General features: G+C 39.9%; 3 protein-coding genes across 3 annotated transcripts; 2 read left to right on the top strand and 1 right to left on the bottom strand.

The window, feature by feature from the left end:
* Nucleotides 1-13,228: 13,228 nt before the first annotated feature.
* On the top strand, nucleotides 13,229-17,706 carry LOC137260452 (major facilitator superfamily domain-containing protein 4A-like). The gene is made up of 3 exons (XM_067798105.1): nucleotides 13,229-13,304; nucleotides 15,314-15,599; nucleotides 16,545-17,706. Exons 1-3 carry the CDS (start codon nucleotides 13,242-13,244, stop codon nucleotides 17,510-17,512), a joined length of 1,317 nt encoding a protein of 438 aa, XP_067654206.1. The 5' UTR covers nucleotides 13,229-13,241; the 3' UTR covers nucleotides 17,513-17,706.
* A 7,884-nt stretch (nucleotides 17,707-25,590) lies between these two features.
* LOC137259974 (uncharacterized) lies at nucleotides 25,591-30,500 on the top strand. Its single transcript, XM_067797630.1, has 7 exons — nucleotides 25,591-25,784; nucleotides 26,391-26,518; nucleotides 27,008-27,143; nucleotides 27,318-27,491; nucleotides 27,914-28,112; nucleotides 28,694-29,575; nucleotides 29,996-30,500. The coding sequence occupies exons 1-7, from the start codon at nucleotides 25,730-25,732 to the stop codon at nucleotides 30,441-30,443; spliced, it is 2,022 nt and encodes a 673-aa protein (XP_067653731.1). The 5' UTR covers nucleotides 25,591-25,729; the 3' UTR covers nucleotides 30,444-30,500.
* A 13,750-nt stretch (nucleotides 30,501-44,250) lies between these two features.
* On the bottom strand, nucleotides 44,251-51,100 carry LOC137260159 (major facilitator superfamily domain-containing protein 4A-like). Its single transcript, XM_067797853.1, has 3 exons — nucleotides 50,886-51,100; nucleotides 48,013-48,298; nucleotides 44,251-46,563 (listed from the first exon to the last, which is right to left on the bottom strand). Exons 1-3 carry the CDS (start codon nucleotides 50,970-50,972, stop codon nucleotides 45,614-45,616), a joined length of 1,323 nt encoding a protein of 440 aa, XP_067653954.1. The 5' UTR covers nucleotides 50,973-51,100; the 3' UTR covers nucleotides 44,251-45,613.
* Nucleotides 51,101-72,089: the final 20,989 nt, after the last annotated feature.

Genomic DNA, 72,089 nt, shown 5'->3' with positions numbered 1-72,089 from the left:
TCTAAAGAGGAGAGATTGACGAACTGACAGGCTGGAGGAGAGACAATCTGTGCTGGGGCTATATTTTCGTTTAAGTTCAGAAATAGAGATTGCACTCTTATTCCAAGATGTGAAATATGTCATGTTTTCACACGAAAGATTGAAAATACATTCATATACACTGTTGGATTTTGTAAAAAGTAAATTAGAATACATAATACAGGACGCAACGTTTCAGCCATGGCTCATCAACCTCCTCATACGAGCTATGAATCGGTGAGTTCTGAGTGAGTGAGTTAATATTTAACGTCACGTCGACCATATTTCAGCCATATCATTTAACACTGAAAAGGAATATGTGTATATCATAACATCTGTTGACGAAGTAAAACAGACTAGAGTATCACAATTAGAATTAAAACTATCGTGGAGAGTTAAAACTAATATCACTTATTAGACAATATACAATATAAACCCGGCTATAGATTGATAACAACTGACGGTAGATGACGATACTAGGGACCATGGGGACTTACAGTACACACTTACAGTACAGACTTACAGTACAGACTTACAGTACAGACTTACAGTACAGACTTACAGTACATTCGCTTCCTGCATGGACCCAAGCTGGACTTACACCATCCACCCACTTGTTTTACTACGCACACTCTTGTGTCACAGGACAGCATCTTCTAACACTGGACACCTCCTTATATCACTGGATACCCACTTACATCACTGATACCCACTTGCATCATTGGACATCCCCTTGTATTCCTGATACCCACTTACATCACTGGACACCCCTCGTATCACTGATACCCACTTGCATCACTGGACACCTCCTTACATCACTGATACCCCCTTGCATCACTGATACCCACTTGCATCACTCTGGACACCTATAGTATCACTGATACCCACTTTCTTCACTGAATCCCAGAACATCCACTTGTATCAATATACACACACGTGTAATACTGGACACAAACTTGTATCATAGCGGAGCCATATGCATTACTCGACAGCCACTTGTATCACTGGACACCCACTTATAACAGAATACCCTCTTGTAACAGAATATCCACTTGTAACAGAATACCCACTTGTATTAGTAGACGTCCACATGCAGTACTGGACAGCCACTTCTATCATTGGACACCCACTTGTAACAGAATACCCACTTGTAACAGAATACCCACTTGTAACAGAATACCCACTTGTATTAGTAGACGTCCACATGTATTACAGGACATCCACTTGTATCATTGGACACCCACTTGTAACAGAATACCCACTTCTATTAGTAGACGTCCACATGCAGTACTGGACAGCCACTTGTATCATTGGACACCCACTTGTAACTGAATACCCACTTGTAACAGAATACCCACTTGTATTAGTAGACGTCCACATGCAGTACTGGACAGCCACTTGTATCATTGGACACCTACTTGTAACAGAATACCCACTTGTAGCAGAATACCCACTTGTATTAGTAGACGTCCACATGCAGTACTGCACAGCCACTTGTATCATTGGACACCCACTTGTAACTGAATACCCACTTGTAACAGAATACCCACTTGTATTAGTAGACGTCCACATGTATTACAGGACATCCACTTGTATCATTGGACACCCACTTGTAACAAAATACCCACTTCTATTAGTAGACGTCCACATGCAGTACTGGACAGCCACTTGTATCATTGGACACCCACTTGTAACTGAATACCCACTTGTAACAGAATACCCACTTGTATTAGTAGACGTCCACATGCAGTACTGGACAGCCACTTGTATCATTGGACACCTACTTGTAACAGAATACCTACTTGTAACAGAATACCCACTTGTATTAGTAGACGTCCACATGCAGTACTGCACAGCCACTTGTATCATTGGACACCCACTTGTAACTGAATACCCACTTGTAACAGAATACCCACTTGTATTAGTAGACGTCCACATGCAGTACTGGACAGCCACTTGTATCATTGGACACCCACTTGTAACAGAATACCCACTTGTATTAGTAGACGTCCACATGCAGTACTGGACAGCCACTTGTATCATTGGACACCCACTTGTAACAGAATACCCACTTCTATTAGTAGACGTCCACATGCAGTACTGCACAGCCACTTGTATCTTTGGACACCCACTTGTAACAGAATACCCACTTGTATTAGTAGACGTCCACATGCAGTACTGCACAGCCACTTGTATCATTGGACACCCACTTGTAACAGAATACCCACTTGTATTAGTAGACGTCCACATGCAGTACTGCACAGCCACTTGTATCATTGGACACCCACTTGTAACAGAATACCCACTTGTATTAGTAGACGTCCACATGCAGTACTGGACAGCCACTTGTATCATTGGACACCTACTTGTAACAGAATACCCACTCGTATTAGTAGACGTCCACATGTATTACTCGACAGCCACTTGCATCATTCGACACCCACTTGTAACAGAATACCCACTTGTATTAGTAGACGTCCACATGTATTACTGGAGACCCAATTGCATCATACCACGCCCATTTGCATTACAGTACACCCACTTCTAATACTGAACATCCACTCGTATTCCTGGACACCCACTTGCGTCACAGGACACCCACTTCTAATACTGAACATCCACTCGTATTCCTGGACACCCACTTGAATCACTAAACACCCATTTGTATTACTAGACATCCACTTGTATTGCTGGACACCCACTTGCGTCACAGGACACCCACTTGTAATACTGGACACTCGCGTGTATCACAGAACTTCTGTTCTGTTCTGTGGATATCCACTTGAATCACATCACACCCACTTGTATCACTGGACACCTACTTGTATCAATGGACACCTACTTGTATCAATGGACACCTACTTCTATTCCTGGACACCCACATGTATCACATTACATCGACGTATATTACTGGACACCTACTGTTATTAATGGACATCCACTTGTATCACTGAACAGCTACTTAAAATACTGGGCACCGATTGTATTACTGGACGCCTACTTGTATTACGGAATACCCACTTGTATCACCAGACACCCACTCGTATCAGTGGACAGTAACTTATGTCTATGGACACCAGCTTGTATTAATAGACACATTCTTGTATTACCGGGCACCACTTGTATCACTGAAAACCCACTTGCATCACTGGATTAGCTTGTGAACACCAACTTATATTTTATAGCCACACTCCTGTCTTACTGGACACCCATTGTATTACTGGACGCCTACTTGTATTACGGAATACCCACTTGTATCACCAGACACCCACTCGTATCAGTGGACAGTAACTTATGTCTATGGACACCAGTTTGTATTAATAGACACATTCTTGTATCACCGGGCACCACTTGTATTACTAAACACCCACTTGCATCATTGGACACCCCTTGTATCACTGAACACTTACCTGTATCACTGGACAGCCTTTCGAGAGGTGATTTGTCAGTACCCAAGGCTTGAGCTATTTTCAGTACGAAAGGCAGTCAGTTAGACGATCGAAAGTGTACAGGGCAAAATTCATGACATGCAGGCAGGATCAATGTAGCCTACTAGTCAGTAACCTTAACCCCTTAGCAAAGGACTACTCACCTTTACAGTTTTGATTTGGTTGCACCTCAAGCCTGAACAGACAATTTATGGATCAGTGCTATATAACAAAGCCAATACCGGCGTTCAATAGTTCTGGAATGTTGCTAAAAGTGGCGTACAACTAAACAAGTATAACTTAGTAATTACGAAGATCAATGCTCATGATGTTGGTCACTGGATTACCTGGTCCAGATTCGATTCTTTAGAGACAGCCACTATACAGCCGTTAAACATGGCGTTTAACAACAACCAATCATTTTATTCTCAGAAAAAGAACCAGAACTCTTTGCGATTGCGTCCCATGGAGTATTCACACCCGAACACCGAAATATTTGCATTTTGTTCGATTAATGCTATTCTGTAGCTGACAAGTTGATAACATGGCCTGTTGTCCTGGACAAATAGCTGCCATCCTTTATAAACAGGATATCACAGCCTTATTTACATCCAACTCCATTATTTTTAAACACCAATACGTCATTGGATTTCCATCAATGGAAGACAAAGTCCAGGATTTGTGCTGAAATGGCGTGCATTTATTGTCACAAATTGTTAATTCGAAGTTATTTACACATCAAACAGTCAAAGCAAACAATCTTCCCTGCATCAAATTCTGGGTAGTTACAAAATAGTGATAATTGAAAACAAGTGTTCTCACACATCGACTTCTACTATGGGTTCTACACTCAACATCATTCCTGTAATTTTCACCTCTGACGTCTTACACTTAGATAGCATTAATAATCACCAAATACACAATAGGGAAGTTGGATAGACGTGAAGGAGGCTAAATAACACAGTAAGATATACTGACGAACAAAAGACAGTAAACGCCTGCGTACAACGCTGTTTACGAACATAATTCTGAAAATAATCGTTTTCAGTCGTAACATTTGTTAATGTACTGAAAACACAAGTACGGATATTACACACAAACCTCCCTGAGTAACATAAATGTGTATTGTAATGTTACAACTGTCATCGGGGATAAAAATTGAAGGTATTTTCCCATAAGATAAATTGTACATTTCCTTTCATTTTCAAACATAAACTAGATTTCAGTACAGACACTAACACATATTAAAAATCGAAACATATATCTCAATATGTATGTAATCCATAAATATTTAAGTTACTATTACCCGCCTACAAGGATCTTGGAGGATTCGACGACTGGTAGACGACTCACATCTTCAAACAAATGTAATGAATGACTAACAAAATAATTTTGTCCAAGAATGCAATACTGACTGCAAACTTCATTCACACAGCCAATTCAAGATATACTCATATTCAGGTTTTATGCATAACAGTTCATATTTACGTGGTTTTTTATATAGAATGTCAGGAGCCAAACATTTTCCCACTTCAAATCAACTACCCACGCACCCCGATGCGGCAACATTGAATACACGATTACAGTCATTCCCCTGATGTATAAAGATATGTCGCGTGTGTGAGTGAGTGAGTTAATATTTGACGTGACATCGGTAGTATTTCAGCCATGTTGTGACGAGAACCATTAATATTATACATAAAAGTGAATGGTAAAAAACCGTCAGGACAGTAAAACAACTAGATTATCACAGGTAGATATTTATAACTAGTAATTAAATCTAAAACAGATTAACTACGGAGGACGATACAATATAAAAACGGGCTATAGACCGCCAACAACTGAAGGTAGATCACCATACCAGGGTCCATGGGGGCTCACAGTACCTTTACTACCTGCATGGACCGTTTTATGAAAGATGCAAATACAAACTAAACCACATTAAAACCTACATGCAGATACTGAAAACTCAAAACGGACACAAAAGTATATTAAAATAATTTAATATCGTTGATGACAAATGAAGTTATCGCTGCACACTTTGAATCGGTAACCAGACTGCAAGTCAGACGTTGGACCGTTGTTTATGTGATTTTATGTGAGCTATAACCCTTTAGAACGCCATGTATGCACATGAGACCCATAATAATTATATTTCAAAACACTAAACGTTGTGATCAAATAAGAACTATTACTTAATTCACACTACAATTTACAGAATATACACTCTCGTAACATAAATACAACCATATCTTGCCCACAATAATAGTTATGATATAACATTGATACCACTCACGATTTCTGTTTGGTGATCAATTGAATGTTTCCATAAGAATATCATATCTATATATCTGAGCCCATCAAGAATGCAGAGAATATAGAGTCATTTGTAATGAACGGATGGAACAACTTGGCTATTCACCAGTGGTCTAATACTAGAGGGAGATCCTGGCAAAGGAAAGTGGTGAAAATATTTGAAGAACTTAACCAAACTGATATACTGACGCTGTTAGCTAAAGTACATGGGACACACAACATATCTGTGAGCCAATATCTTTACCGATGTCTTTCGTGTAGCTGGTTTCATAATGGCATGTTTGTCTGGCCTTACTTTGATCTCACCTTCAATAATCTGATGTGAAGCCAGCGGCTAGTTGTAAGGTCTCTTTGCTTGCCGTCCGCGGGTATCATGTTGTAAGGTGAGTGAGTGAGTGAGTTTAGTTTTACGCCGCTTTTTAGGAATATTCCAGCAATATCACGGCGGTCGACACTAGAAAATGGGCTTCACACATTGTGAAGGAATCTAACCGGGTCTTCGGCGTGACGAGCGAACACTTTAACCACTAGGCTACCCCACAGACCCCATGTTGTAGGGTCCATGTACGTCTTCTGTGGGTTTGACTAACGTCATGTCGTTGTTTGATATGTGGAAATGAGTGACGTTATACTATTGTTGGGTGTATCGGTTGATATAACCTTGGTGTGTTCCCTGTGTAAAGCATGATGACATCACATTGCTGAGTGTGTCCACCGTGGGATTGGTTGAATGTTTGATATGGCCTTGGTGTGTTCCCTGTGTAAGGCATGATGACATCACATTGCTGAGTGTGTCCACCGTGGGATTGGTTGAATGTTTGATATAGCCTTGGTGTGTTCCCTGTGTAAGGCATGATGACATCACATTGCTGAGTGTGTCCACCGTGGGATTGGTTGAATGTTTGATATGACCTTGGTGTGTTCCCTGTGTAAGGCATGATGACATCACATTGCTGAGTGTGTCCTCTGTGGGATTGGTTGAATGTTTGATATAGCCTTGGTGTGTTCCCTGTGTAAAGCATGATGACATCACATTGCTGAGTGTGTCCACCGTGGGATTGGTTGAATGTTTGATATAGCCTTGGTGTGTTCCCTGTGTAAGGCATGATGACATCACATTGCTGAGTGTGTCCACCGTGGGATTGGTTGAATGTTTGATATAGCCTTGGTGTGTTCCCTGTGTAAGGCATGATGACATCACATTGCTGAGTGTGTCCTCTGTGGGATTGGTTGAATGTTTGATATAACCTTGGTGTGTTCCCTGTGTAAGGCATGATGATATAACATTGCTGAGTGTGTCCTCTGTGCAACGGCTGATGATGTGATGCTGTCTGGGTGTGTTCCCTATGGATGGCTTGAAGATATCAGATTGCTGAGTGTGTTCTCCATAGGATTGGTCAAAGCTCTTCTGTTACCTGGATGTGTTTCCTGTGGATGGGAATGACGTTATCACTTTGAAGGAGGTGTCCTTGTTCACCGTACGGTCATTGTCCGGTTGTCTACTTTCTGGCGACTGCCTAGGAGCGACGTTAGTGATTCTCGGGTTCAACTTCACTTTCCTGCAGTGCAGGAAGGATTTGGTGGTCTCCCACATTGGTTTGTACAGAGACAGATAGAAACACAGTCGGAAGCAATTGTAGATTTTGTCCAGCAGAAATGGAACGGGAACAATTAGTTTTAGAACACCGTGCATTCCATCTGACTTTGAAGAATATACAAACAGATGTAAAAAAGTAAATGCTACAGCTTGAATCAAAACTGCTACAAATGTCAGTCTCATTAATTTCACTTTTTTCTGCGTCTGAGAGATGGCTCGTAGAGTGTAATCTGGTTGCACTCTTTTTCTGTGACTGCGGACCTTCAGCAATATTGCTACACTCCCTATTATTATAAAACTACCTTGAAAAAGGTGTCCAATAGTGTGCCATCCTGTTACGACATTCCGATTGGGTAATAAATGTACCGATTCACAGTCAAACACATGAAAGTCATAGGTCAAAGGTAGAAATCCCCAAACAAAGCACAGTGTCCAAGTTGTTGCTACCACGACAACCACCCTTTTCCATGAAACCAATCTCTTGTAGGCTGTTCCTTTACAGAAAGCCAAATACAAATTGACGTTGATGACAAACAGGAGACATATGCTCACAGAATATGCTGAATTCCTCAAAAGCCGTGTTGTTTCATCAAATGCGCTACTTCGCTCTATCGTCCTGGTGCAGATAAATACAATATTGGACACTCGTTGTATCAAACAGGCAACCTGTTCGTTCAGTAACAAAACTCCCGAGAATCCCTTCAGGGAAGGCGTCAGGCGGATGATAAAAATGAGAGAGACTGTGTTGATTATACACACAGATTCAACTACACATGCTGGAACATTCACCGTGAATGTGCTGTTACACTGCTCCATTGGTCTGATAGTGTGATGGTCGAATCTACGTTGGAGGCATTGATTACATAAAGACAAGTCAAGACAAGTAAAGGACAGATTCACTCTTCCCAGAAAGGAATGTACTGTTACCTGAGTGAAGCTCACATATACCGATTCATTTTCTGTACTCCAGATAAAAATGTTCTTTAAGGTGAACTCACAAATCCTGACAAAATCCCATTCAGTAGAAGTGGTGGAATATGCTCTGTACTCTTATATATGACTCTGTGACAAAGATTGACCGAAGCCACAGCCTGCTTTTCCATAAAAACAAGCAGAGTTTATCATAGTAATGTTAATAAATGTTTCCATAGAAACAGGTGTCCCTAATGATGTTGCTGGTTGTTTGTATTTACTAGTGGGAACATTTTGCCAATTATATTCCTCACCACAGCTGGGATACATGTTGAATGTTAACCGACTTCTCAGATGGGAGATTCACCATAACTAATGAGCATGTTTGTGCCTCTCAGTTTGTAGTCACTAGAGATAGTCAAACATGAGGAAAAATGCGATGATACTAATTTTAGGAAGATTGTTGTAAGGAAGTGAGATTGTTCAACAGTATACGGACCACAAAATAAGAAAAGTGATGTGGTGTCACTGATTTGAGGGAGGTTGTTGTAATGTAGTGATATGGTCCAATAGCATGATCCAGCAGGTGTCACTGATTAGATCGAGGTTGTTATAATGTAGTGATGTGGTCCAATAGCATGATCCAGCAGGTGTCACTGATTAGATTGAGGTTGTTGTAATGTAGTGATATGGTCCAAAAACATGATCCATTGTAGAAAGATGGTCAAACAGCATTCATTGTCCAGCAGGTGTCACTGATTTGATCAAGGTTGTTTTAATTATAGCGAGATGATCCAATAGCAAAGTGCAGCATGTATCACCGATTTGAGGGAGGGTGTCGTAGTGTAACGAGATGGTCCAACAGCATGGTCCAGCAGGTGTCACTGATTCGAGGGAACTTGTTATAATGTAGAGATGTGGTCCAATAGCATGATCCACCAGATGTCACTGATTTGCAGGAACTTGTTATAATATAGCGTTATGGCCGACTAGCGTGGTCATGCAGGTATCACTTATTTGAGGGAGACTCTTGCAATGTTGCGAGATGGTCCAACAGTATGGTGCTGGGTTAACAGAAGCAATATTGAACAAACACACTTAATTAAGGCAAGACCACATGTGTGCTTCCGCAGGCCATACAACACTGCATAACGAGCATCGGTCTTGTCAGTTGTCTGAGAAATTGATTATCAGTAGTTATTAGCGTGTACAACCCATGAATCCGTTAGCATATGACCAGATGGTGGCCAAACAAACACGTGCAAACACGCATTTGCGGGTAGAGCAACTTGGACAAAGTACTCTGACTACTCACGCGCCTGTGAATAGGTACCTCGTGAAGATGGGAAAACCACATTAACTTGGTGCGCCTAGTGGCTGCAACAGTATATTTCCAAGGGAGTTGAGATTGATAATACGATGTCCAATGATTCAGGGAAAACCGAGCTCATGAAAGCAGCTAGCTGGAACTAATACGATGTCCAATGATTCAAGGAAAACCGAGCTCATGAAAGCAGCCAGCTGGAACTAATACGATGTCCAATGATTCAGGGAAAACCGAGCGGATGAAAGCAGACAGCTGGAACTCGGCGCTACATAAGTAAATCATATGATTAAGACTACCATGTTCGTATTGCGATATTCAGTGACAGATGGTTTAAGGTAATGAAATTACTGTTCAATTTCTTTTGAAACAATGCTACTGGCCACTGTCAGGACAGGATCCAATTGTACAAGAGACCGATTGAAGATGTTTCCAAACTGAAGCCTTCGCTCTTAAGTTTGGAACTCGAGATGAAACGTCTGCAGCGGCCTCTTACCAACACAACAGCGCCAGTCTTATTTATTTATATGTTTCCAATGCCGTGCGAATGCAATTATGTGGCCAATAAGCATTCTCAAAGCTGTCAATATGTGACAATATAAAGTAATTACTTATTTTAATAGTACTTTTGACAACATCACGAAAAGCAACCTAAAGTGTTACAGCAATGGCTGTCACCTGTATTACCAGAGGCAACCCCCATGTGTTACAGCAATGAATGCCGCCTAGATTGCTAGAAACATCCCTGAAGTGTTACAGCAATGAATGCCGCCTAGATTGCTAGAAACATCCCTGAAGTGTTACAGCAATGAATGCCGCCTAGATTGCTAGAAACATCCCTGAAGTGTTACAGCAATGAATGCCGCCTAGATTGCTAGAAACATCCCTGAAGTGTTACAGTAATGAATGCCGCCTAGATTGCTAGAAACATCCCTGAACTGTTACAGCAATGAATGCCGCCTAGATTGCTAGAAACATCCCTGAAGTGTTACAGCAATGAATGCCGCCTAGATTGCTAGAAACATCCCTGAAGTGTTACAGTAATGAATGCCGCCTAGATTGCTAGAAACATCCCTGAAGTGTTACAGCAATGAGTGCCACTTAGATTGCTAAAAGCAACCCTTAAGTGTTACACCAATCAGCGCCACCCACATTGCTAGAAGCAACCCCCAAGTGTTACACGAATGAGTGCCACCTAGATTGCTAGAAGCAACCCCCAAGTGTTACAGCAATGACTGTAACCTAGATTGCTAGAAGCAACCCCAAGTGTTAGAGCGATGACTGCCACCTACATCGCTAGCAGCAACTCTCAAGTGATACGGCGATGACTGTCACCTACATCGCTAGCAGCAACTCTCAAGTGATACGGCAATGACTGTCACCTACATCGCTAGCAGCAACTCTCAAGTGATACGGCAATGACTGTCACCTACATCGCTAGCAACAACTCTCAAGTGATACGGCAATGACTGTCACCTACATCGCTAGCAGCAACTCTCAAGTGATACGGCAATGACTGTCACCTACATCGCTAGCAGCAACCCCAGGTGTTACAGCGATGACTGCAACCTAGATTGCTAGAACCAACCCTTAAGTGATATACGTTTATATATGCCGATACAAACTAGAGGACAAGAACGTTTCAACGTTAATGATAGAATTGTTATTATTAGCTTGATGTTGAAGTTTCATTGTACTCTGAAATGTTCAGTATATTTGGAAATGCACCCTCCTCCCAATCCACCCTCTACAAAAGGTATATGTGTGTGGGGATATATATGTTCATGAGATTACGAAAAAACTGTGCCGTATTGTACTTACTTATTGGTAATATTGTTGTACGAGGAAGATCATGCACGCTAAAGATATCGTCAATTCGGCAGTGCAGTAGGTGATTTGTTTCCATTGGGCGGTGGGGTAGGCTAGTAGTTAAAGCGTCCGCTCGTCTCACTGACAAGTGAGTGAGTGGGTTAATATTTAACGTCACACTCGTTAAAGAACCGGGTTCGATTCCCACATGGGCACAATGTGTGAAGATCATTTCTGGTTTCAAACGCTGTGCTGGAAAATTGTTAAAAAATGGACGTGAAACGCACCTAAATGACACACACTCTGTTCACATAGAGTAGATAAGGACAATGCTTTCTGCCGAAGATTTGATGATGTCACTTTGCTTAGGGACAGGCAGACGGGATATGGTGAGTGAGTGAGTGGGTGAGTTACAGTTTAACGTCACATTGGCAATATTTCAGCCATGTTGTGACGAGAATAAATATGATTATGAAGAGCATGTTTATTTATAAAACTCGTCGTCAAAGTATGGTAAACCAACTAGAATAACACAGTTCGAATTTAAAAGAAGCATATGAAATTAAAACTAACAGCACAGCTTGAACAAGACATTATGTAAACATAGACTATAGATCTCTAACAACTGAAGGCAGATCACAGATATGGATATGGTTTCATGACCCGTTGCCCTCAAGTTGCGGACCGTGTTACCGTGGTTACTGTGGTTACCGTGGTTACTGGACAAACATCAACAGGATTTTAGTCAGTAGGTTGGTTTATTGTTTAACGTGGCATTTAGCAATATTCCAGCGTCGGTCAGTAAATAATCGTGTCTGGACCAGGCAATCCAGCCACCAAAAGCATGAGCATCGATCTGAGCATAACTGGGATACGATAACACATGGGAACAAAGTCTGCGAGTCTGACCACACGATCCCGTTAGTTACCTAGTTAGGATAAACCGACACGAGTGAGTGAGTTTTAGGCCGCGGTCAGCAATGTTTCAGCTATCTGGCGGAGGTCTGTAAATAATCGAGTGTGGACCAGACAATCCAGTGGTCAACAGCATGAGCAACGATCTGCGTAGTAGGGAAACGATGACATGTGTCAGCCAAGTCAGCGAACATGAAAATAACGAATAGTAACATCGGCGCTTATAATCTATTTCTAATTTGCAATGTGTTGACAGTTCTTCACACCATTGGTGTAATTAATCCCTGTTGTGTCTTTGATCCAATATATTACCAGTTCATAATCTAACGGTGTTGATCTAACACCTTACAAAATGGACGCTTTACATACATCAATATGATCTTGATAGAACATAAGTTCATTAAGATCACTTGGGCGATGACAGAACAATAATCAGCCTATGAATATTTAAATCAGTATCAGGAAGCTATCTAGTTATTGTAGATATTATTGTAGTCACATTGTTCCAGCTTTGGACTGTTCCCTCTCCTGAAGTCCCGAACTTAATAGCTGGCACCAGAGCACAAGGCACATCAAGCAAGCTATTTTCGGACAAGCATAGCAAATCTAGGCCTCATCCACCCTTTGATGGTCTGTTATGGGGGAGAGATCAGACTGGGCGACCTGTTTGGTTGTTTGAGTTAGATTCACATATTGGTTTCTCATCAGGTAACAGGTTGCTGCCATATAGTGCCAAATCAACAGCACTGGCACATATTTCACGCCATGGCATGTTTATTAATCAAAATGCATATTTTTAACTAAACGTGATGCCATCTGTTGTGTGATGAGTGTTTGCATTCATCTGGATTTTGAGCTAAACCTCTGATAACAAAAGCAATCCCGCAAAATATTAGGTTTCACTGCCTCGTACCTTCACAATATGAACACCTCTGGGCAGTTATGTGTTCGGATCGGGTTTCTGTGTTTGGTGTCATTGTTGGATGTAAGTATATACCATGGCGGTGATTGATTGTGTGATCTCTTTTTTTCTCTACAGTATACACCACTGTGGGGATAGATAGTATCCTCTCTTTTGCAGTTTATACGAGGGTTGGCTGAAAAGCTCTAAGCCTCACTGTGAAAAGTCCACGTTTGTAAATTTATTTTCTACATAGTCCCCTTCCAAGTTCACACACTTTTGCCAGCGATGCTGCAAGGCCCGAATCCCGGTCAGGAAGAAATCTTCTTCAGCTACCCTAAAAAAATTAGTCACAGCGGAAATGACGTCATCATTACTTGCAAAATGGCGACGGGCGAGTTCCTTTTTCATTTTGGGGAACAGGTGGAAGTCAGAAGGAGCCAAATCAGGTGAATAAGGAGGATGGTCAGTGAGTTCAAAGCCACAATCGCGGATTGTTGACATGGCCACCACCGATTTGTGAACAGGCGCATTTGGTGGAAGAGGACACCTTTAGCGATCATCCCTCGTCGTTTGGCTTTGATTGCTTCTCGCAACTGGTTCAGTAGATCAGCGTAGTATCTGCCGTTGATAGTTTGACCTTTTTCAAGATAATCAATGAGCAGAATACCCCTGGAATCCCAAAAGACTGATGCCATCACCTTTCCAGCTGAAGGAACAGACTTGGCATTCTTCGGAGCTGGTGAATCAGGATGCTTCCACTGTTGACTGTAGTTTTGTTTCTGGTTGAAAGTGATGTATCCAGGTCTCATCCATGGTTACAAATCGTGCCACAAAATCATCGGGATCTGCTTCAAAACGACGCAAATTGTCAAGGGACGTCTGGAACCTGACACGTTTCTGTTCTGCTGTCAAGAGCTTTGGCACCCATCTTGCAGAAACTTTAGTCATTCCTAATTCGTTGGTGATAATATGCTCAACCCTCTCATGAGAGATGCCCACTACACTAGCAATATGTCGAGTAGTCAATCGTCGATCATCCATCAACGTATCGAGCACTCGCGTGATGTTTTCTGGAGTGGTTGCTGTTGAAGACCTTCCTGAGCGTGGGTCATCATCAAGGCTTTGTCTGCCACGCTTAAATTCTGCAGCCCACTTCTTTACTGTGGAAAATGAAGGAGCATCATCCCCTAGAGTGGAGACCATGTCAGCATGTATCTGTGTTGGGGACATCCCTTTACTTTTGCAAGTACTTGATGACTGCCCTGTATTCAGTTTTGTCCATTTCAGATGATTTCAGAGGGTAGGTTTACCAAAAGAGCTGTAGTTGAGATAAAACTATTAGTACGTTTGTAGTTCTTGTGTCTATGATTCACTAAATGATTGTCCTCATTGGTGGCAAACACCTGTCTCTATCTGGTGGGGAAAAACCACTCAGGCTGAGAACTTTTCAGCCAACCCTCGTACCATGGTATTGACTTATTGTGTCCTCTCATTTTTATCTCGGATTGTTATCTTCAGCGTTTTAGTACATAAACTATGCAAGAAACAGATGGGTCGTTTTGTTTTGAGATGAAATAAGAACAACCGTGACATCGCGCAGCAAGTGAAAGGGGTGTAAAAACCTGGGATGTTAACCCTATATGGTCAGCAATGATCAGCTAAAACCGATAGAATTATTAGTAAAACGCGGGTTTGTTATCAGAAATGAGCTGGTCACTGTAACTTGATAATGCCCGCAAAGTGCTTGACGATGGGTCATTAACATATAGCTGGAATATTGCGGCGTAAAACTAAACTCATTCACTCATTTCACGCTCTGTTGGTACCATATTAACCTCACAATTAGTTGAGTCCATAGGATTTCACGTTTCCGAAAGTATTTCTTGTTTAGTTGATAACAGGGGAATTTTACATTAAGATGATTACAAAGGGGATTTCAGGTTCAGTTTATTACAAAAGGGATTGTGCGTGATCATTAAGGTAAGTAAATAAATATGTGTAATATGTGTCGATATTGCAAACTGAAATAACCCCTCCTTTATGTGTTTCTAGCTTCACGGTATCATTTATCTGCAATGCATTCACTACAGGGCATGGTTGACAGCTGTATTGGACCTGCACTGCGGGATCTACAATGCATCCTTAATGTGACACTACGGAAGGTCAGTCTGTTCCTACCCACATTTTCAACAGGCAGGATGATAGGAGCTCTGCTGTTCCTGAAAATACGAGGCCGTTTCAACACCTATGGAGTAGCAGCCAGTACCATAACAGTTTCAAGTTGTCTTTTGTCTATCGTCCCCGTAGTACCTTCATTTTGGATATCTCTTGGCTTACTGGGGGCAGCTGGATTGGCTGATGGAACAGCAGTGCATGGTACGACATGGTGCTTTGGCCACACCTCAAAAGACTGCTGCATTGTACACCATATTATTTACCTGATAAATTGGAATGATCTGTAGCTGACGGAAATACGTCCATGACAATTCGACAGTCCGAGAAACGTGTATATAATTGACATTCACATATTTGTCAAATGCATGGAACTGGGGTGATGCTCCTGGTTTGAGAAATTGCGCTTCATTTCTCTCCCATGAAGCCCTTCAAGCACATTTTGTTTCATTGAGTACTGGCTTCTTTTTCTTTGCTAGTGCCATGCGTGAGTGAGTAAGTTAATATTTAACGTCACATCGGCAATATCTCAGCCATATTGTGACGACAACAACCCCCCTTATGCATATGTAAATGGTCGTGGATTATAGTTTCCACAGACCCTGCAGTAATCTTGACCTCTTGACCCCTTGACATCTTGGCAAATAGTAATGTGTCGACCTTCCAAAATGGCAGCCTCAATGGCAGATGCACGGGGTGTGTGTGTGTGGGGGGTGGTGGTGGGGGGGTGGGGGTGGGGTGGGTGGGGTGGGAGTGACCAGGTCTGGGAGCTGTTTCCACAGACTTCCTGCCATGTTTGAATTCACGATGCCAGCGTTTTACAAGGTCATATGATGGGGCTTCATCACCACAAGTGTCTTTCATTTCATCCAAAGTTTCTCGTGATGTGTGTCCTTTCAAGTATAAAAACCGTATCACAGCGCGACACTCAACAGGCACCATTTCACACCTTACTGAGTTCAAACACTTGTTAATCTGAAACCACAGGTAGTTCAGAGCTCAAATTTGCCACATTACCCATAGAGATATCATTCAAATCATATGCACATTTTTAGCTAAACCAGACAACCGGAAGTGGGTCAGGGGCACTACTTATTGTACGCCCCTCGTATGTTGTGATTTACTTAAGATGCTTCCCTTCTTTTACAGCAAAGGTTCTCCTCTCCGGCGAGTTGAGTAAAGAACATGCTGCATCAATTCACATCATCAACCTTGCTATATCTGCGGGGGATTTTACAGGACCATTAGTTATCTCCCCTTTTCTTCGTGAAACCAACCATATGGAATCAATCACCTGTGCTAGTGGCAATACAACATTGCCCTCAAACAACATCAGTGAACAGTCCCAAGGCGATATATGTAATTTTAGGTCAGATGTAATGTACGGGTTTTTCGTTTTTGGGAGTCTGGGAGTGCTGGTGTTCACGAGTTACGTTCTCGCACTACCGGTATTTCAAGAAGAAAATGCAACGAACGAGAATCATCCAGAGGAGAAGAGTCTGGCCTCACTCAGCACCCGAGATGCCCTGTTTTTATCCCTTATCGTGTTGTACACTGCAGTCTGTGGGCCCATGATCTTTGTATATGGCCAATACTTACCAACGTTTGGTTTTCATAGCAGATTACACCAAAGTACCTGGCAGGTGACAAGGGTATTCTTATCATTCTATGCCGGCATCATGATAGGTCGTGTGCTTGGTACGCTCACCAGCCTAATTGTCTCACAAACTGTCCTCATTTATGTCTGCACAGTTGGAGGTATGGCAGTGTCTGTCATACTCGTGTGCGTATCTGAACTAGATACAACATGGCTGTGGGTAATAACAATTGTTTTAGCCGTGGTGTGTTCCCCTGTGTTTTCGGGAGTCCAGACATGGGCTCTTGAGGCTAATGGATATAAAAACGTTTTGTACGGGATTGCATCCATAGGGGACATGGCAGGATATTCTGCGTTGAGTCTTGTGACTGGACAACTCATGGCATACTTCTTTGTGGAAGCGTTAAACTATGTTCTGGTTTTTGTATCTTCACTACAGTTATTGTTAATAATATTGTTATATTTAACAGCTCGGAAACAGGACAGGTCAGAAAACATTGGCTATTCCACTATTAAGTGAGTGAACTTGGTGAACGGTCGACAAGACGGTCTGTATCTTTGTGCGAATATTCACCAATACCGATCAGAGTTGATTATACGTTAATGTATAGGTCGTTTGCTCTACGGTTACTCCAGAAATATGAAAACCACGGTGTTACGGGAAAGTTATATAATACTGACTTTTTGAATAAATGATTTTGTAAACTTAAGAAACCAATTCCTCATCTGTCCAGATATCAGTCAGACATCTATTTGACAACAGACAGGAACCTACGGTTAGATGATTAGCATACCCTGTTCTTTGGCGTTCATTATGTCCGAAGTGTGATCCACCCTTTCACTTCACGAGACTGACTTTAATGGCAATGTGCACGTAAATGACACTGACGCATTCATGTCAACGCGTCAATCACCACAGTTGACTTCATTATCAGTCGTTTCAAGAAAATCGTGTAAACATCGTGAGTCATAAACAAACACTACCCCTATGTTAATGGTTGTTTTGTCATCATATGCATACATTCAGTCAACATATTTTGTTTTGTTGGCCTATTAGAGCATAATCTAATCAACAGCTCTAATGTAGTTAATAGGATATCTTAACTGTACAGAATAACAGTGCTGATGATATATGATATGTATATTGTCACAATGTTTAACACAATAGTGAAGTTACAGATTTATGTCCAGATTCTAGCGATTTCGGACAGACTCCAGCGTTATATTCTGGTTTCATCGTTTGTGTTCAGGTTTCAGTTTGTGTGTTCAGGTTTTAGCGATTGTATTCTGTATATTATGACATTAGCTGCCAAAATGACATCACCCTACCAGGGACAATGGGGACTTACAACACATTTGCTACCTGCATGGACCTAAAGTTCTTTTAGAGTGTCTTCTTATTGGTATTGCTGGTATATTGGTAACAGCGACATAAACTAGTGTCAAAAATGATGCCAGCCAACATCAGTGCAACAGACAGTCTTGACCCTCTTGAAATAACTTGCAGTGTAAAGCTGTGAAAAGGTATGTGAAAATCAATGAAGACACCAGGTGACAAGTGTGGGCATGCCCTGCCTGATTACACATCATCCACTAGACTTGCTTTAAAAAGGATGTATTTTGTCCCGATGCTACACAACAATACTCCTACCACGCCATGATGGCTTTTAATGAAACCAGACAAAGAAGAGATCGATGAACCAGAAATCTTGTCAGATGACATGGAATGGCAGACGTACATATATTCCGGGGCTTATAACAACCTGCGGCTGGAATGGATCTGATTATTATTTACACATCACATTTGTCATGGGTCCACATGGTTGCTTATTAACATTGGTTTAAAAATGTATTTTATCAGAGATTCGGTATAACTAACAGATTATGATAATAACAGGCGTTGGAGTGCATGCAAAAACTCACCAGTTTACAAAAGCAAACACATTCTGAAAAGACATTTATTGCCTCATATCATCCACAAGATGAGTATGTCTACACAGACTGGTGTTCGGCTTGGATTTCTGTTTGTGATTGCTTTGTTGGATGTAAGTATGTAATGAAGTTCTCTATTTACTTTATACAGAATGTGGGAACGTCCTCACAAACAATGCTAAAGAAATCCGTTCATATTACAACTGTAAATCTGTATATAGTTACAGATAAATATCCATGCTGTACAAATATGTAACCATTCCATCGTATTTCTAGCTTCACTGTTTCTCCACAGGGCGTGGTTGACAGTTGCTTGGGACCGGCACTGCGAGATCTGCAATGTATCTTCAACGTGACACAACAGAAGGTCAGTCTGTTCCACCCTGTCGTTACCACAGGAAGGGTGTTAGGTTCACTACTATTTTTGAAAATCCCACGTCGTTTCAACATATACGGAGTAGCAGCCAGTACTATGACCACAACGTGTTGCATTTTTGCTGCTCTTCCTGTCATCCCCATGTTTTGGATTGCATTAGTGTCGTCTGGTGGAGCTGGAGTGGTCAATGGAATTACAATATATGGTAAGTTCAAAAGGCCAAGATACCACTCCCAAAACACGCGCTATCACTCCAGTGAAATATTCATATATGCCACCAATACCACTATTTTTAGTACCCGTGAAGGTCCGGGGTAGAATAGGCCTTCAGCAACCCATGCCTGCTTGCCGCATGTCATCGTTTCCGAATGGCGCAGATAGATGCCCATGCTGTTGATCACTGAAATGTCTGGTCCATACTAGCTTATTTACAATATTGCTGAGTGCGGCGTAAAACTCTTTCACTCACTATTTTTAGTATCGTTCTATGAACATTTGTATATAAGCCATCAGTTATAGTCGACTTTCACGTGTTAGAGTTAGACATATTTTAAACGCAAACAAACCCCCAAACAGTGGCAATGTTTTAAGAATTGTTTATTTACAGTTGTGTATAGGTAGACCGAGGTAGAACTAATGTTGACGCCAGAGCTCCCTCTTGGTAATTATGGTCAGGACAAGAAAATAGAATCTTTAATCAGCATGAGTCAGCTTAATGTCTTATATGTTGCTTACAAACGTTGTATAACATAAAACCTTTTCCTAGCAATGATAGCAAGTGACGCAGTCTCCACACAGATGAACATGTACTGTTATTACAAATGTGTGTTCGAGTGTAACTGGGTACTTTTAATGAGGCCTATTTTCAAACGCGCTGAAGGCCTTTAGTTTGGCATAGCAACCCGCTGATTTGCGCATATTATGTAAATAGAATAGGTTTCATGTCATGGATCATGACAGTTTTGCTTTCCATCGTATTTTTGAATGCTACCTAGGCCATCTGAAGTTAATGGAAACGTATCTTCTTCACTCCTCTCAGTTTACCTATTTCATGCAACCTCAAAATGCTGGTAATATCTTCACTTCTCTGAAAAAAGCCAAGAAACGATTGTCCCCGGGATAATATACCAACAGTAAAACTACTCCTCATCTGTACAAATACAAACATGTTAACTTCCCGCTGAAATTTTCCATGCCCCTCTGTATTTGTCCTGGACCCTCTCATTGAAGGTAAAAACCAAGCAATTGCAATGAAATCCTTTGTCCCAACCCATGCTACTAAGATCTTTTTACTCTAGATCCTTTTGACAATTCAGATCTGATCTGATGTCAGAACGTAATTGTCTTGAGATATGCTAATGTACATCATATATACTATGCTTTTGTTTTGTAGCCTTGGTTCTCCTCTCTGGTGAGCTGAGTAAAGAACACGCTGCATCGATTCATATCATCAACCTAGCAATGACTGCAGGACAATTAGCTGGACCACTGGTTATCTCCCAGTTTCTGTCTGACAATGTCTACCATCTTCGCCGTACCACTCACAACGGGTCAATATATTATCACTCAAATTCGACATTTCTCTCACAGAACAACAGTCTACACCCAGAAAGGGAATTGTGTCACAGTTTCCATTCTGATGTAATGTACGGATTTTTCGCTATAGGTGGATTAGGGCTGCTTCTAGCACCTCTATATCTACTCGCACAGAAGTCGTTTCAAAATGATATTAACACGAACGAGAGCCAGCTCAGTGAGAATAGTGTGAACACTATAACCGTCACTGACAGCATATATTTAGTTATTATAATGATCTATACTACTGTATGTGGGAATATGATATTTGTATATGGTCAATTCTTACCAACTTTTGGCATTCACAGTAGATTACATGCAAGTACAAAAACAATGGCAAATATGTCCATTTCATTTTATGCCTGCATGATGATTGGACGTTTGCTTGGTACACTGTGTAGTCTACTAATATCACAATCTGTACTGATAAATGTCTGTACAGCTGGGGGCATAATGATGTCCGTCACACTCCTGTATGTATCCGAAATAGATATATCATGGTTGTGGATAGGGAGTAGTGTTTTATCAGTGGTTTGTGGCCCTGTCTTCCCGGCCGTTCAGACGTGGGCTCTTGATAATAATGCGCACAGAAACGTATTGTATAGTATATCATCCATCGCGGTCATGGTAGGGTATGCTGGCATGTCTCTCCTGACTGGGCAACTGATGGCCACCATCGTTATACAAATGTTAAACTATGTGATGTTGGTGGTATCTTTAGTGCAACTTTCATCAATTATGACACTATATCTGATAATATGTAAAAAGGTCAAATCACAGAATCAAGGATATTCAAACATTGAGTGAGATTTTTTGTGTTATAGGACCAACCCCACATTCTGTACTTGCCCTAGGAAATGACTGATATGACCGAATATTATTACGATGATATTATTATTGATTATATATGATCAAATCACAACATTATTGAAACATTATTGAGATACCAGTTGCTGGATTATCTTGTCTGAACGCAGCTATGTTCACACTGCTACTGTGTATCGAACATTATTTTGGTTTCGGGAGCATTTATCTTAATATTATCGGTATCCGTCGCTTTCAACATTGCACCGTATTGTCTCTTTCACTGTATCAGTTGTGATCCTTAATGTACATGTATCTTCAACCGCCACTATAGAAGTGCCACCATGTAATTTTGTACAAAACCTGATCGACGTGGCCATTCAGATCAACTTGAACAAGAACACAAAGTCATCAAAATCCCCCGCATTACTCCAAAGTCACACTTGTTGCCATGGACACGCCAAAATATTTTATTCAGAATTCCAAACTTATCAAAAGGCACCAGTACACCAATAGACCAATCTATGTGTCAAGTTTGGAGAAGAAATATTGAACTGTTTTAGAGTTCTGCTCCGGGAAGGATAAATGAGCATGGACGGACGGACTGACAGACGGGGTGCATTTTAATACCCCCCGCAAAAGGCGTTGCGGGGGATAAAAATCATGGATGCAAGTACAGTGATTTTATTGCTACTCAGAGAACAACGCTGACCACTGAGATCGCCGTCCTAAGTACATGTAAGTGCACCGAGCCACACGTGGCCACTGGGTCCTTCTCTGCTTCTCGACCATCCAGAAGAAACCTGACTGTTGTTCACGTTTTGTGTTCCCTCGTGTCTATGTTTCCACTGAGACCTGTAGCAAGCGCTTTGATATATAGTGTAAATCGATTTGTCAATACATGAAGACATTCCTCATACAGTGAAAATATGTACCTTCGTGACTGTCTAATTGCTGCTTTTTAACGTTGTGTGATGGTGTTATATAATACACAATACTGTATTTTTGAAAAGAATACATAAAGACGTTCCTTGAAAAAGATATTTGTTTTCATAATTGGTTTTCAGCGATATCTTGTCACTATATGCCTGAATATTGTTACATTTTAATCCACTCCCTGTCTGGTTGTTTTAAACAATATTCCAACTGCAAATCGAGTTTGGAGCAGGTAAAGAAGCAACTGAAACATTTTGTAATTTAAGGTCATTTAGCTATAGTCCGGCTGTTTGACGGCGGACTGTATGTTATCGTGTCTGATGGCGGACTGTATGTTATCGAGTCTGTTTGACGGCGTACTGTATGTTATCAAGTCTGTTTGACGGCGTACTGTATGTTATCGAGTCTGTTTGATGGCAGACTGTATGTTATCGAGTCTGTTTGAGGGCGGACTGTATGTTATCAAGTCTCTTTGACGGCGGACTGCATGTTATGGCGTCTGTTTGACGGCAGACTGCATGTTATCGAGTCTCAAACCAGGAAGACATTGCTTGACATCATCTTAGACCATTTCAAATACACATCTAAGCGTATAATGCACACGTAAAGAAGCTGAAGAACGTCTGTTGGTCACATTACATATTACCGTCCCGAGTATGGTGATCTGCCTTCAGTTGTTGGTGATTTATAGCCTTAGTTTTATATGGTAATGTCTTCTTTAATTACAAAGTTTTCAGTTTTATATATTAGTTTTTTCTTCATATCTACCAGTATCGCGATAAAGCACCATGGCATGGGCGTATCGTCACACTAGTTACATCTGTGGACAGTGGTCGACCACTGTATACATGAAATGAGAGCTTTTAAGGGCGCATCGTTCCTGGATGACACGTTTCATTGCACTCACATCCAACAATGCAGTGAAACACACAAGCCCTAAAGGAACAAGTCGTGTCGACGTTTTCATCTTGCACTCGGTGATGAAGGCTGTTTTAAAGTGGTGAGCCTTTACCACCACTTTGGCGTATACATCCACTCGACCATCTGTCATTAGCACAGTCTGTTAGTCTTGCAGCATCTCCTATGAAGTGATATTTCATTAACGTCATGAATTAATGAAGTAATCTAAAACTAATCGAATTATAGACTGTAACAATAACTGAATCTTGCAAAGTTTCCAACGTTTCCACGTACTCGTGTGCTTGTCATCCGTTCATTGTGGATAGCAATGGGTTTGTCAGGTGGTGTTTGACTGGAATATGGATTACAATACATGGTAAGTTCAAAACGAAATTAACACATCTCGATATATCCAGAAATTAATCTTTAAAAGTATTTTGGTGAGCGAGCGGTTTCTGGCGTCATCAATGATTTCCAATGAAATTTAACATTTAACGTTCACTGGAATGACAACATTATGGTTCAAAACTACCGGTTCTATCTATCACTTACAAAATATTCATGAAAAAAATGCAAAGTACATGGAAATGAGATGTCTCCATGTACAGTAATTATATGATGGAACATTGAGCATTAACATGATTTAAATGCTACGCGTCATTAACGGAAATTTACAGTGACTGTCTAACATTACGCTTCCGAAATAGGCGAACGGATTTGAGACCAGTCTTTGATAGGCTGCTGATAGTTAAGGAACATGGCATTTGAAGTTCCTTGTGTTCATGGTACGGCCTATTCAGATCTTTTTCAAATAATGAATGAGCAAAGCATAGTCCTGCAGAGTATTTAAGGTGCTATACGTTTAGTCCCACACAAATTACAAGACCGAGATTGTTTCATACAGCATCAGGAGACAGATACATGTATAAACCATCTATTTGGGAAGTGTGTCTTTCGGTTTATAGTTGCCACTATACTACATAACATACGGGAATATATTAGACTTACATTTTCCCGACCAATGTCATAAACATGCATGAAGTCTTTATGACGTTGTTATGGGGAAAACTAGACACCTTGGCCGTGTTAATAAAACAGACAATAAAACGTCACATTTCCATACTGTCACATGTTTAGTATGACGGTTTATTTTAGTTTGATATTCATTAAATCACAGATGTGATTAACCGGTTCTCTTTAAGGGAATGGGTGGATTGACAACATTGACCTAACTGACGCTGATGGCTTTTAACACGTTCCTGTCAACGCGTCCAAGAACCCAGTCAGCCTAGTCATCTTGTCAGTGTGTTCTTGAGAATCACCTCAACACGAAATATATACTGACAAAATATTCCCAATGGTGATCGTTGTTTTGACAGTATAAGTAACTTCCATCTGCCATCTTGTCTTTACGAATTGCAATTCTTTAGTCAGCCTAACTGAACCTATCTGTTGCATTTGATAGGTACCTTAAGCAAGCTGATTTAAGGAAAACATATATTTACACTTCTTGTCATAAGAAACATGTTCATCACGCCGTAAGCGTTGATGAGTGAGTGAGTTAATATTGAACGATATCGGCAATGTTGCAGCCATGTCGTGACCAGATCAGTTAACAATGAAGAGGACATGTATAAAAACCTGTCGACAAAGGACAGTAATACAACTAGAATATCACAATTTGAAATAAAACTAGTGTGGAATGTTCAATCTAATATCACTATTTGGACAATGCAAGATAAAAACAGACTACAGATCGCCAATAACAGAAGTTAGATCTAGACTAGGTACCATGGGGACTTACAGTACCTTTTAAGCGTTGATGAAAAGTGGGTTTCAATATACTACATTTTGAGACAAAGATTACCTTGGACGTGTAGTTTTGGAATTGATCATAAGATTAACATCGATCATCCGATCATATGAACTGGTGTTTGAAGCAGTATGGTCAAAACAGTTATATTATATCTACCTTACCATACACATACTGAAATGGATGCACAGAAACCTACTAAACACAGACGAATGACACGCCATTTCGTTCGTTTACCATATCTGCGTCAGAGAGTCAAGATAAGGAGTGCACTAACACCTGCAAGATACACACATATATGTAGGTCAGCCTTTCTAAACCGTTTACAATAACAACCTTGGAGTCAAGACTTCACGGCACAATACTCAAATAAACCTAGCAAGAGGTTGACAGGAGACAACATGTGGAGTTTTACCTTCATTTCTGTTTTGCTGTCCTCGAGGTATTCTTTGCAAGGTAAAGCTATTTTCCTAACACTGACCTCTGACACAACAGATAACTTAACAGTTACTGCCTGGGTTAGGTTAAACAAACAAAGTGTGCGTGTGCGTATGTGCTTGCGTGTGTGACCGACGGTGAGTGGGTTCCTGGGTGAAGTGACATGTGCCTTGTCATAAACATTTATGACGGGACACACACGGATTTACTCTTGGAAAAACTGGATTTCTGTTCATCATTCGGACTATCTAGATCCGTCTGCCTCTACGTCTGATTGTCAACATCGACCTACATCCAAGACTGACCACTCGCCATGTAACCTTTAGTATAACTGTTTCACACTCTCAAACCAAGGTGAGTTGATATCATATCTGTAAACCTTTACTTTAGATTTGACTCAGTTACATTGTACTAGAAACTAGAAATCATTGTATCTTGCTTTTTGGTCAAAATATATTATTGAACCTTTTAGACTTCTCAGTGTTTTATTTTGCTGGTTCATAGGGGATTTCTTATACAGCTTGGCACGGCAAATTATAAACCATAACAACATAAACAGCAATAATGACGTCCGCAAGCTGTGCATCACTGTGTTCTTCCGTAATATACACCTCTCCTTTATAGGCTATGTCGGATGCTATCAGGATCAGCAACAACCACGTGTGCTTCTTGTTAACATTATGACGTCCACCCGGATGACTGTACAGGCGTGTCTGGACCACTGTGATACTTATGCATATGCTGGGATTGAGGCGAGTAATGATGGCAGTGCATGTACAAACACTATTTAACGTATAACGCATTCATAAATCCCCACATTACTATCTACTTCCGAACTTGCAATCGTCCGATGAAGGAGTAAGATTTCTCTCAGAATCGGCGCGATCCTCAAAATATAGAAATGTGTCCAATTTCATTTTTGTGCACCACTTCTGATGCTACATATTGGCATTGTATCCACAGCTAAAGTTGAACAGTTGAATCACACTATGTAGGGGTTACTGACTTGTTGACACATGTAATCGTATCCCAGTTCAGTTATATCGATGCTCATGCTGTTGATCCCTGGATTGTATGGTTCAGACTCAATTCAATCATTTACAGACCACTGCCACTTAGCTGGAATATTGAGTGTGTCGAAAAACTCCTAAACATGTTCATATACAGCTGGCACTGATCTATAGCTGTGTGTGCACAACAGAATGTAGCAAATATATAAATATCAACATCTCCTCTTCTAGGGTAGCACCCAGTGTTGGTGTGGAACTGCGCTGATTCATGGCACCAAGGTAGCAGAGAAAGAATGTGACAAGCTCTGCGGTGGTGACCAAGCCCAGATGTGTGGTGGTGATTGGCTCTTGTCCGTGTATTCCACAGGTACTATCTTTATGGTGTCATTAAATACGATGTTATAAACAGACTGACCATGTCACATCAACAACAGTCCTCTGTTTAATAGTTGAACATAGATATTCTGTCAGGCAAAAATGAAATTAATCAGTTTCATTACATTGCCACGATTACCATTTATATTGCATTTGTCATTCACAGTAACTGATTTTTCAAATGGAGTGACAGCTGGACATATATCACCCGCCAGTGGTCTGCACGTCATTTCCGGTTTGACTGCAAGCAGGACTCATCCCGGTTACCTCTACGCTATTAATGGCAATTTGGGGACTAACAAAATTTACATAATCGATGAAGATACAGCCCAAACAGTTGGTACTGCTTCTTCGATATCTTCCGACAGTAGAATCAATTTGTCTATTTGATGAATCAACATTTTATGACATATTCACATTATGTACTGAATAATAATTAAATCAAATCGAATTTTGAGTGGTATTCTATAAACAACCGGCAGAAATTTCGTCCAGTGAGTTGAGCTAGCGCTTTGGTTGTCTGACAAAGGCTTTCAAGGAGTCTTTTAAGTGGGAGTACAGAAGAGAAGATACATCTTGTTTTATTATTCTCTGCCTATCTATGAGCTATAATAACCGATCAGTTTTCTGAGAATTATTACCAAATAGCTTTTCAAATCCTGTTACGTCAAAAATATGGAAACCAATGACTGGGGATTGAATTAGCGGATTCAGGCATAAGACATAAAGATTTTTAATGCAGGTGTAATTTTCGTTGTGCAGGTGCGTTGGCTGTCCAGAACAGTCATGAGTTTGACTGGGAAGATATTGCTGTCGGGGCCTGTCCACGTGGTTCTGGGACGTGTATTTTCGTGGTGGACACAGGAGCAAGACAGCATGCTGAGAGCACAGTGTACGCTGTCCAGGAACCTGCAGACATGAAATCCCAAGATGTGTCAGTGACTGGTACACTTAACTATAGGTAAACGTATACCTGTCCAATCTTCCAACTCCTGCATACATTTTGACTTAATTGTCTTGTTGCATCAATTTCAGAAACATTTGTAGTGAACACTTGTTCTAATATTTTATACCTCAAATATCATTTAGCGATGGCCTTTAGCTGAGATATGTCGAAGCTGAAACCAAAGCAGTGTATGAAAATAGAATCAGTGCTCATAAATACAAGTCCAGTAATCGTGGTATTCTCAACACAATTCACTTAATCACCCTCAGCATTTACATTATATCAATAACAGATGCTTGGATACGTTGCATATGGCACACACATGAATTACGGCATTAGGAGATCTATGCCAAACTAATATAGGCAGCGCAATGAATAACATGTGTGTGACGAGGTTGTTCAAGCTTAAAACGTACTTATCTCGTAAATGTTATTTGTTATGAATGAACACAATAGTTGCAGAGCGGCGTAGTGAGGTATGGGTTATATAAAACGAATGAACCAACCCCTTCATACATACAGATTTAGTATTTCAACTCTTACTGACCCCATAAGAAGAGTACTTTGTTTTATTCCTAAATTTCGTAATGTTTCAGGAATAATGGGATAAAATCCGAGGCATTGATAGTAGACTCTTCAGGAGATGTGTTTGTGTTCTTAGAAAATGAAGGACACCCTGCTTCCGTGGCAAAGCTACCTGCACAGGGTTGGAATGCTGGAAAAACCGTGGATGTCTTTTCAACACAGACCCTGCCCTTCACGTCCCCAAATGCAGGCCCACTTGCAGCAGATATTTCACCCAGTGGCACAGACATGCTGATAAAGACGCTACACCATATCTACTACTGGGACCTGCCTGATAAGTCAGTCACTAATGCCCTTCAACACCCTGGCGTTGGTGTGCCTTCTGTGTATGAATACCACGGGGAGTCTGTAGCCTGGAAATGGGATGGCTCTGGATATTACACAGTTGCTCAAGACTCCCAACAGGCACTTCACTTCTATAAACGAAAACATTCAAGCTACACAACTTCTAAACCTAAAACAACTTTGCCAACTAGTACGACCACTCCTCAGACATCTTCCTATACAAGTACCCAAGCTCCAGTTTCTAACTATTACAACGAATTTCTAGAAATCGGACCCATCGATTCCTCACAAGGTCTGCTCATGGCGTCAGGCCTGGCTGCCAGCCGGAAACATCACGGGTACCTGTACGCTATCAGTAACCACTCCGTCAGTATATACATTGTGGACGAATGGACAGCGTCAGTGGTTGCAACTCTTCACGTCCAGAACGTGTCTGTAAGGGACTGGGATGACATTGCAGTAGGACCTTGTCCTGGTTTGGGGACATGTATTTACATAGCAGACACCAGTGAGTCAGACCACACTGGCAGGAATGCCGTGTATATGATCAAGGAACCCATCAGCATAACCACGTACAACGTTAACGTTGAATCAAGTCAGCATTTCATGTAAGAGGACAATCTTCTGTACACCTCAACATTGCCATGATGGAATCATGTTTGGAATATTATTGATTTGATATTATCGTAGTCACGCTTTAATCATAACTTTAAGACCAAATTCGATTTTAATACTAAAATTTAAAAACAAATCGATTTTAATACTAAAATGAAAAACAGCCTTGTTAAAGTACGGCCATATATATTCCCATTTTTGACATTCGTATCACCTGAGGTTCTGATACAAGATCGAGAGTTTCAAACAATAATGTATGTTGGCTTGTTAGTGCATGACCCCTTCACCATATGGAGGATGTTTCTTAGGATAGGACTACACTATGTATTCTTTAGCACTGACGATATATGTTCTGTAAAACCCCAAGTTTGGGGGTGTTTTTACTTGACATTTGATATGTTCATTCTTTTCAGCTGGAGCGAAACTGCGTCAAAGGCGTTGACAGTGGACAAGAACGGCGATGTCTATATTATATCCGAGTCAGTAGGTTCAAGCAGCAAACTAGCCAAGCTGTATAGCAGTGGATGGAATCGAAACCACACTGTGACTCTATCATCTGTGTTTACTTTGCCGCTACATACCAACAACCCTGGGCCTGTTACTGCAGACATATCACCCAATGGTCAGGATATATTGATCAAGACGACGAATCACATCTTCCATTGGCATATGCCCGATGGGGATGTCTCGAAGGCTCTGCAAAGCCCCGGTGAAGAGGTTGCATACCGCCCCGACAACCATGGAGAAGTTGTTGCTTGGAACGCCAAGGGAGACGGGTACTTTACTCTCGGTCAAGGTCAGGATGCCATGTTGCATCTATTCCGTCACAGGGAAGACCCTTTATGTAACTGGTGTCTCTGACATGTCGCAGTATAGATAATGTAAACAGTAATAAAATGGTTGATCCACCAACAACAAGCATGACTTTTCAAAGTAAATTGGTAGGAGAGCTGGGGATGGAACCAGTGGCGTTCCTATTCTGTCTGTAAATAATCGAGTCTGGACCAGACAATTCAGTGATCAAGAACATGAGCATCGAACTGTGCAACTGGGAACCGATGACACGTTTCAACCAAGTCAGCGAGTATGACCACCCGATCCTGTTAGTCGCCTCTTATGACAAGCATAGTCGCTTCTTATGGCAAGCATGGCTTGCTGAAGGCCTGTTCTATCCCTAGACCTTCACTGCCAAAGGGACAGTCTTTATCTCGGGGAGTGCTGCACCATAAAGCGCCCATTGCATTCATCATGCATTCATCCACAGTTTGAGTTACACTCTCAGTGAGTTAATATTGAACGTCACATCGGCAATATTTCAGCCATATCGAGACGAGAACACTTAACACTGAAAAGGACTATGTGTATATTATAAAACCTGTCCACGAAGGACAGTAAAGCAACTAGAATATCACAATTAGCACTAAAAGTAGCTTGGAAAGGTAAAACTGATAGCATTATATACAGAGTACAATATAAAAACAGGCTAAAGAAAGTAGAGTTACACTTGCAATTCTTTGTCAATGAAATATAATTTGTAACACAGAAACGCACAAAACTTTTGAGTAACTATTACCGATTCAATATATACTCTTCAAGATAAGGTAGGGGATCTTCATTGTTTTATTTACGATTAATAATATTTAGGAGACTTATCGGGGTCAATCAATTTTGATATGATATTATTGAATGTATCACCATTTGCACTTCCTTACAACCATAGTCATTTGGAATGTAGTCGCTCTTGAAAGTTGATTGGTGTATAGTATGTCTTACGGTGTAAGAAATCCCCTGTGAACCAGCAAAACATAACAAAGACAAGTCTAAAACATTCAAACATTGTATTATTTAGCAAAGAGAGCAATTTATACAAAGTCACAAGTCACTTTCACAATACAATACAAATGAGAGAAAATCTACGGCAATGGGTCACAAAATACATACCAAACTCACCAAAGTCTTGATTTACACAGAGTGAGAAATGTAGCACAGCCAGCAGTCAGGCATCGGTTATGTAGATCAGGCGTTGACGAAGCAGTTTGATATTACTCCAGTTAAACACTATGTGTCCGTGTCCGTCCCAACACGGCAACTAGCATTTATATATACTGTCATAGTTTCAAGAACTTTCAAGAGCTAACGACCATCGCCACGTGGAGTGATCTAGCACAATCGTAGTCTCGTGTTTATGTTTTTCAAAGGGAGGTAACTCCAAAGTACTGCCTTAGAAGCGTGCCGCTTAAATAATTCTCTGTAGGAAATGTGACCCATAATAACTACCACTAAAACCTTAAATATTGTGACCCAATTACAACTACAGCAATAATAATTAATAACAACTCAAATCACGGAAATACACTCTCGCACCACATGTAATTGGCATGTACACTATTTTCATTTTAAAACAAACGACTAGAAACAAACACTAACAAACGTGTAATGCGAGATGATTTCTCGACCTTCTTGAAAAAAACGTCAAAACCAAGAATGAGACCCTATGTACGTGTATGGGGCTACTGCGTTGTGCACGTGCAAATCATGAGTTGTGTTTAGGGGTAGTGCGTTCATAAGATATCTGCCCTTGAAACGTGTGTTAACGTTTACATTTCCTGTCCAAATTGGAAGTTCATTATCCCCTACTTTTAAGAGTATATGAAAGTAACACCTATCTTCATACACGAATGAAAACATTGGTTCATGGTTTTTGTTGACATATCAATAATTCAAGTTCAGTCAAACACCTATGACGATTGTCTGGACATTAGGAGGCATCCATGAAGAGCCACCTCCTCGTGGTGGGTGCTGGGTAACGCTAAGTGCTCTTCTCCCGTGTGGACCCGGGGCAGAATGTGTCCACAGTACCTCATTGCTTGTCGTAATAGGCCACTAAAATGGGCAACCTGTTTTCCATGGGTTGCGTCCCGTGTCGGTGGAGGACGGGATCCTGGTGGTTGAGGGCAACTGGGCCTTTGACCATGTTCTGTTTGCCTAACACACCACTTCGGCCCTTACTTCACCTAAACGGGTGTTGAATTGGCCCAATTCAACCAATCGGCTGGTCATGCCAAGCCCTGTGCATGGACTATACATATATGCCATTGCACAAATTTTATTTGGACATTATAATTTCGGTCTTTGCTTTATTGTTCATCGATATTTTCTAATTTTGAAATGCATTTTTGACGTTCTGACCTTTGCCTAGAGTCTTATGTCCAGAAGGCGGTGGCTCATGGGCCAATCTGGTATATTAATTATTTATAATTCTTCTGCTGGAGCGTATCATCCGGATATCCTTGGTGCTGCAAGTTGGAGACCCACTTGCTTTTACCATTGTCCTTGTGATACTCCGTGGTGGGTGGGGAGCTCGGATGATGAACCGTATTACACTAACCATGGCTTATGAAATCCCGCCCAAAAAAACCAAAACGTCCACTTGATATTGATCCTGTTGATACTGAGCACAGACCGTCTGCATCGATTGAATATTGGCCACGTTTCCTTGTAATTGAAACTCCTGAGAAACCAATACAGTTGAACCCTTTTGCAGTATCTAAGGGTATTCAAGGTATTGCTGGGGATGTTAAAAACATTAGACGCTTACGTTCGGGTGCACTGCTAGTTGAGTGCGGGAAAAAACAGCAAGCGACCAATCTGATGAGTATTAAACCTTTCGTGGGCATTCCGGTCACGTTCTCTGCTCACAAAACCCTGAACACAAGTAAAGGTATTGTCAGAGATCGTGATCGACTGTTAGCTGACATGTCAGAACTTGACATAGCCTGCGAAATGAAACATCAAGGTGTGCTTTATGTCAAGCGTTTTTCAACCCGGAAAATAATGAAACTATCCAAACAAACACGTATCTGTTTTCCTTCTCGTCTCCAAACACTCCTAAGTCAGTAAAGGCAGGCTACTGTAACATCCAAGTTGAAACATACATCCCCAACCCGTTCAGGTGTTTTAAATGCCAGAAATACGGACACGGTGTATCTACCTGTACACTGTCTGTTGTGTGTGCTCACTGTGGTGAGAAGACACACACAACAGAAGATTGTGACAGTGATTTTAAAACATGCACCAATTGCCCAGGCGATCACTCATCTTCTTCGAAACAGTGTCCAATTTGGAAAGAGTAAATGGCGATTAAAGGATTAAAGTTTACTCAGAATATCTCCTTTTCTGAGGCAAAAAAACTGGTAAAGATGTCTGATCTTTATGGTACAGTAGCCAAAACATCATTGGAGTCTATCTCTAACATAACAAAATCATCCACAAGATGCCAAATTACCTTGACCTGGGTAAATTGCGACTCTCCACAGCTTTTGTACCCTGCTATATCATCCCAGACTGAGGAATTACTTCCTGGTACATCAAAGTCTTCTTCTGATGACAAATCATCATCATCTCAGTCACACCCAAAGTCCCAATCGACAGCTGATAGTCAACAAACGGTGAAAAGTAAACCGAAGCCAAAGCCTGATGCCTCAAAACAACAAAGTGGCAGAGCTCCTAAAGGGTCACAAAATAAAATTCAATTGTACAATAAGTATGGGTCCCTTGAAGACATGGACGTTTCTGAAAACGTCCATTCTAGGGCACATAGCTTGTCGCCCTCCAAAAGAGTGCGGGGTAGATCCCCAATAAATCCCCCCAAAAGATAGTTTATTCCAGTAATATTGTACAGTGGAACTGTAGAGGATTGAGGACTAATTTACATAAATTACCGCTATTAGTCCAGGATTTTACACCTTCAGCGATATGTATCCAAGAGACATATTTAAAACAAACAGATACATTTGACCTTCGTCATTTTAATGCATATCATTCTTTTTCACCTCCGGGTGATAGAGCCACTGGCGGGTCATCCGTTCTAGTCAGACAAAACGTATTCAAAGCCCTGTTTCACTAAATACAATATGCAGGCTGTTGCTGTGAGAATTACTTTACATGTAGCGTTTATGCAATGCTCACTCTATATCTCGCCCTCTTCGACATTTGTCAAAAGTGATCTTCAAGCCCTGTATGACCAACTCCCGAAGCCCTGTATTATAATGGGAGATATAAAATGGGCATAACCCACTCTGGGGTAGTGTAACTACAAACACTAAAGGCAAATTGCTGCAAAACTTTTGTTCCGACAATGACTTATGTATTTATAATGATGGTTCAAGCACATATTTACATCATGGTACAGGGACTTATTCTGCTCTTGACTTGTCATTGACAAATTCAGATCTACTAAATGAATTCGAATGGTCAGTCCACGATGACTTCTGTGGAAGTGACCATTTCCCTACTGTATTAAAAGCTGTAACTCCATCTGATGTTCCTCCATCATCAAGACGAAATTTTAAAAAGGCTAACTGGGCTTTGTATGAAACATTGTGTGCTGACAAACTTAAACCTGAACGTTTTATTGACGTTCCTGATGCTATTAAATGCTTTTCTGATGAATTGAATTCCATAGCTGATGAGTGTATACCAAAGTCCTCTGTAGCTCCACATATAAGAAAACCATGGTTCAACGATGAATGCAAACAAGCTAGGAAGGCAAGAAAAAAGGCAGAACATTATTTCCGTCGCCATCCTATGGTGCATAATTTAAATCAATTTAAAATTTTAAATGCTAATGCGCGACGTACTTTTAAACAGAACAAACGCCACTCTTGGCAAAATTATGTCTCCAAAATAAATTCTCGGACACCCATGTCCAAGGTATGGAACATGGTCCAGAAAATCAAAGGTAAAGGTACGAAATCTACTGTCCATCATCTTAAACATGGAGATCAGTTACTTACGGATAAATCAGATATCGCAAATAAACTGGGCGAAACCCTCGCTAAACATTCTTCCTCTTCTAATTATTTACCTAAATTCCAGCAGTATCAAAAACAAGAAGAAAAGAAACTATTAATTTCAACTCAGATAATGGGGAAGATTATAATGAAACTTTTTCTATTCATGAACTCCATACTGCTCTTGATCAAGCTCATGATACTGCTACAGGAGCTGATAACATACATTATCAACTCCTAAAGCATTTACCAGAATCCTGCCTAGAAACTCTTCTAAATATTTTTGATGATATTTGGACATCGGGTAACTTTCCTCCCTCATGGCATGACGCCATAGTAGTACCAATACCTAAACCTGGACGTTATCATACGGATCCGTCCAATTATCGACCTATTTCACTAACTAGCTGTGTTTGCAAGACCATGGAACGCATGATAAATAATCGACTTGTTTGGTACTTGGAAACAAATAACCTTATAACAGATATACAATGTGGTTTCCGGAAAAACAGAAGTATTGTCGATCACTTAGTGCGATTGGAATCATTTGTTAAAAACGCACTCATTAACAAACAACAAGCTGTGCCTATCTTTTTAGATCTTGAAAAAGCATGTGACACTACTTGGAAATATGGCATTTTAAGAGACTTACATGACTCGGGTTGCGAGGTCGTTTGCCTGAATTTATAGCCAAGTTTTTTAAATAACAGACAGTTCAAGGCCCGTGTGGGTTCTACCCTGTCTGATCATTACAATCAGGATCAGGGTGTCCCACAAGGAAGTATTTTGTCCGTCATTCTTTTTAGCATCAAGATCAACGGTTTATCTAAAGATTTAATCGATTTAATAGATGGATCATTATTTGTGGATGATTTTAATATTTCTTGAAGTGGTAAAAATATGCATACTATTGAACGGCAACTGCAGCTCTGTTTAAACAAAATAGATAAATGGTGTCTTGAAAACGGCTTTAAATTTTCTAAAACGAAAACTAACTGCATACATTTTTGTCGTAAATACAAACCCTATAAAGACCCTGAACTGTCTCTAGATGGGACGCCCATTAAAGTTGTGAAGGAAGCCAAGTTCTTGGGTCTAATCTTTGATTCACATTTAACGTTTTTACCACATAATAAATCACTTAAAACTAAATGCCTGAAAGCACTTGACTTGTTGAAAGTGGTTTCAAATTCAAAATGGGGAGGGGATCAAGCTACCCTTCTCCATCTATATCGATCACTCATTCGTTCTAAATTTGATTATGGCTCCATTGTATATGGTGGAGCCTGCAAAAGCAATCTTAAACTTCTTGTTCCTGTCCATCACCAAGGTCTTTGACTTTGTCTTGGGTCCTTCAGAACTTCACCTATTGACAGTCTCTATGTTGAGGCTGATGAACCATCTCTTGAGCAGCGCCGTTTAAAGTTAGCTTTACAGTATATTACTAAATTATACTCTAATCATTCTAACCCTGCATATAACTGTGTTTTCAATCCCCTTTATGAGGATTTACACAACAAAAAGTGTACTGTAGTCCCGCCTCTAGGACATAGAATTAAACCCTTTCTTTCTTCTTTCTGCTGCTGGCATTCACCTGGAAAACGTAGCTCTGTACTTTTCAGGTATATCTCTTGTAAACTAAAAGCTGATGGTTTAAAATCTTGTGATAACAGTTGAAGATCATTAAAATTGTTTCTAAGGCCTCTGCAATTCCACTGGATAACATTATGAGAGCAACTCATGGGGGCTCAATAAGAGAGCGTGAACGAGACGAAGTCCCTTTATGCTGGGATGACTGTGAAGGGCTTGTCTCCATATCTAGTGGTTCATAGGTGTTATGAACCTCTACAGGCACCTGTAATGGTAAAGACACCTCAATATGTTTAAGGGTCCTGGCATCCTTTCGTCTTTGTTGTTTCTGTTCTTTTCTGGACATTGCTGTTTTCCTTTCAGGTTCATGGTGATGTTTTGGTTCAGGCATCACGTGTGTCTGGGTGGATGTTCCTGTATCCTCATCAGAAATTGTACACAGAATGTTGTGTTTTTCTGAGACCCAGGAAATGGAGGTCTGCCACTCGTGATCAACTGTTGGACGGGAGGTAGATACAACAGCAGAGTAAGTTTTTTTTTTGTGTGGAGATTCTATCAGTGACTGGTAACAGTTTCTTTGCTTCAGCAAAAGATATATTACTGGTGTGTTTAAATTTGAGAATTTGAGCTTGTTGTTCAAAGACTGGACACGATCATGATGAGGATATGTGATCTCCACGACAGTTTGCACATTTGATGATATTTGTGCAGACGGCATTCTCATGTTTCTCACCACAACGAGAACATTTTGGGGAGTTTTTGCACGTGTTAGCACCGTGTTCAAACAGCTGACATTTAAAGCACCGAAGTGGATTAGGGATGCAGACTTCCATCTCAATATTAAAGTACCCAGCTTTAATTAATTTTGGTACCGTAGCCAGATAAAACGTCAACAGATACGTTTTTGTTTTGACAGTGTTATCGCCATCTTTTCTTGTGAATCTTTTCACAGAGGTGACACCTTGAGACCTAAGACCTGCTGAGATATCAACTTCTGACATGTCAGAAAGACATTGTGCCCGATTACGAACAATGCCTCTACACGAATTCAACGTTCTGTGTGGTGCCACAGCAATCCTTGTATTTACAAACTGACGAGCTTTAAGCAAATTAACAGCCTGTTGTTTTCTGGCACATTCCACCAGCAACGCGTGAGTCAGTGAGTTAATATTTAACGTCACATCGGCAATATTTCAGCCATATCGTGACGAGAACATTTAACACTGAACTGGATGATATATATTTCATAAATACACCTGTCAGCAAAGGACAGTAAAACAACTAGAATATCTCAGTTATAATTTAAAACTAGTGTGGAAAGTTAAAACAAATATCACTATTTGGACTACACAATATAAAACACGGGCCATATATCAGTGAGTGAGTGAGTTAACATTTGACGTCACATCGGCAATATTTCAGCCATATCGAGACGGGAACTTAACACTGAAATGGAATATATCTGTAATATAACAACCTGTCAACAAAGGACAGTGAAAACACTAGAATATCACAGACATGAATATAAAACCAGCATGAAAAACTAAAACATTGTACTTAAAGAAGACAATACATTATAAAACACGGGCTATAGATCGCCATCAACAGAAGGTAGATCACCATACTAGGGACCATGGAGACTTACAGTACCTTTGCTACCTGCATGGACCCTAGCTGGATTTACACCATTCCTTCAGCTGCTGGCGAGTGTACGAAAGCTAGCCAAATTTAAAATGACAACAATACTACGATTAAAAACCTGGTAAACTTAAATTTACATCGAATGTTTTGGGACTTACGTATCCTCTCAGGAGGACAATAATTTTCTAATACTTCAACCCCTTTGAGGGTACAGCCACTAACAATACAAATTACTAATCTAAGCTACCAATGATTTAAAATACATCTATTTACAGAACATATTACTCAAAATTCAACCAAAAAATCAATTTCTTTTAAAAACCCAATAACTAAATGAGAAGCAACAGTGGTTGATGGTTGATGGTTCTGACATTGAAATATCTATCCCTTGTGATGGAAAATTCAACACAGTCAAGCAGAATATGCTTGACCGTGACTCTCTCATCACAAGGGATACAAAATGGAGGATCCTCACCTTTTAACAGGTAGTTATGGGTAAATCTTGTATGGCCAATACGACATCGCCGCAGTATGACCTCTTCAAATCTGGATTGACAACCCAAGTGTGTATAACCAACATAAGGTTTTATCTCATGTAATTTATTACTTCCCACTTGGGTGTCCCACTTCTTCTGCATCAGATCATGGATATAGGATCTAATGATGGATGTGTAATCAGAGTATGGAATAAGAAGTGGTGTGACAGATTTGTTGAGTGTTGTTTTTGCAGCAAGATCGGCCATCACATTCCCAGAAATACCTACGTGACTGGGTAACCAACAAAAGACGATGTCGTAATGGCCAGTAGCAAGAGTATTATACAGTTCAATGATTTCTATTAAAAGTGGATGTTTACAAGAAATATTTTTAACAGCATGAAGTCAAGAAAGAGAGTCGGAATATATTATATACTGTTTACGTTTCGGGTGTCTTTGAATGTATTTAAGAGTTGTTAATATGGCGTTCCCTTCTGCTGTAAAAATAAAACTATTGTCTGGTAATCTAGAAGATATTGTTCTGGATCCAATGACAGTAGCACAAGCAACTGTGCCACCGTCCTTGGAACCATCTGTTAATAAGGATTGGTAATTGTTATATGTATGTTTCAAATGATTATAGTTTTGTTTATACTGTACCTCATTCGTTTCTGATTCTTTAAATGTAGTTAATGTTAGGTCAACCTGTGCTCTAACCAACTGCCAAGGGGGAGAGGAAAGAAGACGGAAGGGGGCTATATGTTCCAGCTCAATACCAGCAGCAGCAATAAACGGTGGAACAAGAGAAGGACCCAAGACAAAGTGATGGACAGGATCAAGAAGTTTAAGATTGCTTTTGCAGGCTCCACCATAGACGATGGAGCCATAATCAAGTTTAGAACGAACGAGTGATCGATATAGATGGAGAAGGGTAGCTTGATCCCCTCCCCATTTTGAATTTGAAACCACTTTCAACAAGTCAAGTGCTTTCAGGCCTTTGATTTTAAGTGATTTAATATGTGGTAAAAACGTTAAATGTGAATCAAAGATTAGACCCAAGAATTTTAACAAATGATTCTAAACGCACTAAGTGGTCGACAGTACTTCTGTTCTTACGGAAACCACATTGTATATCTGTTATGAGATTATTTGTTTCCAAGTACCAAACAAATCGATTATTTATCATGCGTTCCATGGTCTTGCAAACGACTCCACCCCGCTAGGCCGCTACCCGCTAGTCCGCGACGGGTAAATGACGTAATTCAGTACCGCTAGCCCGCTAAGCTGCTGTGCTGTTCTAATAATTTATGAGATTAGAGTAGGGAGGGAATAATGAGACTGGAACAGCCACATCGCGGACTACCGGCACACATAATCAATCGCGGTCTAGCGGGAGCGGACTAGCGGGATGATGCCTTGCAAACACAGCTAGTTAGTGAAATAGGTCGATAATTGGACGGATCCGTATGATAACGTCCAGGTTTAGGTATTGGTACTACTATGGCGTCATGCCATGAGGGAGGAAAGTTACCCGATGTCCAAATATCATCAAAAATATTTAGAAGAGTTTCTAGGCAGGATTCTGGTAAATGCTTTAGGAGTTGATAATGTATGTTATCAGCTCCTGTAGCAGTATCATGAGCTTGATCAAGAGCAGTATGGAGTTCATGAATAGAAAAAGTTTCATTATAATCTTCCCCATTATCTGAGTTGAAATTAATAGTTTTCTTTTCTTCTTGTTTTTGATACTGCTGGAATTTAGGTAAATAGTTAGAAGAGGAAGAATGTTTAGCGAGGGTTTCGCCCAGTTTATTTGCGATATCTGATTTATCTGTTAGTAATTGATCTCCATGTTTAAGATGATGGACAGTAGATTTAGTACCTTTACCTTTAATTTTCTGGACCATGTTCCATACCTTGGACATGGGCGTCCGCGAATTTATTTTAGATTCATTTTACCAAGATTGGCGTTTATTCTGTTTAAAAGTACCCCGCGTAACTCAAATCACATGGAGAAAATTTGCTATATATGCGGACAGTATATTGTCGTTATGTTTGGTTCACAATGAAGTTTCCCAATGTGAGCGGAAAAATTCACAACTTATAGGAAAAGAGGAAAGCAGGTAATAGAGAGTTCATCAATTCTCATGTTCTCTTGTTCTTGCAAGTGTATTTTGACTAATTTTGCATAATGGGTAACGGAGAAATAGCCACATCTTCAAACCTAATGAAATTACCGAAAATAATACAACATTTTAGCTGACGTCATGGCATGTATTGTGCATTTTGTGACGTCTGAAAAAGTTGAGAGTGGTTTGCTGATATATATCACACCTACCTTCCATTGACTGTGTAAAAAGTCTCGGCTTCTATGTCAGAATTCAACACTCGTTAGACAAACCATGAAGTCAATGGTTTATCACTGAAATAGTGTCCTGAATATAGCAACAATTAGACGGTTTTACAACGTTCTTATTGTGAGCACCTCTCTGGCTTCAATTTAGCACATAGAAATATTTCACAACACATGATTATTCACTGAATAATGATTTAAGTCATAAACCTTTACTCTTATGACTATGTAATTATTTCTCTTCATAAGTATGCAAGGTACAAAGACCTCTGCAACTTTTTAATATGGAACTATGAGAATATGGACGTAAGGTTTGTTCAAATTAAGACATGACCTGGTTTTTTAAATAATTTTCGTATAAACTTTGTTTGAGTTAGATATCCTGTCATCAAAATATGTTTTAATCGAATTTGAATTGATTGTATTCTTGAAAACAATGATAATGAATCATGAAACGTGTTTGACAAACCAAGTAAGTCAATTTTCATAATTGTTTTGGCTATAAAAACGACAAAAACATATTCAATGAACAAGACAATTTCTTTAAATATGTGTGCCTATACATTTCATAAAATCAATTTCATAAATTTTATCAGTTTTACTTATAAGGTTGAATTAAATCGTTGTTTATTAACCTGTTCATATGAAACTGAAATATTAGTCCCAATGTATTAAAGCACATATGGCAGTAATGGCTACGTGGGATCTTCTAACACTGGTGTACAGGCTGAAAATGTAAATATTATTCAAACAATCAAAAGATTTCAGAAAATAAAAACGCACACCATATATCCATATATGATACAATGTTGAACAAGGGTGTATGTAGATTCTGAAATTAGTTTCATGAAAAATATCTGAACTATAGGGTTATTGTGTTGACTCTTGTTCAACCGACCTTCACTTCAAAGAAATCGCCTAATATGTGCAACAATGTTGAAGTGTCACATCACTGCTTTCTTTCAAAATGGCGGCTTCGCTGACAAGGGTACTGGTACTGGTGGCAAAGACCACTGGTAATTTCACTCATTCACTCAATTTCAGATGTGTGGGGACTCAGTGATCCATTTGTTGCAGCAGACTATGAAATATAGTTACGTAATGTAATAGGCGTCTCAGTACCAGCCTTCTCGAAACGTGGTTTTGTAAACACTATCTAATATGGATGAGAGCGCACTTCAGCGTTCGTTGTCCGTGTATTTTCGAAAACATCCCAACCGATACTGGGTTATCGGTGACGTTTCAGAATTATCATTACTAGTTACATGAAAATTTGATATCAGTGATCACTAATATGCTATTTTTTTAAAAATTCAGTACTCCCAGTATTTATCGGATTTTCACATTTCAAAACATACAGCAAATAACGCTGTGAATCGCGATTTTGTATAGTGTGAAAAAGGCGACATTTACGCTGGTGCCTATTTTGAAATGTAATTTTAAGCACTTCAGCGTGGTCTAAGATAATAGTGGACGGTATCTCGAGACAGGCGATTTCCCTTACAAGTCAAAATATTAAGCGTATTTGTGTGCGTCATATACATAGACCTTCATTGGACTTGAAAGTGCGGGTTGAAGAGGAAGGACATATATCAAGCTTGTGTGTTCAGTGATTCCCACATCTCTTGCGGACAACCTGCTACAAGATCCATCAGTTCCGTTTGTAGTTCCGTTTGTGTGAAGTAAGTGTGTGCAGACATTCCTGTGGTGGGAAGGACTGTGTAATTATTCCTCATATTGTATTTGTCCTCACTATGGCCATTTTGACCAGTGAGTCACCCACAGAAACACATCAGCGATAATGCTTTCCGGTCCAAGGAGAGGCTGTCTGACAATTCAACCCGCCAATAAATCTTCAAAGTAGATTTATTTGTGGCTGTTGACCTTCCCCAATCACAATCGCAGTAAGAACTGGTGCCAGCGCAAACGTAACAATAAATGCAAAGGAAATGTTTATGTTGATGGCCAGGAATTGCATTCTGCAAGACACAAGAAACAAAAGGCGTACACATAGTCAGAGCTCAGACAAAATGAGCACACAAGTTCTTCAGGGATGTCTGGATTCCCTAGGAAGTTGGTCTACCTTGAGTTATTGGCGATCTATAGCCCGTTCCTATATTGTCAACCAAGTCAGCGAGTTGATCTTTATAACATATTACAACAAACATTGGTCGCTGAAGACCAATTGTAACCCGGATTTTCAAGAGTCATTCTTTGATCATTCTGTGGTCACTCGGTTGTAAATTACTCGGTGAGTAGTCAACTTGTTTGTCGCCCTGTCTTAGGGTTTATTTTGTTAAAGGATTGAAATGGCTTTTCACAAGTTGTGTCCACGCGGGGACTCCCCAAACCGGTTATTTGGCGTGACTCCCTGTAACCCCAAGTTGTTCCACTTCTAGCAGTATTCCAGCAATATCACGTCGCAATGTGGGGAATCGAACCTGGTTTTTCAGCGTGACAAGAGTATGCTTTAACCACTCCGCTATCCCACTTAATCCCACCACCTAAGCTACGTTTACAGAGTAGCCTGAAGTGTTATGAAAAACTTGAAGTGTCATATAACTAACTGGAAAGCAATGCAAAGATACGCTGTGCTGATGTCAAGATCAACCGTAGTACGAGCATTATCCACCACGTCAAGGACGGTTGGGGTCTATTTTAATACCCTTTGAATTAATAACATCACATTATAAATGAAATTGTTAAATGTCTTAGTGATTTCGTATTAGTTTTCAGTTTGATATTACATGTTCATTCTTATCCATCGTTTAAATGATATATTTCATCTGTTTTTGTCATATAAACAATAGAATCTACAGTTCAGTTGCCCTTTATCACCCATTATATATATGAGTTTATTCAGTAGGAAGGCCACAAGCCCATGTACAATGTACGATACAATATAAGACTACTGATATGCACAATACTAGTAACAAAAACAATTTTTGTATACATTTACAATAATAGTATGTTGCATTAGAGCTTCCCAAATATATTTTGCATACCTATATAAATAGTTGTTGTTTTCACATTTCAGAAGGCGGGTTAGAGCGTTGGAATCTTTACAGACAGTATTTAACATATATCTTGTTCGTAAATCATTGTATTGTGGGCTAATAAGCATGAAATCAACCTCGTCTTCTAAAATATTTGTACAAACTGGACAAAATTTTAATTCTCTTGGGATATTATAATGACGGCTACATTTAGCTAAAACAGCTGCATTAATTGTGTTATTACCAACACCAAGAATATATTTACAGTATTTCACATGAAATCTTTCGAGAATTAACCACTCGTGAAAACCCCATATTTCTGAGCAATACAATAGGATAGGCTTAACTTGTGTATCAAACATCTGAAATAGGACAGTGGGAGAAAGGTTGTCTAATTTATGATGAAGCTGTTTGATAGGAAGGAGGGCTTTATGAGCTTTATGAGCGAGAGTCTGTACGGATTTGACCAAGAGAGTCTGCTGGAAAAATACCCAAGTAACTGTAATAGGCTGTGTTTTTCAACTTTACATTGTTAAACATCACCCATTCATGCTAAATGAAGCAGTATCCCCTTAACAGCTGTACTACCTAGTCATATATGGATATGGACTGTATTCTTTCAAGTATCCGCACAAGATGTAAAACTTATTTTATAACGTTGGCCACAGTCTGTCAACTCATGAATGCCTGGTTGAAACAGATGGGGATTGGTTAGTTGTTTTTCGTGTTTGTGTTTGTTTGATGTCACACCCATCTATATTCCAGCTATATGGTTGGTTAACGATCGAGTCTGGACAGACAATACAGTGACCAATAGCATGAGCGTCAATTTACACAATTGGGATACGACGAGATGTGCCAGTCAAGCCGGCGAACCTGATCGCTAGTTGTTCCATCACCAGAAGAAAATCAGTGCTGTTCTCTATTTACTTCTTCTATCAGCAGTGAGTGAATGAGTTTAGTTTTACTCCGCACTCAGCAATATTGTACATAATCGAGCCTGGACCAGAAAATCCAGTGATCAACAACATGAGCATCGATCTGCGCAATTGGGAACCGATGACATGTGTCAACCAAGTCAGTGAGCCTGACCACTCGATCCCTTTAGTCGCCTCGTTCGACAAGCATAGTCGCCTTTTATGGCAAGCATGGGTCGCTGAAGGCCTATTCTACCCCGGGACCTTCACGGGTCTCTTCTACCAGTAAGGACTGTACATTCGTCTTCTGTCTTTCTTCGTATCCCCTTTGCAATGACTAAGAGACAGAAGAATACCACTATCTGTATAACAACTATAGTCACCATAGAATAATGCAGCATACTCGGTTCCACATTAAACATTATTTGTCCAATAATAAGAGATATCAATGAAGTTCCTGCCAAGTCAAATAATATAACGATGGCATACAACTTATCATTCAGTGTAACATTTTCTCCGCACCATGACAGTAGGGCAGCAAACAACGGAGCATAAAACAGTCCCAAAAAATGGGACCCAACCCATAGGAATTCTACACTGATTTCTGCAGTAAATGCTAGAAAACCAGATCCAGCTAAAGCTCCGACCAAACACGATATGACTAAACATAGCTGCGACACTGCTAAGCTCACAAGCACGCCTACAAAACGCCCAAGCAACGTGACAGCATAAAACGATGACGTCATCAGTGACATTATGGTCTTTGATATTTGGAGATTGCTTCTGGTTCCAAACAGCAAGAGCTGGGTCCCGTATACGAAGTTTGCTGCACCTCCTATGAATATTATCAGTATCTCCAAGCTCACAAATATATAATTCAGTTTTCCAAAGGTATATCTATTCTTCTGGTGTGACTCCTTCTTGGAACACTCTCTCAGATCATAACGTAAAATAGCCAAGAGGACAACCAGAAGTGCTCCGAATGATGCAAAGCTCACATATGCATACACTATTTTTGAGTCTGAGGCTCCACATTCGATTGAAGCCACAACATAGTCATACGTGATGTTGATAGCCTCGCTTTGGAAGGTTGTGTTGCCGAGGAAAGGGGAGATAATCAACGGTCCTAAGATGTTTCCAGTGCACATTGCTATCCCCATCAAGTGGAATGGTATGGCTTTCTCTTGTCCAATTTCCCCAATTTTGGCAACTCTTGCTGCAATGAAATAAATACATAAGGGACAATAAAACAATTTGTCATCATGCCATGGTATATATATTCATTTTTGGCACCCCACACGAACGAATTTCAGTTTCAACCCTCTGTGTAGAGAAGTAAAGAGAGATAAATAGGTCAATTTTCAACTCAGGAGAGATTCGAAGACTTACAACCAATTTTTCAGCTTGAGTACCTAATCAAATCTGTTTTGAGCAATAAGATCTTCTGATTAACTTTAATTTGAGAGAAGCTGATCCAGGAGGATTAACCCTCATTTTAGAAACCGAAAAGAACTCTAACGACACCTGAGTCTTCAACTGAAGTGAAGACAAGGTCGAATGAAGGAGTTGTTATTTAGCATCACATCGGCAATATGGCCTGCTAGTAGGTCACGACACCTAGCGAGACCTGAACGCTTGCGGTGACAGGCAACACTAATTTTTCAAACGGTCTCCTAATTGTCAGTTCACATATTAACTTTACATAAGTAACAAATAAATCCCAAATTACCCAGATATTGCGACTGTTGACAACTGTGATATAGTTGTACACTTTGGTCCGGTCTGGAAGAGTCATAATTAGCCATCGCGCAATTTGGAACCCAAACTGGTTCTTCAATATACGCTTGCCACCGGAAATCTGGTATCAGAAATAAGCTGGGCCCCGCCACTAATACTGAAAGAGCAAAGGCAGCCGGGAACCAGCTTAGAACTGCTAGTACCCCTATATCCACTCTACGTCCAGATGGTATAATTGCTCTGTACATCAAGAACTTGTAAGGATACAGCCATTAACAATTAGGAGATAAACATCATGTGTTGGCCAATTTCCGGGTGTTATTGAGTATTTGAAGCACGGGAATGCATTTGGAACCGACGGGCCATATTGCCGGCGTTATTGACATTGTAAATACAAAAGTAAACCAAAGGATTTTAGTGTCTGCACTCGTTTACATCGAATACGGATACAGCAGTGAAGTGTCATCAGCTGGCCGTTTCAGCTGGTTCCCATGGTAGCATCTGGAGTTGCTCATTTGTGACGTCATTCTAACTTTACGTCACAATATGATTTGAATGACGTCACCACTGATGATGACACAACAAAACAATTGTTTACGTGTCAATACGCGGTGAATAGTCTTTCAGTTTCCGGGAATCTAATGCCATTTAATCATGTTTTTCAACCAATCAGATTACAGAATACAGTAACTTTTGGTTTACAATCGCAATTATTAATTCAAATTAATAATCATAAAACTGTTGTCTGTTTACAAATCATTTATCAGTTAGATATGTTTATCAAAAATCAAATGAGAATTAAGATTTGAATTAAGAATTAAGAATTAATTAACAAAATCCTTGAATTAGAAAGAAATATGTGTACATACTCAGTTGCAGCTTTCATCGTGATCGTTAGCACCAGGAAGACCACCAGAAACATACTTACCACTGTTAACAACTCCACCAGTTAGTCCTAACCCAGAGCTTGCTGCTGCAGCCAGCCAGAAGGAAGGACAGAGAGGTATCACCAAGACAAGGCAACTGCTCACAAAGACACAGACCATAATCAGTGTATAGACATCGAACACTGCTTGCAGAGGCATGTAGAGTACACTGCCTGCTGTCTTGAATCCAGCGTACAAGGGAAACAGGGTGCTGATGGTCTGAACACTGACGCAATATAGGCACTGAAGGTCATGCAGACTTGGCCCAAAGCAGCTGTCAATGAGTCCCTGTAAAACAGATGGAACTCTCATCGACGAGTACTTTCTATAATGAAAATACAATGTACATTAAAAAATACAATGGAAGCTGTCAAAACCGGCATCTGTCCAGTCTGGCATGTTGTCAACACTGGCACAACAAAATTTCAGTCCCGTCTATGACTTGTACATTTATCACCGTCTCTACAATCCGACACATTGCACAAATCATATTTCTTCGGTCCCAATGCGTGCCTGTTTAGACAGCTTCCACTGTATAGGAGTGAGAGCGTGAGTTATTATTTAACGTCACATCGGCAGTATTACAGCCATATCGTCACGAGAGCATTCTTAAAAAGGAATCTATGTATATGATAAAAACCTGCCGACGAAGGACAGCAAAACAACTAGAATATCACAATAAGAAATAAAACTAGCGTTAAAACTAATATCCCTATTCAGACAATACAATATAAAAACAGGCTATATAGATCACCAACAACTGAAGGTAGATCACCATACTAGGGGCCTCTACCGTATAGGATAAGTGATGAGTGGGTGGGTGAGTTTGGTTTAACGCCGCTTTTAGCAATATTCCAGCAATATCACGGCAGACGACTCCAGTAATGGGCTTCATAATATAGCAGAGATTTGTTGAAACAACAGTACATCTCTCTTGTAAAACAGTTGAAAAAGAAAGTTGAATAAACCTCATTACATTAAGAGTTATCTCCCCTGATGTAGCAGACGGCCTCCATTGTTGACATGGTAGGTTTGACAGCGGAAAAGAAAAGGTTCTAGTTGATGCAATGCATACCAGTTAGCTGATTGACATGACATTCCACTGTCTGTTGTACAGAACCTGAAGAACATTAGTCGGGAGTTGGGATTAAACACAAGAGCGGGGCACGGAAATTCTACGGTCTGCTGGCAACATTGTCGAATCGTAAATAGATGAATATAAAATAGCGTTGAGAATATCAGAAATGAGATGATTAAAAGAGGAAGTGCTCAGGTATGTAATGAAACCCATGGAAAGATTTGCAGAGTTAACTCGGTGAAAAGGCGGTGAAAAGTACTGGTGAAAGTTCCATGAAAAGAAAGACATTTAAACTGGAGTAGGGTTTACGAAAATCAATATTGGGATAATATTTAATGAAAGGTCTGTTTGACTTTTGTTGGGAGCTGTGCGAATATTTGTACAAAAGATACCGTGAAACGCCCACAAAAAAGCCTAGTTCAAAGTATTGTGAACAGCCTTCAGTTTTTGGTGATTTATAGCCTGTTTTTATATTGTACGGACATGTTTGGTGATATATGTTTAAGACAGCGTACTTGTATTAATTTAAGTGGTGAGGTAATCTAGTACTTTTACTCTGTTTCGGTGGCAGGTTTGTACATATGATTTTTTTAAATTAAACATTGATATGAAGTGTTCTCGTCACTCTATGGATGCAATGTGTCGATGTGACGCTACAAACTGAACTCACTCTCTCATACTCAAAACATAACTTGGAAAGTCACATGTGGGACGCGATAGCACCACGTTGAGTCATACCGTTGTGTGTTTTCACACGAAGAAACGATATGTTGACATGTTATGAATGACCAATTCCTTTCACGGATTCGAACACTGTATGAACATAACTCGATTTTCCAGCATGATAACGACCCAAAACACACTGTGGACTACACAAAACACTGGTTGTCGGACGGAAATGTTTTAAACCGGCCCAGCTGCAGCCCAGCCCAGAATCTTACTGAGAATGTGTGGTGACTGATGAAGGACAGAATAAACCACAAACGACACAGAAACATGGACGATGTGAAGAAAGAAGTGGTCGAATACAGGGACACGCTGTCACCTAGGCGCATTCAGTTATGTTTTGCATGGCACAGGTCGGACAAAGTTCTGAAAGAATAGACTCCAAGAAAATGATATCTCACGACCTTTATGTAACACTTCAACGTAGTAAATATTTTCCGAAACAGTTTTGTCAATAATATCTGCGAGTACTATATAGATGCAACACAGAACACAGGTTCCAGTGTGCGACAAAGGCATGTTAATGCTGAAAATTATATGAACTGCATAGGGAGTATCAGTGATGAAAGCAGGTATTCCTTCAAATGGAAATGGTGTACAATTATTACCGTCTCTTTACGAAAAACTTCATAGATTTTCCCGGATTTGTTTCAATGTCACATGTAATCAGTACCTTAAAAAGACACATTTCAAGAAAGGGGAAAAAATACAGAATGTATTGAGCGAATATGTCAACTTCCCATACACATCTAAAAACATCTTTCAATGCTAAGTTGGGTCCATATTTTGCCGCAGATTTGGTCACGTCACTGTTTTCAGCAATTCATCACTTTCTGCAGCTGTTGATCTGGTTCATTATAAAGCCAGAGTGAGTGAATAGCTCGCGTTTCTGCAATATAACGGGAGGAACATCAGAAATCAGAAATTGGTTTCACACATTGCACCCGATCATGACTCGAACCCGGGTTTTCGGTGTGACCGCAATGTTACCCTGCCGCTCCTACACAAGTGAGAAATGTCTGTTTTCCTTGAGACAGACGTTTAGAAAAGAGAATTATAGTTGTTACTTACGTCGAGACCAGACAAGGCGAGCAGCAACGCAAGTTCCATGTATGCACATTTCGAGTCCCGGTTCTTCCTAGATGTGGCGTGACTCATTGTAGATATAATGTGTTACATATGTCTTCAACGAGTATGTACCTCGCGGATTCACAATGCATATATACCTGAGACATGTGTGACGTGTAGGGAAGACCAGGCTAAATCCACATTTGGGCCAAAGTGCCAAAGAGTTATTTCCCCCTTAATGCTCGACAGATGGCGTGATTGTTCATTGCCAACCAATGAAAGCAGAGATTAAGAAGTGTCTTCACCCACGCTGGCGCCATTTGCAGGAGTTGTATGACTCATCACTTACACTCATACTCGTCAAGGGTGCAAGGCTGATCACTGACCACTTATTTTTTTAATGCACCCACACCGAATATTTCCGAAATATGTGATGTGATTTAAGGCTTTAAAGAAAGACTGTTCTCATAAATTGATGCAGATGTTACGAAGTGGTGCTGTTGATAAGGTTTGACTCTATATTTCAGAGTAAAAGGACTGTGTGTTCGAAACTGTGTAAAAATTTCCATTGGTAACTAACATTCTGTTGAATACTTCTTGCGCTCATATTGTTTTCAAATATGTTTTTCGCAGCCCACATAAATTCTCAAGCTGTGAGATGAAACGAAATAACGTCGGTTGTTGTAATTATAGTACAACGTATGGCGAGTATAATTATGAATCCTACGTCCATGTGATTTATTGCGATGTTCTGCTGAAAAGCATATACTGCATAATTAAACTTGAAATTGATTCAGTGCAATGAGAGGCATTTCTAAACACAATCAAGGGGTGAGTAATGATTAATATGACCTTAAACTATGTAAAAGCGGATGACACACTGACACCATATTCGTCATCGAGCACGAGCCTAACATTGTTTACCCTTATCATACACTAGAAAATTCATGTTCGCTATTCCTTGTGGTAAAGTGACCATGCGACTGCTACAACCGTATTATCTAGCGTGAAGGTACTCTTATATATACCACGCTAGACCCCTATTCATTTAAAGTATTTTCTCATGAAATTGCACCGACCAGCGAAAGTCCGGTTCAAATACCAGCCAATCATACGTAACGGGATCGGGTGGTCAGGCTCGCTGACTTGGTTGACAAATGGCATCGTTTCCCAATGTTCACTGGATTGTCTGGTCCCGAATCGAATATTTCCAGACTGCCGTCATTTTGCTGGGATATTGCTGAGTGCGTTAAACTAAACTCACTCACTCTGAAATTGCACCATGCATCTTCCAATAATTCCGAATTAGCAGAGGCATATTCATACACAGCACAGTGTATATACTCTCACTCGTGTTTTCTTTTCAATTACAGTGATTGTTTGTCTATTCCGTACTCTTATATCACCTTTGTTTGACCGTAAATTGTGCTTTAGCTATTCCATGTCTTACTGAATTTCGTGTTTATTTTTATTTCCCATTTTGTACATCATAATCATGATACGTTGTATAGTATACAAATTTCAATTACAGGAGAAAGTGCATGTCACTTAGCTGTAAAAGAAAGACATTTTGCAGCACCCTTTCAGCAGTTATACAAGTACATTTTCTAGTTTAAAATTATAGATTAAAGAGTGCAGTAGTCATGACTCATCTTCATTACATAGCTGATAAATAGTAGAGGACACTGTACATTGTTTACTACAGTCGAATTGTTACATTTCCATGTACAACACATACACACATATCACTCCCATCACACGCGCTCGTGTGACTGTTTATATAAATACACCTGGGGGAGTAATATTCGAAAATAGTGTGAGGAAGGAAGGCTTAAAGGTATACGTGTGTGCGGTATCGGGTGGCCAGGCTCTCTGATCGATGCTCATGCTGTTGCTCACTTGATTGTCTAGTCCAGTTATATACAGACCACTGTCATATAGCTGGAATATTGCGGAGTGTGGCGTAAAACTAAACTAAACTCACTCACTCACTCACTCACTCACTCACTCTGAAAGTGTGTTGGTCTCGCATATGAAAAGTACTTCCCGTTGAAGACACTGAAAGTTTGGTTTCATGGTTTTTAAACTCATTTCATATATTGTACACTTCACAATAAGAAATATGAACAGTGTTACGAGTGTGTATTTTCTGTATATTTTGTTATTAATTTTGTAATAAATGTAATTATTATTGGGTCACAACGTTTACTGTTTGGAATAATAATTATGATGGGTCACATTTCGTATAATAGATGGTAAGCATTTTTAGGAGTTTGGCAGCAGGGTTTCCGTAAATTATCTGCCCTTGTTTTTTTCTATTTCTTACCCCCTGGATACTGCTAGAGATTTCTACAGTGCTGGCGAATGTCGTATGTGCCCGAACTTTCGGGAATTTACTGAATATATATATAAAGGCTAGTTGTCGTGTTGAGACGGGGGACACGGACACTTGTTTAACTTCAGTAATATCCTCTGCACCTGTCAACGCCTGAATCTTCATAGCCGTCAGACCGTTCGCTGTGTTACATTCTGCATAACTGTTTCTCTTTCGCACTAAGACTTTGGTGAGTTTGCTATACTAAATTTGACCCAGTGCCTTAGATTTTGTCTCACTTGTATTTTATTTAAAATCAATATTGTGAAATTGACTGGTGACCTTGTATAACTTGCCCTCTTGCTTAGATCTAATAATACAATATATGAATGGTTTAGACTTGTCTTTGTTCTGTTTTGCTGGTTCACAGGGGGTTTCTTACATCGTTTGTCACGGCAACTTGTTAACCGTACCAGCAGCCATCTAGAAACCTCCTTCCAATTGTTCACAGTATATGGACATTCAGATAGTAAATGTACTATTGTTTCGATTCTTAACATAGTGGCAGCATGCCAATAAATCTTTCCAAATGGGATTTGTAACGTTTGACATGATACAGGTACATACAAAATATGCATCAGCATAGCATAATTCAGTATTATCGGATATACAAACATTGACGATAGAAATACATCTTTAAGTTTTCTGTGATAAGCTTTTTGATCCACATTAGTTTTGTGCATTTATGGCATTTTTATAATAGGTATACTAATGCCTCCAGCCTTCGGTTTGGACTCATGATTCTCGCTGTACCTTATCCATTTTTCCTTGCCACACAAAGCTGAAACATCATTTGTGAAAGTTTTGTATTGCAGCATTGGATGGGCTAGGAATTGAAGGAAAATAATGATTCAGTTTTGGTAGCAGAAACGATTTCAAAATAGTATTTCTACCCATTAGGGTACCGAGAAGATCTAATTTACAGACTGACGCCATATATAGCGACCATATTTAAGGAATATTAAGGAGGAGTTAAACTTAACTCACACATTCACTTACTTACTCACTAACTGACCCGCTTACTTATCTTTTTAATATGAAATGTGTTTAACCGATTTCCAACAACGCCTGATGTCATCACTGTTTATTGCGTATGTATGTTTCACAGCAGTCCTTTAGTCGATTCACATGTTTGGTTTTATTTAAGTGAAGAGCGACCATCCATCATTGTAACTAAGTGATGCGTCACCATCATCCAACATGGCGGAAGGTAATACGTCTGGCGCATTAGCAGTATTCCTCGTGTACGTGTGTACAATCAGATGTATTTATCACACTGATAATCTTTCATACTGTGAATACATTGAATGCATTGAATTTGCTCATTAAAGTCTATGTGTCGAGGATGTCGGCAATACAAAGCAATATTTCAATGAACCCCTTCTGTGGTCTGCAAACAGATATAATCAATTTTTGTTTCCATGTAAAAGAGATGGATTTTGAAATCTATGCATTACATAGAAGAGGAAGGTTTAGGGGTGGATCACGAGATACCCCACATCTCCTCACCTCTACTGGTAGCTATATTCATACAAGGGACGGTGGGGTAGCCCAGTTTGTCACACTGAAGCCCAGTGAGTGAGTGAGGTAATATTTAACGTCACATTGGCAATATTGCAGCCATATCGTGACGAGAATAGTTAACAATGAAAAGGACGATATGCATATTATAGATAACTGTCGACAAAGGATAGTAAAACAGCTAGAATATCAGAATTTGAATTAAAACTAATAGAACAAGAAATAAAATAAAATAGAATAAAATAATAAAACAAATAGAATATCACAAATGGAATTAAAACTAGTGTGGAAAGTTAAAACTAATGTCAGTATTGAGACAAAACAATATAATGATCATCTATGATGGTGATCTACCTCTAGTTGTTGGCAATCTATAACCTGTTTTTATATTGTATTGTCCGAATAGTGCTATTAGTTTTAACTTTCCACGCTAGATGTAATTCCATTAGTGATATTCTATTTGTTTTACTCTCCTTTGTCGACAGTTTTTTATGATACAAATATATTCCATGTCAGTGTTAAATGTTCTCGTCACGATATGGCTGAAATAACGTTAAATATTAACTCATTCACTCACTAAAACTAGTACGCTATCATAAAAATATATTATTATTAGTATTTGACTTTCACGACAAGACCATGTCATCTGTTTTAGTATTTGACTTTTGGGACAAGACCATGTTATTTGTTTTAGTATTTGACTTTCACGACAAGACCATTTTATTTGTTTTAGTATTTGACTTTTAGGACAAGATGATGCTATTTCTTTTAGTATATGACTTTTAGGACAAGACCATGTTATGTGTTTTAGTATTTGATTTTTACGACAAGCATGGAATGATGAACGCCAATTCTAACCCGGTTTTTGACAGGTAGCATAACTTTCAGAACTAAATATCACTAAACAAACCCATTGGCTTAAGTACTTAGTCATAAAAAGAATGGCACAAGTCATATTTCAGGTTTAGCGATTTGGGTGAGGGTGGGCTGCAGTTGTGCAGTTGTGTATCGGCTTCTACCGATAATATGCATTTTGTCTGCAGTATTGATGAAAATATAGGTCACCAAATGGCAAACATAGGAGAACGGATGAAAAATGCCGACTTTGTTTTTCAATGGATCATTGGATGTCCATCACAACGGCACATCATATTTTTCAATCTCAACTCCCTGGGGATCATAACCGTAAGTAACGGCGACAATCTTCATCGTCTATGAGAAGCTCCTGTTACAGGGGTTAAAATATCGACTACATGATGCATATATCTTTGGGAATTATTATCATGATGATTTACAAAACCCATTTAGATCCAGGTCAGAATCTGTCTTCTTCTTGTCTTAAGATTCGACAAATGGGATCGGGTAGCCAGACTCGATGACTTGGCTGACACATGTCATCATCGTATCCGATGTGTAGGTCAATGCCCATGCTATCGATCAGTGGGCTGTACGGTCCAGAATCGAACACAGACCACCGCCATATAGCTGGATGATTGCTGAGTGTGGCTTTAAACACCAATAAATAATGCAAAAATACAGAAAAAACACATGTCCCTAACTAAGAACAATGATTTTGATCCGCTGACCTTTAGAACTTTGGTAATTTTTTACTTCATCAATCAAAACAATCAGTGGAGACACGGTGCCCAGCATGGGTCTAAAATATGTCATGGAGCGTGTTTGCAAAACAGTTAGTGGGTTTACGTCCCTGTTAGCAGTGAGTGAACGCTGAAACCATAAGATCCCTTCGTCCCGGTTACAAAGCATAAACAACGATACATCCTTAGAATACATGGATAATTATATTTCTGTGATAGTTCTATGTCATATATCATTTTGAATGTAACATCTAATTAACATTGCAGCTGGGGTAATCAAACCTTGGTCATTAAATCCTAACATTGATTTATTTCATGGTACAAACGCATTTTCAAAAATATAATGACAGTTTTGAGTGTGCAAAGGATTATGTGTGACAGCAGATGGAAAGGAACGTCGAAATGGCGGTAAACCTAGAACTGGCAAACCTTGGTTTGATGCTCAGTGTAAAATGCAAAAGAAAGGTGTAGAAAAGATATGTTCGTGAATGCTAGAAACAAGCATAATGTGATTTGTAAGGTTTGAAAAGGACAATATCTTAAACACAAAAATCTCTAATTGCAAAATCACTTGAAAATCCATACGTTTTGGGGATGCTTAAAATCCAAGTTTACCAAAAGCCATGAGTGGTACGATCACGTCAACACTTTATGTGATGATTCAGCCGTGAGAAAGAAGTTAATGGTAACACGTTCAGGCCTTTCTTTCATTTTATAATGAACAATGATGTCGATGATCAAACTACAACCGATTTCAGAGTTTGAAATAAGAAAAAATAAAATACGTCTGCAGGAAATTCTACGCGTTTTTCAAGAACGCGGAAGATACTACTAGTAATAAGTTAACATTATGCTCGAAAACTAAACCTTCCCAGAATGATGGGATACCGGTATTATCATTCCATTGTTTAAGGGATAAAATAAGATAATGTGTATTAAAAATCTAACAATGAATATACTGATTAAATAATGTTTAACTTGTTTAGAAAGGATATGTCAACTGCTATAATAGAGTGTTTGGTTCTCGTTGGCTTTATATTTGGTAAAAGATACCTACGGCCAGATATTAAATGTGTATAGTAAGGGTTTGAAAAATGGGCTTGGTGTTATAAAGTCATAGATGTTTCCATGGCATTTCGCTCAATCGACAGATACGGCTTCAGTAGCAAAAAGGGAAAACTATTATGGAATATAAATAACACTGTGAAAGCATATGTGTGTAATAATGGTGTTATGGTCATCAAATTTGATTGCAATGTTCTTGTAAGCCGAGGCTGTATACTGAGCTCCTCTCTTTTGATTATCTGCAGTAATGGATTAGCGTCAGTTGTGTATCATAATTTTGTAGGTGGTGTTCCGTTGAACCTAGATATTTTCTCAGGTATTTTTGGTATATCGGGTAAGGATCTCGAAATACAAGCTTAATGTAAATTCAAATAACACAAGAGCTAAAATCACACTAATTGTTTGATACAAAAATGAAACCACTTTTGCTGTATGTGACAGAGATTGGAGGGGGTGGGGGTGGAGTGGGGGTGGGGGTGTGTATGTTCTTGTTTGGAAGCATTGGAAAAGGATCACTTCTGTGCTTTTGATAATGTCTTTGGAGTTAAATTAAATATCCCAAATGTGATAATCTATGGAGAATGCGGTTGCTTTATTTTGAAGCACAGAGAAATGCAGGGTAAATTACTTAAATATGCTTGTATCAAGATTTCCCAAGAGATGCTATAACATGACGTGTTTGTTTCACACTAACGGTAATTCAAATGTGTTAATGAAGGTTGGAAATTTACAAAATCATTGTGTTTCAGTGATGCAAATCTGTCAGAAATGATTACCTGCCCCAAGTCACTTCATAATGCTTTACCGTCGAAAAACCGGTTTTAACAATATTTCAAATAAGGACTTTATAATCGAGAAGGCTAGATATAATATTCCAAACCACACTTTGGATATTTTTTTAAATAAATTAAATGTAATTGAAGATGAGTTCCATTTTATACTTGCATGTCCTTACTGCACTGAGTTAATGACAAAATGTCTACGCCAATATTTATATCATACCAGATTGAAATTTAATTTGCAAATGAACTCAAGCAATGCAACTTATATTAGCAGATTGGTAGGAATATCCACTATGCCTTTGCACATACAAAACACCATATGCAGAACACTGTGATTGTATGCTGTTACGAGAGTGTATTTTCCGTGATTTGAGTTGTTATTAATTATTATTGTTGTAGCTGTAATTGGGGGCTCGTCCGGGTTTACACCTAGTATATAAGTGTTCTGTTAAAATTCTATTTTTACCTGCAATGGTCAGCGGCTGAGGGGGTGGTATAAATCCGACTGGGGTCCATGCAGGTAGCAAAGGTTCTGTACGTCCCGATGGACCCTGGTATGGTGATCTTCCTTCAGTTGTTGGCGCTCTATAGCCCGTTTTTATATTGTATTTGCCTCTATAGGTAAACTGTTTTACATTTAAGTAATAGTTTTAACTATCAATCTGTGATAATTAAGTTGTTTCACTATCCTTCCTTGACTGATTTTTCCATTTAACATTCACTATTATGTATAATATTAATGTTTCTCGTCACGATATGGCTGAACTGTTAACTCACTAATCATAACAAAGTCACGAAAAGCATGTCCGAATTACCATACTTCCATTAAAAAAGTATTGCTATAAAAATGTTAATATATTCGATATTCCATCATGAAACAAGAAAATATAGACCAAAATTCTGGATTTATTCTCACCTGATTTTATGGCCACTTCACCGCGCATTAACAGCTTGCTATTGAATCTGCTGATAATTTCCCTGTTGCTCCGAGAGTGTGTTTTTTTCTAATTTGTATGATAATTGATTAGGTGATAGTTATTATGTGTCTCATCTCGCATCATATATATTCAAAGGCATGCCCTTTTTTGATAACGGGTCGGTTTGTGAGAATCACCTCAACAACACCACACATCAACTGGCGAAAATACACCTCATGTTCATCGATACATTGTTCAGTCCAGTTCTTTCCTCTTGTGAGCGAAAACATACAACATGAGTCATCCACTCGACCCATATGCGAAGGTCAACACACCTGCTTTGAGAGTGACATCATAAGAACACACATAATAGGATGACTTCTTATCAGAATACTCAATACCAACGCTAATGTTACACAAGCAACATAGACTCAAGCTGAATGCATGAACGATTCGGAATATTCCACTAGGTGTAGTGAACATAATCATAAGCCACAACATCAACAAAACAAGTGCCATTTAAGGGCACTGTCCTCCAGGTTACATGGTATTATTCACATAGAGGCAGCACATTTCATTACATTTTATGTTAATATTACAGGATTGGCAAATGTAAAACGTAGTCAAGTTATGTTGAAGTGCATACCTTTTTGACGCCGTGAGTGAGTGAGTGAGTGAGTGAGTGAGTTAACATTAAACGTCAATACATCGTGGCGGCAACATTTAACAATGAAACTGACTATATGTATGTTGTAAAACCTGTCCACGAAGGACAGTAAAACAACTAGAATATCACAATGAAAAAAAAAACTAGTGTGGTAAGTTAAAACTTATATCACTATCTGGACAAAACAATATAAAAACAGGCTATAGATCTCCAACGAACGAAGGTAGATCACCATATTAGGGACCATGGGGACTTACAGTATCTTTGCTACCTGCATGGACCCTAGTTGGATTTACACCGTCCCTTCAGCTGCTGGAGAGTGTATGAAATGCTAGCCAAAATTAAAATTCCATGAATACTACGATTAAAAGCCTGATAGACTTAAATGTACATCAAATGTTTTGGGACTTACGTACCCTCTCAGGAGGACAATAATTTTAACTTACAGTACCTTTACTAACCAATATACGTTTTTTTTCATGTAATTTATTTTTCCTACTTGGGGGCACCACTTCTTCTGCATCAGGTCTCGGATGTAAGTTCTAATGGTGGCTTTGTAATCAGAGTATTGAATAAGAAGTGGTGTCACAGATTTGTTGAGTGCTGCTTTAGCAGTAAGGTCAGCCAGTGTGTTCACAGAAATGCCCACGTGGCTGGGTAACCAACAAAAGACGATGTCGTCTTGGTCAGTAGCAAGATTATTATACAATTCAATAATTTCGATTAAACGTGGATATTTACAAAACAGGTCTTTAATAGCCTGAAGACAAGAAAGAGAGTCTGAACAGATTATATACTGTTTATGTTTAGGATGCTTCTGAATATATTTAAGAGTTAACATGGCGTTAGCTTCAGCAGTGAAAATAGAGCTATTATCCGGTAATCTAGAATATCTTGACAGTGACACAAGCCACTGCGCCATCGTCTTTGGACCCATCTGTAAATAAGGATTTATAATTGCTATGTTTATGTTTTAACTGATTATATTTTTGTTTATATTGCAAGTCATTAGTTTCTGATTTTTTAAATGATGCTAATGGTCAACTTGTGGCCTAACGAATTGCCAAGCAGGAGAAGAAAGACGAGGGGAAGGAGCTATATTTTCCAGCTCAATACCAGCTGCAGCAATCAACGGCTGTATTCTGAACCCAAGAGGTGGAACAAGAGAAGACTTTATGTCATACAAATCCTCATACAGAGGATTGAAGACACAGTTATATGTAGGGTTAGAATCGTTAGAAAATAGTTTTGTGATATATTCTCAAGATAATTTGAAACGGCGTTGTGTAAGAGATGGTTCATCAGCCTCAACGTAGAGACTGTCAGCAGGAAATGTTCTAAAGGACCGAAGACAAAGTCTTAGACCTTGGTGATGGACTGAATCTAATAGTTTTAAGTTGCTTTTACAAACTCCACCATAAACGATGGAACCATAATCAAGTGATCTGTATAGGTGTAGGAGAGTAGCTTGATCTCCTCCCCACTTTGAATTAGATACGGCTTTCAATAAATCAAGTGCCTTCAGGCATTTAGATTTTAGGGATTTGATATGGGGGCGAAAAGTTAAATGTGAGTCGAAGATAAGACCCAAGAACTTGGCCTCTTTATTAACTTTGATGGGAGTGCAATTTAAAAACAGTTCTGAGTCTTTATACGGTTTGTATTTTCTACAGAAATGTGTACAATTGGTTTTCGACTCGGAAACTTTAAAGTATGTTTCAAGACACCATTTATTTATTTTGTTTAAGCACAACTGCAGCTGCCGTTCAAAAGTATGCATATTTTTCCCACGACAAGACATATTAAAATCATCCACAAAAAGTGATCCATTAATTTAATCATTTAAAACCTTGATAAAGTGTTTATCTTGATACTAAAAAGCGTTACAGACAAAATACTACCTTGTGGAAAACCCTGATCCTGATTATAATGGTCAGACAGGGTAGAACCCACTCTGACGTGAAACTGCCTGTCTTGTAAAAACTGGGATATAGAAAGGCGTAAACGACCCCTTAAACCGAAGTCATGTGAATCCTTTAAAATGCCATGCTTCCAGGTTGTATCCTATGCTTTCTTGAGATCCACGAAAATTGATACTGCATGTTGTTTATTTACCAGAGCATTTTTGACAAAGGATTCTAATCGTACCAGATGATCAATGGTACTACGATTTTTCCTGAAACCACATTGAATATTTCTAATAAGATTATTGGTTTCAAGATACCATGTTAATCTATTGTTTGCCATTCGCTCCGTGGTTTTACTGACACAACTTGTTAAGGAGATTGGTCTGTAGTTAGACGGATCAGTATGATCCCGACCAGGCTTCGGAATAGGGACTACAATTGCTCGGATTCAGTTTCATCAGTCTGAGAACCAGAATAATGGTGGCAGTAGGTATATAGTGGCTGAAATTGAAGAGATAGGTGTTGCTGACTTGATCTAAGATAGAGGTCACTACCACAGAGTAGTTCACTGCCGAAGTAGCGTTCGAAAGAGTAGAGGTTTGATTTAGCATTGTTTGGCATCCATGTACGAGACATTTTTCTCGCATTTAAGTTTCATAATCGCAGGATTTTGAAGAAGCAGGATGTACACCATTACAGTTTGCACACTTGTAATCTTTCTTGCAGTCAGAACCGTCATGATTATCAAGGATAACATACGTCAGAGTTCTGGCACGACTGTGAGCCATGTCCAAAAGGCTGACATGTGTAACATCGGAGTGGATTTGGGCTGTACACATCCACCCCAATATTGAAATACCCTGCTTTGATAGATGTTGGAAGTGAAGAGTGAACAATGCCGTCTTTCTTAAAGGTGAACTGTTTCACTGCTGAAAGTGCCTGATCCAGTAACTCGAAAGCAATGTCCTCCTCAGACATATCAGAAAGGCAACGGCAATGCCACGGCAAGAGTTTAATGTTTTATGTATAGAAACACGAACATCTATATTTGCAAATGTTTAGATGGATAACAAATTTAGAGACTGTTGTTTCCGTAACCATTCCACCAAAAGTGAGCCACTAGGGAGACGAGTAACGTTTTTCACCTCTCCGCAAATACCAGATATAGCCTTTGAAATGGCAAAACGATAGAATTTGAGAGGAAGAAAATCCGCGGTTTCTATCAGAGGAAACAGAGCCCATGAATCACTATTTTTCTGAATTTGCTCTGTGGGGAGATCTATTTCGTCAAGATCGTCAAAATGATTACTGACTGTGCAAATATAATCACCATGCACACGGCTTGGCATGACCAGCCGATTGGTTGAAGTGGTGTTTTGAGCAACAGGAACACGGTTACAGGCCCCTATTGCCCTCCACCACCAGGATCCCTTTCTCCGCCGACACAGGGCCGCAACCCACGGCAAACGGGTTGGTGGACCAAATATCCCCCCGGGTCCACGACAGGGGTGAACTGCTCTCAGCGTTACCCAGCACCCACCTCGAGGAGGTGGCCGTTCATGGGCGCCTTTTCGACTTCGAAATTTTGAGGAAGACTATATTTGAAGTCGTTTCAGTTTGCTGTTTCTGAAACTGTTCCCACGATATTATACATCAGCTTGATGTGAAGTTTTAGTAAAGTGTCACAAATGTCAAAATCAAAACGAAACAAGGAAAATAGTGACACATTTCAGGGGGCTGTACTCAAAATCCAAAAAGAATGATCTCTGTCAAACGTTTAATGGTAATTTCATGAACAATCATTTTGCATTTCAGAACATAATTTCTTAAAAAATATCACGGAGCTGTCGTGAGGTTTTATATGTGCATTTGTGTTCAAGTCAGATTGCAATTCATAGGTTTGCTTTGATGTTTTGAAACATTTCATTCCATGTGAAGGACAAACCAATTTATGATGGACACAGTTGCTAATCTACCAGCAGCCGCTCTCAGTCGAGGATCGATCGCTTAGATAGTTTTTTTCAACTTTGAACGTTCTTTGGATTTCAACATCTCTAACTGGCTGCACGTCATATATCCATATCTATGCAAATTATAATATAAGTCAGCTTTGAATGTGGTGCTAATGCACATGGAACACTGCTCATTCTATTAGCATCTGGTGATTAAATTTCACGTCTAATCATTAACATGCTTATATGTTCCATTCAGTGACGTGAATACCAGTAGCTACAGAATATGTCAATAACCAAATGTGATACGTGAGTGAGTGAGTTAACATTTACCGTCACATCGACAATATTGCAGCAATATCGTGACGAGAACATTTCAGGTAATAAGAAATGTGTTAAGTGATATACGTAATACTACAACTATGTCAAATGCGTGTGTTCATGAAACAAAAAACAAACGAAATGTGAGCTTGTCCAGTTAGATCATAGCCACCAAGGTCTAAAAACTGAACCATTTTGTTGTTTAACGCCGCACGCCATAACATTCCCAACTGGCATGGATCTACTCAAACGGGGTACAAAAACATAAGTCAGCAAGTCAGTGAGGCTGACCACTCAAACCCTCCTCCTTTGTACCTCAAACATTTTGACATGACAGTCATCGAATGCTGGAAATGCTTCATTTCTGTGTCAAATAATGTGACAACATATACTTAGATCCATTATCAAGCACAGTCATTGTATATGCTGCTGAAGAAAACACAACTTACACATACTGATCACCAGGTTTATCTGAGGGTAAAGATCATCTATTGTAAATGTTCTTTCTTAGATGTTAGACCAGTTCTTATGCATCCATTGTGTCCATTGTTTCTCTGAGTCATTGTATTTGGCCATTGTCCATTTTCTTGGACAGACATAGTATATGACGTTTTCCCATTGTCTACGAGTCATTGTATATGGCCTTTTCCACTGTCCCACCCAGTAACTGAATATGGCCATTTTGGAGCACAGTCATTACATATCCTCTTGAAAGTAAGAAGAGCTTCCACTCCCCGAGGCTGCCTGTTTACCTCGTCTCACCGTTAGATACAATACAACGATCAATACAAGCTGTAACAGTGATACAGCAGTCATAATATAGTTTAACATTTGGACAAATGCACATGCCATCAGTTGTCCAGTCAGAAGAGACATGGCAGAGTATCCAACCATATCGGCTGTCGATGATATCCCATATAAGATGTGCCTGTGCTCATTTTCACCCAGAGCCCATGTCTCAACAGCCGAGAACACAGGAGCACATACTACCGCTAGAACACTTGTTCCCATCCATAAACACGTTGTATTTATTTCTGATACCAAAATGAGCATGCTAGATAAGAGCAAGCCTCCAGCTGTGCAGACATTAATAAGAACAGTTTGTGTAACAACTTGGCTACTGAACACACCAAGCAACTGACCGACGATAGTGCATGCGTAGAACGATAATGATATATTTGTCACTTGTCTGGTGTTGCTATGTAAAGTACAATAAATTCCAAACGTTGGCAAAAACTGACCATATACAAATATCATCGGTGCACAGACAGTCGAATATATCGTCATAGTAATGATCACTATGACATCAAACTTGTTGAAGGGTTGAGCTTTTTTTGTTTTATGCCTTAAGTGATTGTCATTAAGGCTAATTCCTTCATGAAGCAACTGTTCTGAGAATAGATAACAAGCAAAAACGAGTATTCCTAGACTTGCAATTAGAAAAAATCCATACATTACATTCGATCTGAAATTGTTGCACACGTCGTTTTCGCTGATCTGTGACACAAATGTATCATTATGATTGCGAGACATAGGAGGTCCGATGGTGGTCTGGTCAAGATGATAGTCATTGTCACTTAGAAAAAAAGAAATGATCAATGGTCCGGCGAATTCTCCAATATAGATAGCGAGGCTGACGATATGGATGGAGGCCGAATTTCCTTTGCTCATATCTCCGCACAAGACCATCATTGCTGCAAAGAAAGTGTGCTTTTATTTGTCTTTACCACATATAATCTGGCAAGAGGTCAGAAGTAATAGCAGTACCTTCGGCATATTTAACATCAGTGTTGTGCTGCTAATGTGAAGGCATTTAGAACTATGATTTTGAGAATCCTTAACTCGCATGGCGTTGACCCACCTGTCTTACGTCCACTGGAGGGGTGTTAAGCTTAGTGGTTGAAGCGTTCACGCCTGAGACCAAGGTTCAGCTACCTGGTGCAATGTGTGAAACCCATCTGTCTAGTACCCGCTATCGTATCATCGCTGGAATGTTGCTTAAAGCGGTGCAAAACTAAACTTACTCATTCACTCACTCACTTACCATGCACTGCAATTCCTGTGACCAGTCCTGCCCCAGCTGCCACCACCAGCGCCATCCACAGAGAAGGAACAACGGGTACAACAGCCAACAGAGAGCAGGCAATACTCATGGTTGTTGCTGTGAGGCCGTAGAGGTTGAAGTGACCACGGATTCTCAAGAACAACAGTGATCCAATCACCCTACCTGCTGCAATAACTGGAGGCAACAGACTTACTTCCTGTAATGTAACTTTGTAGATACATTGTAGGTCTCGAAGTGCCGGTCCAAATCCACTGTCAAACATGCCCTGGGGGTAAGCATAAGAGTTCAGTTGAGTTGAGTTGGGCTTTACGTCACATCGGCATTATTCCAGCCATATGGTGACTATATCAAGACTGCATTTATTACTGTTCTAAGTCCATGGGCCCAAAACCTTTGTTTCATTTCACTACCGTTAAAAAACAGAAACTAAAGACAACGACATAACACCAAATACAAAAGCAAGCAATTCATTATTCTCTTTGCAAGACTACAATTTATGACACAGGTCAGCTTCCCTCAGGTAATTGACCACAAGATGCCCTCTCACACGGGAAAACAGATCTTTCAGAATTATCGCAACATAATGGGGATTCCTTGCAGTCGAAAAGTCCACACAGTCAAGCAAAATATGATTGATGGTGAACACTGTATCACAAGGAACACATATAGGAGGTCCATCCCCACCAGGTTTTCAACAGATAGTCGTGCGTAAAACGGCTGTGACCAATAAACTAAAACTAAATTTGCATAAGATTCGGAGTATAACTTTTGACAGTGAGTTTGAAGTCAATATACGGGGTCAGCAGTGGAGATATGGCCTTGTCAAGAGCTGCTTTAGATGCAGCAGCGGTATTTGCGCTACCTGGTATGCCGACGTGACCTGGTAACCAGCAGAGAACAATGTAGCCAGTAGAAAGATTGTTGTAAAGTTTTAAAATGTTTAGGATGATAAAGTGACGTGAAGCACCATTCTGAAGTGCTTGAAGTCAAGATAAGGAATCTGCAAAAACGACGAAGTTTCTTGAGTGGTACTGGTGTTTAATATAGGTCAAAGCTGAGAAGATAGCTTTGGCCCCAGTAGTGAAGATGGAACTGTTGTCTGGGATTCCGGTGGAGACAGTTTTGGATCCACTGACTGTTGCACTGGGAACATAGCCATCATCCTTGGATCCGTCTGTCAAAATGGATCTATGGGTATTATACTTGGAACGTAAGTGGTTGTATTCCTGTTGGAAACCCAAAGGTGTCGGACTTTTTTTTTTTGGTGAGGGTAAGACCGATCTCAGGCGTTACCATCTGCCAGGGTGGCGAAGACAGAAGCCGGTAAGGTGCCATGATATTGAGATCAATTTTAGCTGCAGATCTGTGGTGTTGAACTCTGATTCCAGGTGGTGTAACCAGGCTTGACACTTTGGAAAATATGTTTGCATATAGAGGGTTAAAAACACAGTTGTGTGCTGGACTGGACGCATTTGAACGCAGTTTAGTGATATACTGTAATGCAAGTTTAATGCAGCGTTGTTCAAAGAAAGGTTGAACAGCTAGCCAGACAGACAGACAGGATGTTATCTTGGGGGACGCCCTGGTCTTTGTGGAACATAACCACACTTGGAATTTTCTGTTTTTTAAAAACTGGGATATGGACTGGGGTAATCTGCCAAATCCAAATTCATGTATATCTTTTAGGATACCATGTTTCCAGACGCTCGAAAGTGGTACTTTCGTTCTTTCAGAAACCACACTGGAAGTCACTAAGGAGGTTATTGGTCTCCAAGTAGCGGATTAATTGATTGCTGACCATGCGTTCCATGGTGTTACAAACACAGCTAGTTATTGATATAGGACGGTAGATTGAGGGGTCAGTTTGAGGGCATTGTGCCATGAGGGGGAAATTTTCCAGTTATCCAAATGTCATCAAATATATAGAGCATAGGTTCCCAGCACCCATCACAAGGAGGTTGCTCTTCAGGGGTGAATAAGACCCGTGAAGGTCCCGGGGTAGAATAGGCCTTCAGCAACCCATGCTTGCCATAAAAGGCGACTGTGCTTGTTGTAAGAGGATTGGGTGGTCAGGGTTGGTGACTTGGTTGACACATGTCTTCGGTTCCCAATTGCGCTGATCAATGCTCATGTTGTTGATCACTGGATTGTCCGGTCCAGACTCGATTGTCTACAGACAGCCGCCATTTAGCTGGAATATTGGTGAGTGCCACTGGATGCGCTCTTGTCGAAATTGTTAGATAGGTATTGTTCACAGATTACAACATGCACATGTATATCGAGAAAGGAATGGACGGTGGGACTTCCATGATGTCAAAACGTTACCTGAAACCAAAACTAGATATGTGAATGGCTCTGACTGGAATATCATCTCCTCTGTCTCGACGGTAATAATCTCCATGGCTATGCAATAAATCAACCTTTGCCTATGGCCGGGTTTGAGTAGGTGAATAGTGAACATTTCAAAACAAAGAACATGACGGCAATCACTGAAACCTTTGGGAGGATACATATTCGAAGTGGATTTGGACTATCCCAGAGAATTGCATGCCTACCACAACAGTTACCTGCTGGCTCCCGAACAATTAATGTTGGACAAATACTGATTGTCGGACTATCAGCGAAACTGGGGGTGAACACACTGGCTCGTTTGGAAAATCTCGTACCCAACTTGGTGAATGAAAACAAAAATCAGGGAAACCTGTACTTATCGCTGGGCATGAACCTGACCATAATACACCGGGTTCTGATGTTTTATCAAAGACCGTGGATGGAGCTTTTCATTCCACTGTACACCTTGTTGCGAAAAGGAGCCATAGGCGACTTTGAGAAAAACCTAACACTGCGGGGTAGCGACGGAAAATCTCCTACTTCAACACAGTAGTGTTCTAATTTTAGCTAAGGTTGCGGCACAACATCAGTGAGAGATAAGGTGAAATGGGCGTAACGTTTTTCTAAGGCTACCTTAAATGCCAACCTTATTGACACGGTTAGCCTTAGTAAAGGTTGGTTCGTGAAAGGAGGCCCTGATAGTGTCATTTGCAGCGGAAAGCTATTCAGTAACAACTTGTTCATGCCAAGCATGACTAAAAGCCATATCAAACTTAAGACCGGGAATGAGCATCGTCTATCGTCCATAGGTGTGAACTCTTGTATACCGATACCCATTCGTTGTTGATGGAAATTCGTGCCAAGGACCAATTCGTTGTTGATGGAAATTCGTACCGAGAACGTCCTTGTGTACAAGGACATGGTGCAACACACCCACCTATACGATACCATCGATCACCCCTCAGATCATGCCCTACACAGCGAAATGAATAAAAACGTACTTGATAAAATGAAAGACGAACGCGGGGGCACACTCATTGCGGAGTACACTGGGTTAGGACCTAAGATGTATTCAACTGAAAAAGCCAACGACGACAAAACAAAAATGCGAATGGGGTCAAGAAATACGTCATAAAACAACACATGAAACACACCCTCTTCAAACGAGCTCTCTTTAAGAACCAAGCCTTAAATGAACGTGTTGAGAAGTTGCAAAACACAAAATCTGTAGGATCATCATCATTAAATGTCACTGTCACCAATGGATACCCAACGGTGGATCGCCATCGCTAGTGTCCATTCATTTGTGGCTCTTTGTAGTAATAATACATTTATACGGTTAGTTGGGGTAAATTTCAAAACCTAAGCATTTGTTACATTTTACCTCTGTACAATTTCAAGCAGATACAGATGATACTACTGTTCTCCCGTGGAGGTTCGGGTTATGCTTGTCGTTAGGGCCGATTAACAAGATCCGATGGTCAGGCATGCTGACGTGCTCGTATCCCAACACCGTTGGTCGATGCTTATGCTGCTGTCCACTGGATTATCTGGTCCAGACTCGATTATTTACAGATCCCCGCCATATAGCTGGAATATTGCTGATTGGAGCGTTAAACAACAAACTAACCAACGACATTGCGGAGGATGAGGCATATGTGATGTTGCTGATGGTTCAGTGTCAACATGAATTATGTACACATCTACACATCTGTATATACTTACATCCAATAGCGCTACCAAACACAAGAATCCTAGTCTCATGTGCAGTGTTACCATCCTGCTGGAGGTAAGTTTTAATGTGGAAATATGATGCACACATCACATATATCATTAACCTGACTCTTTGCCAAGCAGGAACACTGACACCTGCATTTCCTGAAAGTCAGCGTTGCCAGTCTGCATGTGGCGCGTTAACGTCATGTAAATCAATATTAGTTACTATTTCCATTATCAACCATCCAAATGGATCTGTAACTCATCTCCGGTATGAACAATAAATTAGTATTTTTAAGCCAGAATTCATTTCTACAGTACGTGACAAAATTGATGCTTACGTTGCCAGGGTGGTCATCAAACGTGTTACTTTGTATATTGAAATAATTCAAACGTTGTGTAGCATGTTTTCCTGTGGCTGCGTGTTCTAGTGCGAACTGTTCTACTCTTGACTGTCTGTTTCATTATGCTGATGCCAGCATATTACCATACAATCATGGAGATTAACGTCCGTGCCTATATCGATTCACAGCCGAGCAGATCTTATTTTGTCCACCACAGTTTTGCATCGCAGTTTATACATGTACATTTGAGATAAATGGCTAGCCTTGCGTACAGTCAGTAACAGCTGACGGGATGATGTACTAGTAAATCCTGCTGGGGAACAGTGCACGGAGTACTGTACGTCCCCACGCTCCTTTGTATTGCGGCCCTTTGAACTCTGGCAGCCAGCGACATCTAGTCCTCTCAAACTTGTATATATAATGTTATAATCAAGTTGTTGTATTGTCCTTTGTTGACGAGTAAATGAATAAAATATTGCTACTGTAAGCGTAAAACTTAACTCACTCCTTCTGTAACGTATATGGTCATATGGATAATATGTACGATATTCTTATTTTGTATTATACAGCCAAGCTTGATCCACCCTGTCCACAGGATAGGTTGTCCCCGAATAATCCATGTTTCAAAATATTGGATGACCCCAAAATAAAAACCCAAACAAAGACAAAAAACCCACAAACACACAAGACAAAACAAACAAACAAACAAAAAACAACGGTGTGCTCAAATCTTTCGTTGTGATACGGCCACGCTGTCCGATAGATTGTCCTACAGTAATCGCTGTTTTTGAAAGATTGGAAGACAAATAACATCGGGAAGGACACTGTGTCACCAGGTGTTGCTGTTTCATGGCAAGTTGATTACCTTCAGTCTTGCCTTTTTTCATGTAACCTGGATTGAACAACGAATTCACACACTGATCCGTCAGTATGACAATAATGAATCTTCACTGACCACAACGATACATAGATCAAATAATAAGAAAAACATGGTTACAAGAACTAGTTTCCGATCCAGTAAGCCACAATGACTTTCTTACAGAACCTGTTGCATATGATGGTATGCATATGTATGGTATGGTTAATGTCCTTTAAAAAATATTTCCAGTTTGTTCCCTTTATCAACAGTTATTATTTATATTCCATTTTTTCCCGTTTGTTCCCTTTATCAATAGTTAATCTTTATGTTCCATTTATTCATGACTGTGCTGATTAGCAAAAAGTGTTGCAGTCGTATCATTTACATTGTGAGTGTATAGCATTGTATGCTGGGCTATATCCAATTATAGTGTCATAGTTAAATAGGTTCTTTATTAACTTAGTGTTTAGCAAAACATTACTCTCAAAAAGACTTCATCCATCGGTAAATAATGTAAGTCGTGTTTGTCAAGGTCAATCCTTTACGGACTTAACCTGATACAATTTGCTTATAAAGAAAACGACGAGATGTTTCCAAACACTCATAAGTTACCTGAAAGATCAAACAACAAAACATGTGAGTGAGTGAGTGAGTGAAATTAATAGTCACATCGACTATATTTCAGCCATATCGTGACGAGAACAGTTAATTTTATACAGATTAATTAATGGCAAATTGTAAAACCCTGCCAACGAAGGACAGTAAAAGCACTAGAATATCACAGAAAA

Source organism: Haliotis asinina, chromosome 13, assembly GCF_037392515.1.
Source record: "Haliotis asinina isolate JCU_RB_2024 chromosome 13, JCU_Hal_asi_v2, whole genome shotgun sequence".
Lineage (NCBI taxonomy): Eukaryota > Metazoa > Mollusca > Gastropoda > Lepetellida > Haliotidae > Haliotis > Haliotis asinina.
The sequence above is the reverse complement of the archived record's forward strand: the minus strand, read 5'-3'. Positions and strand labels throughout refer to the sequence as shown.

Bases quoted from the DNA above. Each gene is read 5' to 3' on its own strand.
- LOC137260452 (XM_067798105.1), top strand. From the start codon at position 13,242: ATGAACACCTCTGGGCAGTTATGTGTTCGGATCGGGTTTCTGTGTTTG. The intron at 13,305-15,313 runs GTAAGTATATAC...CATTCACTACAG, and splicing joins GTTTGGTGTCATTGTTGGAT to GGCATGGTTGACAGCTGTAT. The intron at 15,600-16,544 runs GTACGACATGGT...CTTCTTTTACAG, and splicing joins TGATGGAACAGCAGTGCATG to CAAAGGTTCTCCTCTCCGGC.
- LOC137259974 (XM_067797630.1), top strand. From the start codon at position 25,730: ATGTGGAGTTTTACCTTCATTTCTGTTTTGCTGTCCTCGAGGTATTCT. The intron at 27,492-27,913 runs GTACTGCTTCTT...TTCGTTGTGCAG, and splicing joins AGATACAGCCCAAACAGTTG to GTGCGTTGGCTGTCCAGAAC. The intron at 29,576-29,995 runs GTAAGAGGACAA...CATTCTTTTCAG, and splicing joins GAATCAAGTCAGCATTTCAT to CTGGAGCGAAACTGCGTCAA.
- LOC137260159 (XM_067797853.1), bottom strand. From the start codon at position 50,972: ATGAGTCACGCCACATCTAGGAAGAACCGGGACTCGAAATGTGCATAC. The intron at 48,299-50,885 runs GTAAGTAACAAC...TCTGTTTTACAG, and splicing joins TCGCCTTGTCTGGTCTCGAC to GGACTCATTGACAGCTGCTT. The intron at 46,564-48,012 runs GTAAGTATGTTT...ATTTCATTGCAG, and splicing joins TGGTGGAGTTGTTAACAGTG to CAAGAGTTGCCAAAATTGGG.